The sequence below is a fragment of the Liolophura sinensis genome, chromosome 2 (genome assembly GCF_032854445.1).
Source record: "Liolophura sinensis isolate JHLJ2023 chromosome 2, CUHK_Ljap_v2, whole genome shotgun sequence".
Lineage (NCBI taxonomy): Eukaryota > Metazoa > Mollusca > Polyplacophora > Chitonida > Chitonidae > Liolophura > Liolophura sinensis.
Window position 1 is genome coordinate 27003380 of NC_088296.1, and position 71984 is coordinate 27075363.

Sequence of the window (71984 nt, forward strand, 5' to 3'; positions counted from 1 at the left end):
CATCCCCGTTAGACGTGGAATATGTGTGACATTGTCATTTGCTGTCTCCCTACATAAAATACTTTCATAATTTTCCTTTTGAATTCCCGTTCCCCAGACTGGTGAATCACGTGGATAAGGCAGAGTGTACTTGTCGAGTCATACATAGCCTGCCCCAAATGATGTCCGCCATACAGGCGTTCTGTCACGACAAGATGACCGCTGTGGCTCACGTGATCGGTACAGGTCAACTCTCTCTCCTGACTCAGGTATTACATCCCTTTTGAACAGTTCCGATGTCAGGGTTCAAATTAGGGATTCAGGTCGTTCTGCGGGTAAAGTATCTCCAAACGTTCAAAAAAAAAAAAAAACCTACGCCATTACTAAATATAGCTGTGAAAACAGCGTTGCCGGGGTTCAAGCCAGTGTTTCCGACCTATGCGGCGACACTTCCGTTTATGAATTGGGATAAAAACAGCTTTGTCAGAAAGCCTGCATTCTTCAGACTCATCCATACATTGTGTGTACCATATAGCATGTACATGTGTATGTGCCATCATAGCCAACATGGCCGCCAGGTCATGTGATTGAACGCACCCAAGTATCTGCTCGCTAAAGTTTATCTCCCGGTCTACTGCATACTAATGTTTGCACATTTCTGCCTTGCCATTTTAACTTTAGCTAACATATTTTTACCAAATAGCGAGTTTCTACAGTTTTCAACTCCGATAATTCTCACGAACAAATCGATCTTACCTAGGCTTTGCGCAACTACAGTTTTAATTCCAGCTCAATCGCATCAGCCGTTCTGCAGAGCAACCGAACATGGCCGCTGAATGACGTCATCAAAACTTCATGTCTTTGCGTGAAACATTCTGACGTTTCATAGATGTCTCAAAATAAAACTCCACAATTTTACTGAGAATGATAATATTCCGAGCAGATACAATAGGGATATAAACATGTATATGTGTGTGTGTCTTAATAGAACACTCGATGATTTTCTACGATATATACATGTACGTACTTATTAACAGAAACGCATGGTGAGGTTGGGCGATGTTCTGAGTACGTGTATCTCCGTATACAATGGTCGGTGAAGTTGTAAGAATTGCATGCCCTGTAAGCAGAATGTTGGGTGGAATAAAATTTTCTCGGCTCTTCATCCTGGCCGAGGTTAAAAAAAAATTCCAAACATGGGAGACGTTGATTTGAGTTGTCCAGTTCGAAAGTTGAAACGGCTGAATCACTCTTGAAAGATGGTTTATCAATGCTGGATTTGACATATTAGATTTGGGGGGTTTAGGGAATGGGTGGTTAGCAAAAGTAGAGTAAGGATCGAGCCGTTTTTTTTTTGTTTTTTTTTTGTTGTGTTTTTATGTGACCAAAGCTGATCGTTACGGTAGGAACGCCCGGCTAAGCTTTGGGCTACTGTACGACAGTAGTCAGCATCGTTGTGGAAGGTTATGGTATCTTTTTCTTTTCTGGAAAAAAGGCTCTAATATTAAGGTACATATTTTACTATTTTTAAGGATCATTGATATGAACAATTCGCGAACACTTTCTGCTGTCCAAATCTTTTTCTCGGCATTTTCATATGCATTAATGTACATGTACTTCCATATCCAGCCCCCAAAATGACACGTGACTCCGGGTGCAAAACCAGCGAGCTAATGTAAGTTTGGTGTCCAAAAACATGAAAAAAAAAAAAAAAAATGTAAGAAGGAAATAATTTACACCCTAAACAGAAGTGTACAACAGCCTTGCTCTTGAAAATTTCCACATACTGGCGGTCCATCCCGTGTATAGAGCTTATGACAGAGAATCTACTGTTGACGGCGTCTTACAGCATTATGAATAATACACGTTTCCGGAACAAACAGGTTTGTTTGTTTTTTTCTTTTTTTCGTGTAGGCCTGGGGCCGGTTTCATGAAGCACACTTAGCCTAGTAAACCCTCAACTACCATGACAACGTATAGAGGGCACTTTGCTGAGGGGTTCAGGTCATGCTAAGATAGGCCACTTCGGTGTTCTAAAGCTTAGCGCATCCGCCTGGAGAAACACTGAGAGAGAGAGACACTAAAATCAGGTATAACACAACTAGATGTCCAAGATTCCGTTATACTTTGGGACTGTCTTAGTGTGAGCATACCCCTAACAAATTTTGTTACATGCAGATGGCATGTTAGATTTGAACTTAGAGATTGCATTAATGAAAGGCTCTGGGTCATTGTGCGGCGATGGTGCGCTAACCACCTCGGTCACCTAAATTTCCCTAGACTTTGGGACTGCTTTACATTAAACAAACCTTTAACAAATTTTGTTACCTGCGGATGGCATGAGCTGGACTTGAGACCGCATTGGTGAAAGGCTTGTGGGCCATTGAACTGCCCTGGTGCGCTAACCACCTTGGCGACCCAGACTTCTACAGACTTGACAGAAAACTTATAAGTGGCCCCATAACGTGGATGGATAAATCAAACCAAATGCGTCACTTAACACAGACACTAAACTTTACGTGAAATGCTGTACGTAAAGCCTCACCAAGATAATGATCAACAACAAAAACCTGTATATAATAAAACTTTTGTTTATAACATTATAATTTCTGAACACTATGGGGTAAGACAGCACTTACAGTGTGGCTTAAAATAGTTTGCCACAGTCCTGTCATTTACCACGCGACTAAAAATCATCTTTGTTTTTTTTCATATACATACATTTACATATGTACAAACACAATCACATACGTAAGGTAAAATACGGGAGGCTGGGTTTTCTAAAAGACCACACGTAAGCTGACGACCAAGACACTGGCTGTGAAATGTTATGTGTCATTATCTGCTACCGTATTTCCCCTAAAGTTTAGCATGTTAAAATGCACTTTCAGAAGCATCTGATGGCCTTAAGTGCTTTTACATAAGATTTTCTGATAACAAAAGAATCGAAACTTCACACAAAATCTTAAGTGGCTCTATACGGTAAATGAACAAACCAGGATCAAGCAAAATGTGTTATCTTAAAATGCCAAACTCTAGGGAAAATACGGCATCACACGTACTTAGGTCACTACTGTCATTTCACAGGGTAGTATCAAGCGTAACAAGTGTTCACCCTATACTCAATTCACTGACCAAATTTCACCCAGTAGTACCAAGCGTAATAACCGTTCACCCTATACTTAATTCACTGACCAAATTTCACCCAGTAGTATCAAGCGTAATAAGCGTTCACCCTATACTCAATTCACTGACCAATCTTTCAATATTTACCATGTTGTCCTGATAAGCCAAACGGCAGTTTCAGTTTATGCATCAGTGCACATGACAAAAATGGGTCATACGTGGGATAAACAAGGGTCATTCATGCTTTTTTTCCCCAGCATTCCAGACTTGGACAAATGCCAAATATTCAGCCCACGCCTAATTTGTATGTGTATTTTTGTCTGATTTCAACTTGAAAATATGTTTGAGCCCATTTAAAGTCTCGGGGCTCCCATAAAACGCACAAAGCTTGCTGAAATGTGTGACTGATGATGGTTAAAATGCTTTAACCTAGCAACGTGGACTTGTTTGTCCCACAGAGAAGATATCTCAGTCATGCGCTCTAAAAACAGCTATCTAGCTTATACTTCGCATTAAAACTCCTGCAGGACGAATGGGTCAATCCCCCTAATACTGGCTAGGCCTGCTAATATCAACATGTACAGTACAAGAAAAATGTGGAATCTGATTTTCAACTCCTCGTTTAAACACAACTGAACACTGTGTTCACAAGGAAACATCTTAAGAGCTGCACTGGGTAAAAGAGAACATTCCACGTGGGTGTGTGTGACACACACCGGAGGTAGCATACCTACGACCTTTAACCATTCCATGTGGGTGTGTGTGACACACACCGGGGGTAGCATACCTACGACCTTTAACCATTCCATGTGGGTGTGTGTGACACACACCGGAGGTAGCATACCTACGACCTTTAACCTGAAAGGCACTGGCCACGACATTTGTACTGTTATGTACACGTGTGTGGAAATGGTATAGAAATGGCTGACAGGAATCTGGGTTGATATTTGGTGAAAATTTCCCAGGTATCATAGACATATGGTGGGGCAGGGTGGAGTTTCTCCAACACTTACCATTGAACATTCACGAAAAGATATGGCCCTTTTCATGAAAAAAATCTTACACGTAAATTAATTTTGGTTTTTAAATATGTCCACTTACTTGTGCAATGCAGGCTGTATATCTTATTTATAAAATGTATTTAATTTCTCTGGAAATCACTTGTGGGTTCAAGAGGTTAGGCTCCTGGGAGCATATTTTACAAAGCCAGAGTGGACACAAGTCAAAATTTGAAATTTCATTTATACACTTATTTTTGGACCCCATACGTTAAAATTTGTTGGTTTTTTTTTTTCATTTTATTGTGAGTTTTATGCCGTACTCAAGAATATTCCAGCGGCAGCCAGCATTATGGCAGAAGGAGGCCCATCACCCTCCACAGGTTGCTGTCAGACCTTCCCACGTACAACCGGAAAGGAATCCAACATGAGCAATCGCACGGGCCCGGAGTCAATTTGTAAAACTTGATTCACTACACATTTCTCCCACATTAGTTCATTAGTTGACAGAGGTAACGCGGCTGTCTTCAGGCTTCAAATCCGTCAATACATTTTATTTTCTTTCGCCCTGCAGAGCCGGGGAGATAATTCCAGGGGCAGATAACTCCACACAGCCTCACCATCGTATGTCTCTTCACAAGGGTTTGCGCACAACAAAGAATACGGAGTTGTACTGATAGGTCAGCATGGAGTGAACGTTCTGAGTGTAGGTGGACTTGACAGACAGCTCCTCTTTCTGAAAACAAACATTTAATCATTTATCTGACGGCTGTTTACGCCAAATTTAAGAAATCTTCACCTGATGCAAGATGGTTTGAACCCGTACTCATAGTACATATGCCCCCCTTTATGCCCCCCTTAACCCCCCCCCCCATTTACGCCCCCTTCACGCCACTGCCACCACACTAGACAGGCATGACATTTGGCACTTGTGCGAAACACGTAGGCCTGTTTAGATTTACTCGCATCACTGTAGTTCAATTAAATTAAAATGTTGAGGTCTGTTTTCAACGATTTCTAATTTTCTACTTGCCTCATAGGCAGGTAAATATCAAAAATTGTTGAAAATAGACCTAAACATTTAATTTAATTGAATGAACATCACTGGTATCCTTGCCCAGAACTATCTGATCAGCATTCATCAATAAATTGGTTCCAGAGATTGGATAGAATCACCCTGTTCATACATTACATGTACTTTAGGTAAAATCAATGCATGTCTATACAGTATCAATAGAACCAAGGTTGAGGTAGATTTTTCTGTTGCCTTAAATAGGTAATGTATGATCAAGTAACCAATAGAGAGTGCGGAGGAATCTAAAATTTCTCTGTTCAAAACAAAACAAAACAAAATAATAACAATATCATATCATAAAAAATGAAGAGAAATCCAGCCAAACTGTTTCAATCTTCACTATCAGTATTACAATAAGGGCATATCAAGGGAAAACTTGCCAGGGAAGACAGTAACCAGTTATTTTACATCAAAATCGGAGGCACACCAAGAGCAAGTAAGAAGATGGAGATATAATTCAACAAAAACACAATTAGAGAAATTAATCAGATAGTATGGCTAGTCAAATATGGAAAATGCTACCATTTGTCTATTTACAGGCAAATTTACCATATAAACAATACAGCCAAACCAGCATGACCACATGATGAAGTCTACCTCTTCAAACACGTCCTACACATTACAATTATTAGAGATTATTCATTGGTAACGAGTTTTTCTTGAGTATTTAGGGGTTCTATTTTTCAATACTACTAGTTTTTTGCAATCAGTATTTATATTACCATAAGCATATCCAAATGTCATTTTTATTCATTTTTTATTTATCCGACTGTTTGTTAAATCTTTACTCAACAATTTTCCATTTACACACTTGTCAAGGGCCTGACAGTTGCCACTTGCCAAGAGCCTGACAGTGGCCACTTGTCAAGGACCTGACAGTGGCCGCTTTCCAAGGGCCTGACAGTGGCCGCTTGTCAAGGGCCTGACTGGCCGCCTGTCAAGGGCCTGGCAGTGGCCACCTGTCAAGGGCCTGGCACTGGCCGCCTGTCAAGGGCCTGGCAGTGGCCACCTGTCAAGGGCCTGGCAGTGGCCGTTTGTCAAGAGCCTGGCAATGGCTGCTTGTCAGCGCTTTATTAAACAAAACGACAACACCAGATTAAATGAATAAATGCATCAATAAATGACGCCATACGAAGTTTAAAAAGCACAATTTTTGTTTCCGTAACATGGCATGAAAGAGATATGGCAGTTTAAAGGTAAGCAAAATCACACATGCTGAGAAAGTTAAAAGCCATTTTGATTAAAGACGCATGAGTTATTTCTATAACCTGAGAACACACCTGTTTCAGCTAATACACACTGTACATGTAACACCCGACCCCATATGCCTTTTACAAAACTTATGTACCTGGGGTACGAGTGGCACGACATCATGTCTCTGATTGTTTTAAGATGGCACATCCCATGGCCTCATGAGAATTTCAGGCTAAACATTTTTAACCGAGTTAGATGTCAGATAAAAATCACTATAGCTGTTTAGGCCCTGTTCCAGCCCTCTTCCTCATAACTCAGGCTATGATTGTTTATTGTCTTTTCTGTTAGACCGTCTAAACCAGCCACTTTCCAATCAGCATCTTAAAAACAGATTATACTAACCTCAAACTCGAAACCAAACTTAAGGATAATAGACCGGACTTCCTCGTAACTCAGTTCTATAGAGTGCTCATTTGGCACTTCTGCAAAATGGTACAACAGAGGACCTGGAGAGAAAACAGAAACTGTATTCAATTAAACCATCTGAGACATTGCTTTTCCTGTCTCCTGCCAACTCAACTTTACCCCCTGCTGCTTACATTTTAAAACCCAGGGGGCTTCCATGGCTCAGTTGGTTAGCACGCTAGCGCAGAGTGATGACTCAGGAGTCTCTCACCAATGCGGTCGCTGTGAGTTCAAGTTCAGCTCATACTGGCTTCCTCTTCTGCCATACATGGGAAGGTCTGCCAGCACCCTGTGGATGGTTGTGGGTTTCCCCTGAGCTGTGACTGGTTTTCTCCAACCATAATGCTGGCCTCTGCCTTGAAATATTCTTGAGTACGGTGTAAACCACCAATCAAATAAATTAATACACTTTAAAGCCACTTTCAGAATTATTTTGGTCATATGACAACGGCACCTTTTTATATAGGCTGGTCACATTGAACACATTTATATTTACAGGTATGGTGCTGATTCATTGAAACACTAGGTGAATGACACCAGACATGTCAGCAAACCTAGTGTACCTGGACACCAGATGTATACCCAGACACCAGATATGACACTTCACCCAGTCACAGCACACGGACACCTGACATGACACTACATGCAGTCACAGTATACTGACAACAGACACGACAACCTCCATCCTATCCATTCAGTCTGCACATAATACATACACCAGACATGACAGCCCATTCTGCCACAGTATACTGACACCAGATATGACACCCCGTTCTGCTCCAGTAAACTGACACCAGATATGACAGCCCATTCTGCCATAGTATACTGACACCAGACATCACAGCCTATTCTGCCACAGTATACTGACACCAGACATGATACCCCATTCTGCCACAGTATACTGACACCACAAGACACCCCATTCTGCCACTGTATACTAACACCAAACATGAAACCCCATTCTGCAACAGTATACCAACACCACATGACACCCAATTCTGCCACAGTATGCTGAAACCACATGACACCCCATTCTGCCACATTATACTGATACCAGACATGACAGCCCATTCTGCCACAGTACACTGACACCAGACATGACAGCCCATTCTGCCACAGTATACTGACACCACACATGACACCCCACTCTGCCACAGTATACTGACACCACACATGACACCCCATTCTGCCACAGTATACTGACACCACACATGACACCCCATTCTGCAACAGTATACCGACACCACATGACACCCCATTCTGCCACAGTATGCTGAAACCACATGACACCCCATTCTGCCACATTATACTGATACCAGACATGACAGCCCATTCTGCCACAGTACACTGACACCAGACATGACAGCCCATTCTGCCACAGTATACTGACACCAGATATGACACCCCATTCTGCAACAGTATACCAACACCACACATGACACCCCATTCTGCCACAGTATACTGACACCACACGACACCCCATTCTGCCACAGTATACTGACACCACACATGACACCCCATTCTGCCTCAGTATAAGGCACCACATAACACCCTGTTCTGCCCCAGTATACTGACACCACATAACACCCTATTCTGACAGAGTATACTGACACCACATAACACCCCATTCTGACACAGTATACTGACACCCCATAACACCCCATTCTGACACAGTATACTGACACTAGACATGACACCCCATTCTGCCACTGTATACTGACACCAGACATGACAGCCTTTCTGCCACAGTATACTGGCACCACATATTACACACCATTCTGCCACAGTATACTGACACCACATATTACACACCATTCTGCCACAGTATACTGACACCACATATGACACCCCATTCTGCCACAGTATACTGACACCACATATTACACACCATTCTGCCACAGTATACTGACACCACATATGACACCCCATTCTGCCACAGTATACTGACATCACACATGACACCCTTTCTGCCACAGTATACTGACACCAGACATGACACCTCAGTCTGCCACAGTATACTGACACCACATGACACCCCGTTCTGCCACTGTATACTGACACCAGATATGACACCCCATTCTGCCACAGTATACACACCAGACACCAGTGCATGTAGGTACCATTTTGTAGTCACATAATACACCTGTAGGGATGATTTTGAAGTCATACAATGAACATGTAGGTATGATTTTCTTTGGCTTAGTGAGGTCTTACTCGGCTCTGTAGTTCACATGCAACTTTCAACATATCCTCAGCATCGTTCACACTAACATGGAGTAGCAATGTACGTTAGTCGTTGAGGGCTATCTATGCATACTCACCCATATTTACCCAGTATCCACCAGGCTTTAGAATCTTCCATATTGTTTCTATGTATGATATAATGTTGTGAGCTGTGTCGATGAAAAACACAGTGGCAACACAGTGCCAAGATTCTGAAAATACAGACAGAAAAATAGGTGGCAGATGAAGTCAGCAAAACCAAGTGGCCACACACTGCCAGGATTCTGAAAAATACGGGCGGAAGAATACAGGGAAGGCGTACAGTAGTTAGGCCCAAATCTTCACTTGGTCTACCCGGTCCACTCATTCACTCAATATGGTTCATTCGTTCACCAGTAGCTGGTTCATTCGTTCACCAGTAGCTGGTTCATTCAATCACCAGTAGCTGGTTCATTCAATCACTCAATATGGTTCATTCGTTCACCAGTAGCTGGTTCATTCGTTCACCAGTAGCTGGTTCATTCAATCACCAGTAGCTGGTTCATTCAATCACCAGTAGCTGGTTCATTCATTCACTCATAGCTGGTTCATTCATTCACTCATAGCTGGTTCATTCATTCACTCGTAGCTGGTTCATTCATTCACTCGTAGCTGGTTCATTCAATCACCAGTAGCTGGTTCATTCATTCACTCGTAGCTGGTTCATTCATTCACTCGTAGCTGGTTCATTCAATCACCCGTAGCTGGTTCATTCATTCACTCGTAGCTGGCTCATTCATCATTCACCAGTAGCTGGTTCATTCATTCACCGTAGCTGGTTCATTCACTCTATATGGTTCATTCATTCACTCGTAGCTGGTTCATTCAATCACCAGTAGCTGGTTCATTCATTCACCAGTAGCTCGTTCATTCATTCACCAGTAGCTTGTTCATTCAAACACCAGTAGCTGGTTCATTAATTCACTCGTAGCTGGTTCATTCATTCACTCGTAGCTGGTTCATTCAATCACCAGTAGCTGGTTCATTCATTCACCAGTAGCTGGTTCATTCATTCACCCGTAGCTGGTTCATTCAATCACCAGTAGCTGGTTCATTCATTCACCAGTAGCTGGTTCATTCATTCATTCAATCACTAGTAGCTGGTTCATTAATTCACTTGTAGCTGGTTCATTCATTCACCAGTAGCTGGTTCATTCATTCACCAATAGCTGGTTCATTCATTCACTCCATATGGTTCATTCATTCACCAGTAGCTGGTTCATTCATTCACCAGTAGCTGGTTCATTCATTCACCAATAGCTGGTTCATTCATTCACCAGTAGCTGGTTCATTCATTCACTCTATATGGTTCATTCATTCACCAGTAGCTGGTTCATTTATTCACTCTATATAGCTCATTCATTCACCAGTAGCTGGTTCATTCATTCACTCTATATGGTTCATTCATTCACCAGTAGCTGGTTCATTCATTCACCCTATATGGTTCATTCGTTCACCAGTAGCTGGTTCATTAGTTGACTGTATGTAGTTCTTTTGTTCTCTGTACATGCACCTGGTTTATTCAATCACCATGTTTGATTTCATTGTTCTTATCCATACAATCTTTGTTCACCTTTTCTGGTTCATTCCTTCACCTGATCTGGTTCATTTGTTTACAAAACCTGGTTCATTCCTTCACATGACCTGGTTCATTCCATCACCGGACCTGGTTCATTCCTTCACCATACCTAGTTCATTTATTCACCATACCTGGTTCATTTGTTCACCATACCTAGTTCATTTATTCACCATACCTGGTTGATTTGTTCACCATACCTAGTTCATTTATTCACCATACCTGGCTCTGTGTAGACATCGAGAAAGTCCCCAGCAGCCATGGAAAAGTTTGCGCTGGCAGGGAGATCTGCAGGGTTCACGTCGGGGAAGGTCACAGCCTCGATCTGGTGACTAAACGACCTCAAGTTGATCCAGCTATGAACCCAGGGATACAGCGTGAACGCATTGACTTCTCGGCATCTGAAAATGCGCATACCAAGTTTGAAAAAATGCATGTTTCAAATGATTTATTTATTTATTTATTGGTGGTTGTTTATTTGATGAGCTGGACTTGAACCCACACCGACCGCATTGGTGAGAGGCTGCTGGGTCATTGCCCCGTGCTTGCGTGCAAGCCACCTCAACTATGGAGGCCCCTGCTCCAAATGAAGATGTACAGTGTGAAATGACTGACATACACCTGTGTGTAAGATATTTAAACTAATACGTATTCAGATACAATCGTTTCAACGCCATACAATCGTTTCAACGCAATACAATCAACTGTTTTAATGCCATACAATCAATTGTTTCAATGCCATACAATCATTTGTTTCAATGCCACACAATCACTTGTTTCAACACCATACAATCAATTGTTTCAACACCATACAATCAATTGTTTCAACGCGATACAATCAATTGTTTCAATGCCACACAATTATTTGTTTCAACGCGATACAATCAATTGTTTCAACGCGATACAATCCATTGTTTCAACGCTACACAATTGTTTCAATGCCACACAACTGTTTCAACGCCACACAATTGTTTCAATGCCATACAACTGTTTCAACGCCACCCCAATGTTTCAACGCCACACAACTGTTTCAACGCCATACAAAAATCGTTGAACAGGCGTGAGATTGACTGGTAAAATAAAAAGGTCTAAACATGACAGGCGCTTATGTCTGACCCCGAGAGCCTTAAGTGGTCGAGTGGTACCCCTTTCTGTCGCAAAATTTTTTTTTTTAAATTATAGTTAAATTTGGTGCTCAAAGAGGATAGGAAAATATAATTTTACTGAATCTCACTTGATTATTCAATACATAAAACAAATCAGTTTTTCTACAACAATTTTGACACTGCTATCAAATAGCCTTCACATCCTGCTTTCCCCTTTCCCCGATCAACAGACATGATAAATGCCAAAACTTTCTAACTAATTACCTGAAAAGTAAATAAATGTTGCTAAGACGCATAAATGAATTTCTCCAGTGTTCATTAGTTTTTACTAAAGAATCCCAGAATGTGACAAAAAACTCATCAACCAACCTGATGGACATGAAATCAGCTGTTTGTAATTGTAACAAAATTTCATACTGGTTTAGAATTACCACAGAACAATGTAAAAATCTCACTCCCTTGATCGCTCTCATCATTACATGAATGACACTGTTGTACCGTCTTGTAAATCGATACAAGTTAATCCACTAAAGGGGAACAACTTTGCAAAACCTCTCCAGCAAGGAAACATTGTCTGCATCTGGTGTAATAATAGCATACTGGTATAACTTCACACCACCAGCAACCAGTAAACCAATAGGGCTGTTCCAGGTGACAAATCCCAAAGCCAAATCCCTATCCCGCATGTGACGCCTCTGATATGCCCGTCTTATCCGTGCACGACATACCGGCACCAAAGACCCACAAGCAGTGAGAGCAAGTGAATCATCTCGAATGAAAGCCTCTATTTATGTATCTGATTGGTGCTTTATGCTGTACACAAGTGTGATTCACTTATACGATGGCAGCCAGCATTACGGTGGGAGGAAACCAACCAAAGCCGGGAAAAACCCACGACCATCCGCAGGTTGCTGGCAGACCTTCTTACTTTTGGCCAAAGGATTGGTGCTTTAGGCTGTACACAAAAGTGTAATTCATTTATACGGCGGCAGCCAGCATTATGGTGGGAGGAAACCAAGCAGTAAGCCTCAACCATCCGCAGGTTGTGGCCACACTTAAAACTGCTGACCAACTGACGCCTGGAAATTGTACCAAAGTTCCAACTAAAATGTATGTACCTGTACAATGGAAGATGGAAGTAGGTGTACATGTCACTGATATTTACATCTCCAAGTGTTAGAACATGAGAGTGTACTTAAAATACAGGTGTACATGGGGAGGTGTACATGGGAAGGTGTACATGGGGAGGTACACATAGGACATGATGGACGGCGTTGACCAAGGAGCTTATAAATTATTACTTTTCGTGCTAAAGCTTACATTTATTCTGTAGAATATCATCATTTATCCTGTAGAATATCATCATTTATCCTGTAGAATGTCATCATTTATCACGTAGAATGTCATCATTTATCACGTAGAATGTCATCATTTATCCTGTAGAATGTCATCATTTATCACGTAGAATATCATCATTTATCCTGTAGAATGTCATCATTTATCCTGTAGAATGTCATCATTTATCACGTAGAATGTCATCATTTATCACGTAGAATGTCATCATTTATCACGTAGAATGTCATCATTTATCCTTCAAAGCCACTCTGAATAAAACCCTTTCTATTAAGATGAGTAGAACCCTCACAATGAGACAAAGTTTAGTATATTTACAGTCCTGGACAACAATTTTAGGTCAAATTCAGTGACTGTAAATCTTTTGAACCAGTACAGCACTGCTTTTAGTGGAATTTATGCATACAATTATGAAATTGACACTAATAACTATTAGTTTGTGTCAGTAAAGATGCAAGCCTCATAAAACTGTGGAGATTATTTCTCTACGTACTCTACGGAATTCACTCCGAATGTTCACTCGAAGTACTGGCTGTAGAGGCTGTTGACAAGGGGAAGAATAAGAATAGGTTAACACAATGTACTGTATAATACGCTCAAATCTCAAACTCACTTGTTCAACACGAAATTGGACCCGAATAGCATGAACAAACTCCACTCATTGCCCTGGCAGCAATATCCTTGTTTTGCCAGCTCGAAAGCGAGCCTCCCCAGGCCAGCTCCCGGCACTAAAACGTAAACGGTCGAAGGGTCACTGCAGGTGGGGAAGAACAAATTCTAGTAAGGGAATAAAATGGCATAATGTGACACCCATTATACTGGGGACTGGGACTGGGTACTGCAATTTAATGACAAAACGCAATGATTTTAAAAGGGAATAAAAAGGCATATTGTGATGTTAATGTATGGGAATACAATCATAAAATGCGACCCTTTTAACGGGGAATAAAATGACAGAATGCTACAATGTGGTGAGTGAAAGGAATAATAAAAAGAAATGTGACAAACTAGCATAAAGGAAGGTGACAAACTAGCATAGATGAAGGTGACAGACTAGTATAAAGAAAGGTGACAGACTAGTATAAAGGCACATGACAAATTAGTATAAAGGCATGCGACAGGCTAGTGTAAAGGAAGGTGACAGACGAGTATAAAGGAATGTCACAAACTAGTATAAAGGAATGTGACAAGCCAGCATAAAAGAATATGACAGGCTAATATAAAAGAATGTGACAGACTAGTATAAAATAAAATGGCAATGTATGACATTCTGGGAGTGACAGTCAAACTGCTGTATTTATTTATTTCTTTATTTGATTGGTGGTTTTACTCAAGAATACATGTACTTTAGTTATATGCATTGTCATTATGATCATAGAAAGCCACGCAGAGCCCTGGGTAACCCATGAGAGGAGCGGCCACATGAGAGGAGCGGCCACAGGAGAGAAGCGGCCACAGGAGAGGAGCGGCCACAGAAGAGGAGCGGCAACAGGAGAGAAGCAGTCACAGGAGAGGAGCGGCCACAGGAGAGGAAGCCAGCATGGGATTAACTTGAACCCACAATGACAGAATGGTGAGAGGATCCTGAGACATGGTGCTGCGATAGCACAAAGGCTTACCAGTGAAAACCAGAGTCAAGGAGTAATAGGATGGCATGCTGCTCTCAAATAGTTCAGGAATAGGTAAAGTGAAAGGAATAAGTGAATGGAAAATGCTACTAAGGGAATCAAATGAGACATCTCACTAATCTAATGAAGAAGATGACGAAATGACAAGGGAGTCACATCAGACAGTGTGTGATGTTGTCAGAGAATAGCCTTAGCACAATCAATCACAATCAAAAGTAAAAATTAAATGACAGATTCAACTACAAAAGTGTTAATTCATAAACAAGGAGAGGACTAGTATAAAAAACAAGCTTTCTAACCAAGCTATTCCTTAAGTAAGTTAGGGGAGGAGAGAATGACAAACATATATTTGATTGGTTCATAGTAAAGAGTTTGTTCTCTTAATATTCTGGTTCCAGAGCCAGTTATCTCCCCTGAATGTGGTCCAGCAAAATCCTCTGCAAATGCCTGAGACATATGTACATAAAAATTTCGGGGGAAGGAAATAATGGCATTTAGCAGAAACTGTAAACATTAATGAGTTGAATGCAGTACGGTTGATGAACATTATACAGATGCATCTTACTGAAACCAGGCATCTGAAATATTCATCATTTACCTCTCCTCCACACAACACTACAGCACTACTCACACACATTAACACATCCACAATCATCAGCCCCATCAAAATCATCAGCCCCACAACCCAATCATCACCCCTACCCCCACCTCCCAATTATCAGCCCCCTCCTCATCCCATCAATCATCAGCCCTGCTCCCCAATTATTAGTCCCATCCCCCAATCACCAGCAAAGGTCTCCCAATAATCAGCCCCCCACCCTAATCATCAGCATCATCCCCAATAACTATCCCCATCCTCCAATCATCAGCCCAGCCACCCATACCTCAGTCCTTCTCTCCAATCATCAGCCCAGTCACCCATACCTCAGTCCCTCTCTCCAATCATCAGCCCAGTCACCCATACCTCAGTCCCTCTCTCCAATCATCAGCCCAGTCACCCATACCTCAGTCCCTCTCTCCAATCATCAGCCCAGTCACCCATACCTCAGTCCCTCTCTACAATCATCAGCCCAGTCACCCATACCTCAGTCCCTCTCTCCAATCATCAGCCCAGTCACCCATACCTAGGTCCCTCTCCCCAATCATCAGCCCAGTCATCCATACCTCAGTCCCTCTCTCCAATCATCAGCCCAGCCACCCATACCTCAGTCCCTCTCTCCAATCATCAGCCCAGCCACCCATACCTCAGTCCCTCTCTCCAATCATCAGCCCAGCCACCCATACCTCAGTCCCTCTCTCCAATCATCAGCCCAGCCACCCATACCTCAGTCCCTCTCCCCAATCATCAGCCCAGCCACCCATACCTCAGTCCCTCTCTCCAATCATCAGCCCAGCCACCCATACCTCAGTCCCTCTCTCCAATCATCAGCCCAGCCACACATACCTCAGTCCCTCTCTCCAATCATCAGCCCAGCCACCCACACCTCAGTCCCTCTCTCCAATCATCAGCCTAGTCACCCATACCTCAGTCCCTCTCTCCAATCATCAGCCAAGCCATCCATACCTCAGTCCTTCTCTCCAATCACCAGCCCAGTCACCAACACCTCAGTTCCTCTCCCCAATCATCATCCCAGTCGCCCATACCTCAGTCCCTCTCTCCAATCATCAGCCCAGCCACCCACACCTCAGTCCCTCTCTCCAATCATCAGCCTAGCCACCCATACCTCAGTCCCTCTCTCCAATCATCAGCCCAGTCGCCCATACCTCAGTCCCTCTCTCCAATCATCAGCCCAGCCACCCACACCTCAGTCCCTCTCTCCAATCATCAGCCCAGCCACCCACACCTCAGTCCCTCTCTCCAATCATCAGCCCAGCCACCCACACCTCAGTCCCTCTCTCCAATCATCAGCCCAGCCACCCACACCTCAGTCCCTCTCTCCAATCATCAGCCCAGCCACCCATACCTCAGTCCCTCTCTTCAATCATCAGCCCAGCCACCCACACCTCAGTCCCTCTCTCCAATCATCAGCCCAGCCACACATACCTCAGTCCCTCTCTCCAATCATCAGCCCAGTCACCCATACCTCAGTCCCTCTCTCCAATCATCAGTCTAGTCACCCATACCTCAGTCCCTCTCTCCAATCATCAGCCCAGTCACCCATACCTCAGTCCCTCTCTCCAATCATCAGCCCAGTCACCCATACCTCAGTCCCTCTCTCCAACCATCAGCCCAGCCACCCATACCTCAGTCCCTCTCTCCAATCATCAGCCCATTCACCCATACCTCAGTCCCTCTCTCCAATCATCAGCCTAGTCACCCATACCTCAGTCCCTCTCTCCAATCATCAGCCCAGTCACCCATACCTCAGTCCCTCTCTCCAATCATCAGCCCAGTCACCCATACCTCAGTCCCTCTCTCCAATCATCAGCCCAGTCACACATACCTCAGTCCCTCTCTTCAATCATCAGCCCAGTCACCCACACCTCAGTCCCTCTCTACAATCATCAGCCCAGCCACCCATACCTCAGTCCCTCTCTCCAATCATCAGCCCAGTCACCCATACCTCAGTCCCTCTCTTCAATCATTAGCCCAGTCACCCATACCTCAGTCCCTCTCTTCAATCATCAGCCCAGTCACCCACACCTCAGTCCCTCTCTCCAATCATCAGCCTAGTCACCCATACCTCAGTCCCTCTCTCCAATCATAAGCCCAGTCACACATACCTCAGTCCCTCTCTTCAATCATCAGCCCAGTCACCCACACCTCAGTCCCTCTCTTCAATCATTAGCCCAGTCACCCACACCTCAGTCCCTCTCTTCAATCATTAGCCCAGTCACCCATACCTCAGTCCCTCTCTTCAATCATTAGCCCAGTCACCCATACCTCAGTCCCTCTCTTCAATCATCAGCCCAGTCACCCACACCTCAGTCCCTCTCTCCAATCATCAGCCTAGTCACCCATACCTCAGTCCCTCTCTCCAATCATCAGCCCAGTCACACATACCTCAGTCCCTCTCTTCAATCATCAGCCCAGTCACACATACCTCAGTCCCTCTCTCCAATCATCAGCCCAGTCACCCACACCTCAGTCCCCCTCTCCAATCATCAGCCCAGTCACCCATACCTCAGTCCCTCTCTCCAATCATCAGCCCAGTCACCCATACCTCAGTCCCTCTCTCCAATCATTAGCCCAGTCATCCCTACCTCAGTCCCTCTCTCCAATCATCAGCCCAGCCACCCATACCTCAGTCCCTCTCTCCAATCATCAGCCCAGTCACCCATACCTCAGTCCCTCTCTTCAATCATTAGCCCATTCACCAACACCTCAGTCCCTCTCTCCAACCATCAGCCCAGTCACCCATACCTCAGTCCCTCTCTTCAATCATTAGCCCATTCACCAACACCTCAGTCCCTCTCTCCAACCATCAGCCCAGTCACCCATACCTCAGTCCCTCTCTTCAATCATTAGCCCATTCACCAACACCTCAGTCCCTCTCTCCAATCATCAGCCTAGTCACCCATACCTCAGTCCCTCTCTCCAATCATCAGCCCATTCACCCATACCTCAGTCCCTCTCTCCAATCATCAGCCCAGTCACCCATACCTCAGTCCCTCTCTCCAATCATCAGCCCAGTCACCCATACCTCAGTCCCTCTCTCCAATCATCAGCCCAGCCACCCATACCTCAGTCCCTCTCTCCAATCATCAGCCCAGTCACCCATACCTCAGTCCCTCTCTCCAACCATCAGCCCAGTCACCCATACCTCAGTCCCTCTCTTCAATCATTAGCCCATTCACCAACACCTCAGTCCCTCTCTCCAACCATCAGCCCAGTCACCCATACCTCAGTCCCTCTCTCCAATCATCAGTCTAGTCACCCATACCTCAGTCCCTCTCTCCAATCATCAGCCCAGTCACCCATACCTCAGTCCCTCTCTCCAATCATCAGCCCAGCCACCCATACCTCAGTCCCTCTCTCCAATCATCAGCCCAGTCACCCACACCTCAGTCCCTCTCTCCAATCATCAGCCCAGTCACCCATACCTCAGTCCCTCTCTCCAATCATCAGCCCAGTCACCCACACCTCAGTCCCTCTCTCCAATCATCAGCCCAGCCACCCATACCTCAGTCCCTCTCTCCAACCATCAGCCCAGCCACCCACACCTCAGTCCCTCTCTTCAATCATCAGCCCAGTCACCCATACCTCAGTCCTTCTCTCCAATCATCAGCCCAGTCACACATACCTCAGTCCCTCTCTCCAATCATCAGCCCAGTCACCCACACCTCAGTCCCTCTCTCCAATCATCAGCCCAGTCACCCACACCTCAGTTCCTCTCTACAATCATCAGCCCAGCCACCCATACCTCAGTCCCTCTCTCCAATCATCAGCCCAGTCACCCATACCTCAGTCCCTCTCTTCAATCATTAGCCCAGTCACCCATACCTCAGTCCCTCTCTTCAATCATCAGCCCAGTCACCCACACCTCAGTCCCTCTCTCCAATCATCAGCCTAGTCACCCATACCTCAGTCCCTCTCTCCAATCATTAGCCCAGCCACCCATACCTCAGTCCCTCTCTCCAATCATTAGCCCATTCACCCACACCTCAGTCCCTCTCTCCAATCATCAGCCCAGCCACCCATACCTCAGTCCCTCTCTTCAATCATCAGCCCAGTCACCCATACCTCAGTCCCTCTCTTCAATCATCAGCCCAGTCACCCACACCTCAGTCCCTCTCTCCAATCATCAGCCTAGTCACCCATACCTCAGTCCCTCTCTCCAATCATCAGCCCAGTCACCCATACCTCAGTCCCTCTCTCCAATCATCAGCCCAGTCACCCATACCTCAGTCCCTCTCTCCAATCATCAGCCCAGTCACACATACCTCAGTCCCTCTCTTCAATCATCAGCCCAGTCACCCACACCTCAGTCCCTCTCTACAATCATCAGCCCAGCCACCCATACCTCAGTCCCTCTCTCCAATCATCAGCCCAGTCACCCATACCTCAGTCCCTCTCTTCAATCATTAGCCCAGTCACCCATACCTCAGTCCCTCTCTTCAATCATCAGCCCAGTCACCCACACCTCAGTCCCTCTCTCCAATCATCAGCCTAGTCACCCATACCTCAGTCCCTCTCTCCAATCATAAGCCCAGTCACACATACCTCAGTCCCTCTCTTCAATCATCAGCCCAGTCACCCACACCTCAGTCCCTCTCTTCAATCATTAGCCCAGTCACCCACACCTCAGTCCCTCTCTTCAATCATTAGCCCAGTCACCCATACCTCAGTCCCTCTCTTCAATCATTAGCCCAGTCACCCATACCTCAGTCCCTCTCTTCAATCATCAGCCCAGTCACCCACACCTCAGTCCCTCTCTCCAATCATCAGCCTAGTCACCCATACCTCAGTCCCTCTCTCCAATCATCAGCCCAGTCACACATACCTCAGTTCCTCTCTTCAATCATCAGCCCAGTCACACATACCTCAGTCCCTCTCTCCAATCATCAGCCCAGTCACCCACACCTCAGTCCCCCTCTCCAATCATCAGCCCAGTCACCCATACCTCAGTCCCTCTCTCCAATCATCAGCCCAGTCACCCATACCTCAGTCCCTCTCTCCAATCATTAGCCCAGTCATCCCTACCTCAGTCCCTCTCTCCAATCATCAGCCCAGCCACCCATACCTCAGTCCCTCTCTCCAATCATCAGCCCAGTCACCCATACCTCAGTCCCTCTCTTCAATCATTAGCCCATTCACCAACACCTCAGTCCCTCTCTCCAACCATCAGCCCAGTCACCCATACCTCAGTCCCTCTCTTCAATCATTAGCCCATTCACCAACACCTCAGTCCCTCTCTCCAACCATCAGCCCAGTCACCCATACCTCAGTCCCTCTCTTCAATCATTAGCCCATTCACCAACACCTCAGTCCCTCTCTCCAATCATCAGCCTAGTCACCCATACCTCAGTCCCTCTCTCCAATCATCAGCCCATTCACCCATACCTCAGTCCCTCTCTCCAATCATCAGCCCAGTCACCCATACCTCAGTCCCTCTCTCCAATCATCAGCCCAGTCACCCATACCTCAGTCCCTCTCTCCAATCATCAGCCCAGCCACCCATACCTCAGTCCCTCTCTCCAATCATCAGCCCAGTCACCCATACCTCAGTCCCTCTCTCCAACCATCAGCCCAGTCACCCATACCTCAGTCCCTCTCTTCAATCATTAGCCCATTCACCAACACCTCAGTCCCTCTCTCCAACCATCAGCCCAGTCACCCATACCTCAGTCCCTCTCTCCAATCATCAGTCTAGTCACCCATACCTCAGTCCCTCTCTCCAATCATCAGCCCAGTCACCCATACCTCAGTCCCTCTCTCCAATCATCAGCCCAGCCACCCATACCTCAGTCCCTCTCTCCAATCATCAGCCCAGTCACCCACACCTCAGTCCCTCTCTCCAATCATCAGCCCAGTCACCCATACCTCAGTCCCTCTCTCCAATCATCAGCCCAGTCACCCATACCTCAGTCCCTCTCTCCAATCATTAGCCCATTCACCCACACCTCAGTCCCTCTCTCCAATCATCAGCCCAGCCACCCATACCTCAGTCCCTCTCTTCAATCATCAGCCCAGTCACCCATACCTCAGTCCCTCTCTTCAATCATCAGCCCAGTCACCCACACCTCAGTCCCTCTCTCCAATCATCAGCCTAGTCACCCATACCTCAGTCCCTCTCTCCAATCATTAGCCCAGCCACCCATACCTCAGTCCCTCTCTCCAATCATTAGCCCATTCACCCACACCTCAGTCCCTCTCCCCAATCATCAGCCCAGTCACCCATACCTCAGTCCCTCTCTCCAATCATCAGCCCAGTCACCCATACCTCAGTCCCTCTCTCCAATCATCAGCCCAGTCACCCATACCTCAGTCCCTCTCTCCAATCATCAGCCCAGTCACCCATACCTCAGTCCCTCTCTTCAATCATCAGCCTAGTCACCCACACCTCAGTCCCTCTCTCCAATCATCAGCCCAGTCACCCATACCTCAGTCCCTCTCTCTAATCATTAGCCCAGTCACCCATACCTCAGTCCCTCTCTCCAATCATCAGCCCAGTCACCCATACCTCAGTCCCTCTCTCCAATCATCAGCCCAGTCACCCATACCTCAGTCCCTCTCTTCAATCATCAGCCTAGTCACCCATACCTCAGTCCCTCTCTCCAACCATCAGCCCAGCCACCCATACCTCAGTCCCTCTCTCCAATCATCAGCCCATTCACCCACACCTCAGTCCCTCTCTTCAATCATCAGCCCATTCACCCATACCTCAGTCCTTCTCTCCAATCATCAGCCCAGCCACCCATACCTCAGTCCCTCTCTCCAATCATCAGCCCAGCCACCCATACCTCAGTCCCTCTCTCCAATTATCAGCCCAGCCACCCATACCTCAGTCCCTCTCTCCAATCATTAGCCCAGCCACCCATACCTCAGTCCCTCTCTCCAATCATTAGCCCATTCACCCACACCTCAGTCCCTCTCTCCAATCATCAGCCCAGTCACCCATACCTCAGTCCCTCTCTCCAATCATCAGCCCAGTCACCCATACCTCAGTCCCTCTCTCCAATCATCAGCCCAGTCACCCATACCTCAGTCCCTCTCTCCAATCATCAGCCCAGTCACCCATACCTCAGTCCCTCTCTCCAATCATCAGCCCATTCACCCATACCTCAGTCCCTCTCTTCAATCATCAGCCCATTCACCCATACCTCAGTCCCTCTCTCCAATCATCAGCCCAGTCACACATACCTCAGTCCCTCTCTCCAATAATCAGCCCAGTCACACATACCTCAGTCCCTCTCTCCAATCATCAGCCCAGCCACCCATACCTCAGTCCCTCTCTCCAATCATCAGCCCATTCACCCATACCTCAGTCCCTCTCTCCAATCATCAGCCCAGCCACCCATACCTCAGTCCCTCTCTCCAATCATCAGCCCATTCACCCATACCTCAGTCCCTCTCTCCAATCATCAGCCCAGTCACCCACACCTCAGTCCCTCTCTCCGATCATCAGCCCAGTCACCCATACCTCAGTCCCTCTCTCCAATCATCAGCCAATTCAACCACACCTCAGTCCCTCTCTCCAATCATCAGCCCAGTCACCCATACCTCAGTCCCTCTCTCCAATCATCAGCCCAGTCACCCATACCTGTCCCTCTCTCCAATCATCAGCCAGTCACCCATACCTCAGTCCCTCTCTCCAATCATTAGCCCAGTCACCCATACCTCAGTCCCTCTCTCCAATCATTAGCCCAGTCACCCATACCTCAGTCCCTCTCTCCAATCATCAGCCCAGTCACCTCCCACCCAGTTTTCAGCACCCCCAATCTTCAGCACCCCAAATCATCTGACCCCATCCCCCCCCCTCCCCAATCATCACCCTCGCTCTCCACTCATCAGCCCCCACCCCTTATTGTCAGAGCCTCGCTTACAGCCCCACCTCAATTCATCAACCGTACTTCCTCACCAACACGTGCCACATGCCTTCTCGTCCCCGCCATCAACACAACAGTAGAGATGCAAATTTCATTTCAGGCATCTAGCTTGAACTGATGGAAACAGCCAGATGAGCACATATTAAACTCTCACCACTTATGGACTGGGAACCTTTGACAAATTTCAGCGATGACTGGATCGTAGCATGCAGATCTCTCTGCTTTTCCAGCGTCGCTCCAGTCGCGGGAGAACTGTTTCAGGGTCGTCTTGACCTTGTCCATGTCAAATCCAGTAGGAGGTACACCGCGAATGACATTCTCCCCCTTAAACATAACAAATGACATTCACACATGAAATATACAAGCTTCTTTTATTAATATAATTTCAGTTTTAACAAAGAGAAGTTTTACCTAACTTTATTTACTTGACTTGTGCTTAACAGCCTTCTTAATTTTGATTAGATGACAGCTATCAAGGTTTATCGCAGGAATAACCCGGGCACTTTACTTATATGCATCAGCACAAGCAGACGAGGTGAAAAATGACATAGGAAGGTACAGGGAAATGAACAACATTAGACGACATTCTGAGAGCTACGGCTGATAATAAATACAGAAAATCAACAAAAACCTGGTTTTGGGCTTATTAGGCGGTGAAGCAGATTTTTGTGTTAACACATGTTATTTAGACAATGTTTTCACCACTGTGTCAACAAGAGAATGTCGGCGTGAGTAAAATGGCAAATTATGCCCACATTATCCGTGGTCTTGAATATAACACATTGCACACATTGCACACATTGAATATGTGGCTTACCCCAGTTTACCTCCGTCCCCCAGAAATTGATCACCAAATTGAATGACATGTCATCAGAGAAACTTCTAAAGTGTGAAGTTCAACAACAATGAAATTATTAAATAAGTGAAGATGCGACCAAACTAGAAACAGTCAGATAAAAACTTAGTTGTTAAAAATCTTAGTTGATTTGCTGAAACAAAAACATTTAACACATTTTGGGGTAGAATTTCAAATATTTAAATATTAACTCGTATTAGAAAATGGTGAGAAACTTACACTTTGCACGGGTCCATGATCCTTGTTTTCAAACATGCCGCTTGTCTGCGCCGTGATTAACTTGATCACCTGGTAATTATGATCAATACAGGTGCGCACCAGGTCGATATGATCCATGTAGCATGGCAACATTTCTTGGTGGTGAGCAGGCAGATCTCGATACTGCTGCTCCGCTCTCTGGACACGCTTCAGTGAATGTGATCTGTAACATAGGATTGGACATGGTAGACAATGGGTAGGAAGACCAGAATGATAGACCTGACAGGTATAAAGACAAGAATGATAGGCTGAACAGGTTTGAGACTGAAATCATTGACTAGAATGGAAGACTGGATGGGCATAAAGGCCGGAATCACAGACCAGACAGGACTGGTATCAGATTTCAGGGAAGTCTTTGAGAAACTACTGTGTCAACGTGGATACTTACTAATGCGGCAGAGTCAATAAACGCACACTTCTTGTTACCCAGACATTTACATTATATGCAAAATGGATTTCTTTTCAAGTATACTTATTGGGTCAGACCGAAGAAGATCGATAGCGCTACTTAGAAGCCATGTTGATTGAGTCACGTGATCAAGTCTGGGGTCAAAAGCCATTAAATAATGTCTTTCCATGTCGGCATTTGTGGGCGTGTTTCACGCGGTTCAAAAAGTAGGCCCGAAATTAATATAAACCGCTACATACTTAATATTTTTGGTTGGCTTGAAATGTGCAGTTTTGAAAACTGTTGCTTTGATAGATGTCCACGCAGCACATTCAGTGTTTCGGTCACTTGTGTGTAGCTGACCCCAGTCAAATACAGTCGTTATACCCGTCCATTACTGCCATCTGTCGGTTGGACTGGTCTTGTTTAGAATCTAAATGTTGTTTGATTTCGCTTGTGTTATGAATCACGTGAACAGTAATCATGCTTGTAAAATTTTCAACACCACATGTACACTTTAGTTTACGGCGACTATGAGCAGGGTATAAGCTGCTGGTGTTGTTATCGTACACTTGACTTCCAAAGTTTTAGTTTGGTTGTTGTTGTGAAATCATTAGACCGTAAAGTCAAACTCGATCGAAAGTCCTATGAATGCAGCACCTGTAAAACAGGAATGCGTTTAATATCCTCTGAAAGTTTTCCTTTTCCAAATCCTCTTCATCTCTGTTAAAGCCATTTGCACCTGAACTAATCAAGTGCGTTTCTCCTTCAGAACAACTTGTTGAGCACCGCGAACTTTCGTCTTCCGCCATCACTGATAACTCTTCAGAATCGGAGGCGAAAAGAGTCCTGTGCTAAGCCTAAAATTTATGGCCCACTCAAAACCAGTGGGTCTGGTACATCGCAAGTAAGGAAAAACTGACCGCAAACACACAGTTGTGACCTAACATTATCTCTCATATTGTAGCCTGTCGACTAGTTTGCAGGATGGGTCGATGCTTGGAACAATATATTTATTGACTGATAAGCTGCCTCACTGATTTGATGTTCGACTTGACGACGAGTTCACCACGATGAAAACATTGAATCTCACGCATAGGTATACATGATCATTCGATCGAAGCACTCGACTATTTAAATAAATACTGAAATAAATTAATTAATTGGGATTAATACATTTATTTAATATAAATTTATTAATATTGTTCAACGTCATAAAAGGAATTTTTCACATACTGTGGTCAGTATAGCCCTTTATGGGTGGAAGAGCACCCACGATTCGGGGATAATTAAACCAGCGACTTTTGGCAGTTTACTGACGATCTTCCCCACATACCGTAGGCACGTAGGTATATCCATGTATGCTCACCATAATTATTGGTGGAAAATACTTTGCTAAGCACCACACGATGGAGACACCCAATTAAGGACCCATAAGCAGCGAGCGAAGGAGAGAATCTACAATGGACTTTCGTGTCCAAGATCGGTTTTGAACCCACGGGAATTACCCCTGAGAACTGGACCATGTGTGACCCACTCCCAAGCTGGGGTTAATTAAGGCTGTGTGTGGCCAGAGCGCCTATACATGTACATCTAACAGATGCTGTGTCTCAATCTCAGAGTAAATCCGCCTGGGTCTGGGCGAAACAGAACTGTATATTTCCGACTTTTGTGAATTTGCAGTTTAATTCATGCATGTAGGGACTGTATTTGTCCTGAAGCTACACCCAATCACAGTGCAGGCCTATAAATACCAACATCCGAGTACGCGAGGGTCAAATGAGGACGTATATCGGCACCATCTGAAGAAATAAGGCCTGACTTTGGCCGCGTTCGGAAAAAGCAATATCTAGCCATGCATAGCTTACAATTCAGATGTCCTTAGATGCACGAAGCGTGCTTGCGTTTAAACATAGACATACATGTATGTAGATACAGCGACGGGGCCCGTATGTGGGCAGGTCTTCCAGCAACCTGCGGATGGTTGTAGTGTTTCTACCTGCCTCTGCTCGGTTACCCGTACCTCCCATGGAAATGCTGGCCACCGTAAGGGCTGTGAAAAACACCAATCAAATAAATAAATGGTGGCTGGTCTAGCTATAGTGATACATATATACATGGATATTATGAGGTGCTCGACTTCGGCACACATGTACATGCACGAGGTGGGGGTTCAAACCCGGCGTTGGGCGGGGGATTTCTAGGTTATACTCGCTCTTTTCCACTACATGTTTTCATGTATATCAATTCTAGCATGCCATTTAATGCATAGTGAAAATTACTCTTTATTAGTATGCTGTTCATCGCCATGACATGACTGTAACAGCATGGAATCCGGATTAGGTCATATCAGTTAAAGACTTGGTAAAAGAAAATGACACCTGTTGCCGCCTCGCTTGGCGCTGAACATTGAGATCTTATAACAAGGAAACAGGACAGACTAGTCCTGTGTGTAATGTGGCATGGTGGGATTTCATGCCATGTTTAATTTTGACGTTAAACTAACAATCAGATAAATCAATCAATATGCCTACAGCCTATTTATTTCTACACTTGGCTGGGGATGTGTATAGAGTTACAGGTATTTGTGTGATGTAGTGAATGGCAGTGAGAATGCACATAGGCCTACAGCCTATACATCATAGTCACTGTGAAGCATAGGGTTGTCAGTTTGCTATCATTATAAACATTTACAAGAGCATGTGTAGTTTCCATAAACATTAATATAACCCATACATACGATCACGACATCGCTCACGATGAATTTATATCAGGCCATGGGCACAGTTCAGACAACTAGAGTGTTTACGGTACATAGGACGCTACTCCTACCAGCGAGACACAGCCCTGTAAGTGCATAACCAGCCCGTCGCCCGGCGTACAGCAAGACCCGAGTTAGGCTGCCGAACAGTCTCCGCTCGTCCAGAAAGTCTGCTCAGGGAGACCGATTAAGTGCCGAGACGATTCGACTGGGGACAAGGGCGCGTGGTTGCGGGAGGGATCGGGCTATCCGGCGTTTGCCACCGTGGTCGTTGTTGAGCAAGGTTTCGCATGTACCGTAACCTAAATCGGACGGAGTACACACACGTACAGACTCGATGATACCTACGGGTGTACATTTATATATAGGTCTACATACGCCGCGGGATATGTACAACTGCGAGGATGGCTGCAAATGCCAAAGCCGTTCGATTATCTCATCAAGCTTTTGTTGATCGGAGACTCAGGGGTTGGGAAAACGTGTATACTGTGCCGATTTGCTGACGATTCTTACAACTCTACCTACATCACCACCATAGGTAAGTCAGACACCTGTACTGAGATACACATTTGAATATGACAGATGCATGTGAAATTCATTTCTTTATTTGATTGATGCAGGATCTACTATTGATTTAATTCCATTACGTGTACGATTATGGTCGCATTTGTGGATGGGGAAAATCGGTAGCGAGCTAAATCGTTTTTTCATTATGGCCACATTTGTGGATGAGGAAAACCGGTGGCGAGCACAATCAGTTTTTGATTATGGTCACATTTGTGGATGATGAAAATCGGTGGCGAGCATAATCGTTTTCTCATTATGGCCACATTTGTGGATGAGGAAAACCGGTGGCGAGCACAGTCAGTTTTTGATTATGGTCACATTTATGGATGAGGAAAACCGGTGGCGAGCACAGTCAGTTTTTGATTATGGTCACATTTGTGGATGAGAAAAATCGGTGGCGAGCATAATCAGTTTTGGATTATGGTCACATTTGTGGATGAGAAAAATCGGTGGCGAGCATAATCAGTTCTTGATCATATTTATTTTACTTGTTGTTTAATATCCAAGAATTTTTCACATGCGATAGGGGTCTTTTTTATGGTAAAAAAAAAACCATACCGCATAAACCACCGACCTTTAATTTGTCCTCCGTGTGACATACACATCGCGATCATTAGACTCATGAAAGCGTCACTGGTGGATTATTGTCACCAAAGCCCCAAAAAAAGCGTGACCGGGAGAATGTGTCAAATCAAGGGATTGAACCCGTACACATAGCCTACTTTATGTGTTCTTCCGATAGAAAGACAAGCGCCTTAAACCACTCGTCCACCTGTGGTGAATACTGTTAAAATTTGTCATAAGTATACATTACCACTATAGGTAGGTTGTATACACCTGTGTGCACCTGTATGTATGTAGGTAGTAGTGTTATAGTGTCTGTAGTATAGTGTGAAGTAGTGTCTGAGCTTTATTCAGGCCCATTTGTTTCTGTATGTGATGGTGTAGTTACGATATTTACCACTTATACGACTGTGGTCTGATTTGCGAGTTGATGAAACCGGTGGTGAGCATCATTAAGCTCTTTGCCAAATATGCAGTACACATGTTTATTATCTGTATGAAGGGAAATTGTCAGGATTTCCTTCACTGATAAAAGTTATATATCTCATTACAGTAAGGTATTACTTTTGTTATTACACACCCCGACGCCATGACATTAAAAAAGAAACATTTTCTTTTATGACGTCCCAATCCGATCTTTGCAGGATGACGTCATAATAAAAGTTCAGTTAACTTTAACATTTCTTACGTCACGCAACAAGATACGACGTTATATTAGATACACAAGTCGGTGAAGGCCTACAGCTGAAAACATTGCCTAAAATTGTTCAAATACACAAAATCACGATATTGTCAAAAACAGAATATTGCACAGTGAAGGTTGAATATCACAAATATTTTTCGAGTGAGCTGTGAAAACCGCAAATAATATCATTTCATGCTGTTTATTTATACAAACAAAGGAATTTGAATTTGTTTACTTTCATGATTTATATAAATATCAACTATGGGAATCTTGTTCAGTGATAAAGTGTTATTTCGCACACTTTAAAAAGAAACATTTCACGTTGAAAAAGAAACAGTACAATGTACATCTGTAGCTAACCAGCATGCAGTTGTGAAAACAACAGACAGCTTTATACATACACATATAACATGGTATAGCACGTACATTGGTGTGTGTGATGTCATAGGGTTATATTTGTGTTATTTTGGGGGTTTTATTAGTTAATATTCTATTTATTTATTTGACTGGTGTTTTACGCCGTACTCAAGAATATTTCACTTATACGACGGCGGCCAGCATTATGGTGAGTGGAAACCGGGCAGAGCCCGGGGGAAACCCACGACCATCCGCACGTTGCTGGCAGACCTTCCCACGTACGTATTAGTTAATATAGAGACGAAATGTGGGTGTATCCTCGTGTGTATGATTAGACATTTGCTGCGCACCTGTCGGGTACTTTGAACTTTGACCTATGCCCTATGTGATTCTAATCATCTAACTATAGTGATACCATATAATAACGTATATTCTGCCATCACTCAGGCATAATAGTATTCTACCAAAATTAACAGGCCCGCTGCGCTGGCCTAATAGAACGTCCGCCTCGAATCGGGGGACAAGGGATCAAACCCCGGTCGGGTCATACCAAAGACTTTATAAAAATGGTAATCGTTGTTTCCTCGCCTGGCACTCAGCACAGAGAAGCTACAGCAAGAAAACAGGAGTGGACATTCGGGAGTTCTACTTCATCCCTAAAACTTATGACAGTGACTCGTAGTTACACACCGCTGACGTTTAATACATGAATCAAAGAATGTGACTAGAATACGTCATTGGCTCGGCATGTTGTTGTAAATGTAGGGTGAATTCGCAAAGGATCACTTTTACTTTAGTTCGTATGTATGCGTAAGCTTTTCTTCCTAACTGAGGTCACTGTACAGAGTTGCAGAATTACCAGGCCTTGTATATTCACGAGGAAAGTCATAGTGCCAAGCGACGCAAATCACGTGTACATGTTCAAGGTGGTTTAATTAATGTACCCAGTATGCAGATTATAAGCGCAGTATACATGGCCATGCCATAGCCTAATGAGCTATATATGTATGCAGATAAAAACAGGGCAGCACATCGGCTGATGACCCTATCTGATCTGCACACATTCAGGTATGTGTAGCTAATGTGACCTACGTATGAGCTCACATGCATTTATACCTGCCCGTTATACATGCCGGCATAGGTGCGCATGTACATGCAGGTATAGGTAACTCTGTACATGCAGGTATAGCTGCGCGTGTATATACAGGTATATCTGCGCGTGTACATGCTGATATTGCTGCATGTGTACATGCAGGTATAGCTGTGCGTGTACATGCAGGTATAGCTGAGCGTGTACATGCAGGTATAGCTGAGCGTGTACATGCAGGTATAGCTGAGCGTGTACATGCAGGTATAGCTGTGCGTGTACATGCAGGTATAGCTGTGCGTGTACATGCAGGTATAGCTGAGCGTGTACATGCAGGTATAGCTGAGCGTGTACATGCAGGTATAGCTGAGCGTGTACATGCAGGTATAGCTGAGCGTGTACATGCAGGTATAGCTGAGCGTGTACATGCAGGTATAGCTGTGCGTGTACATGCAGGTATAGCTTTGCGTGTACATGCAGGTATAGCTGAGCGTGTACATGCAGGTATAGCTGAGCGTGTACATGCAGGTATAGCTGTGCGTGTACATGCAGGTATAGCTGAGCGTGTACATGCTCACTTTGACTGACCGCTCGCGATTATATTCACACCATTACATACAGGCCAGGGTGCACATTTGTGTAAGCCTGCATTGAGCATTTAATCTCTGTACGTGGACCTGCTAAAAATGTTTCAACCCTTTTGTTTTCAGATTTAACCACAATGGATTTAAACTCAAATTTAGGGGTTCTTATGTTAGGTTTGTGTGGATACAGAAGTGTGTAAGTTTATTTTCTTCTCTGGGATTCCTTGTCTGATTTGCTATCTACATGCACATTAGTGTGTAGACATTTTAGATACAGCTACAGGGGGCAGCAACCGTAGCACTGGTGTATTTTTATATTATTGACATCTAAAGTTCGACCTCTTGTGAAAATAATTGAAATCCGGTCAGATATACATATACTTCTTGAAAAAGCCTTTACAAGATCTCCTTGAGTTGGAAAAAATATTCGTACTAATTCATTAACTCAGTCTATGTTCGTGACTTCTTGCGGCATTAACAAATTCACCCATAGTCGGCGAGAATCCTGACCTGAATTAATGAAATTTGCAAATAAACAGGTCACGTGAATAGCATATGACATGACTCATGCGCAGTCGAGTATGCAATCAGCGAACTATTCCGTTCCTGTATACTGCGTAATTTGGACAGAAGTGAATAAATGATTTTCTCCTGACGTTGTCCCGTGGACACATCGTTGTCGACTTCCTCAAGCCAGACTAACACCAAGTGATCTAGTACATCCAGGTATAAATATTTATATATAGGGTCTGTCCAGGTGTAAATATTAATTTATAGGGTCTGTCCAGGTGTAAATATTAATTTATAGGGTCTGTCCAGGTGTAAATATTAATTTATAGGGCCTGGCCAGGTGTAAATATAAATATATTTTGGGTTTGTCCAGGTGTAAGAATTAATATATAGACTCATTCCAATTGTCAGTATTACTATATAGAGTCCATTCAGGTTTAAATATCCATTTATAGAGTCTGTCTGGATGTAAATATTATTACTATTGATGGCACGTATTGATCATGACTGTAGAATTCTATGATGTTAATCTGTGTGTATTTAGACAATTAAATACAGACTTAATTTAGACAAAATGACGGATATTCTAGAAAACAAATTCTGAACTACATGTGTATAATTTTATATCAAGCTGTTTCCCCGGAACCAAAGCTGTATGCCTCATTCAAACTCATTAATCTCCGAGCAACTTAATGGCGGCTGTGCAAGTGACTTTTACACACATTGCATGTGACTGTTATAGACATTGCATGTGACTGTTACACACATTGCATGTGACTGTTACACACATTGCATGTGACTGTTATAGACATTGCATATGACTGTTACACACATTGCATGTGACTGTTATAGACATTGCATATGACTGTTACACACATTGCATGTGACTGTTATAGACATTGCATGTGACGGTTACACACATTGCATGTGACTGTTATAGGCATTGCATGCATGGATTCCCCGATAACTTTAGTTTCGTGACAACTCATATATGTTACTATTCTAGTTCTAACAGAGGCCATTCCATTATCTCTTCAGACTTGACCCTGGCATGTATAGTGTGTAATTTCATTTCTGTCCAAATACCTGGAGCACATGTTGACCAATGAAGTGTTAGAGCGAAGGTGCGCTTTTAACCAATCATATTAACTGAGGTCAAATCATTTCTTTAGGAAGAACATGTGGCTGATTGGTGGGATCGCCAAGTTATGTCTGATCTGTAGTTCAATCGAACTAGCTGCTGTGTTCATATCAGTCAAGGGCCCAAAGTCACGGCAGTGAAGCGAAAGCCAACCGTTGATATTGTACTTATTATCCCTTTGCATGGTTTTCATGTGATTGTATGTTAAATGTGATGACAACTTAGCCTTTTGAGTAATTCTAGACCAGTCACGTCTAATACATTGCAATTAACACCCGTACGTATTTTTTACCCAATTCTGCTTAAGCCATGGTACTAGGGGCGTGTAAATTGCTACTATTTATGCATTTCCATGAACAGTTCGAATAGAACCCTGACTGAGGTAAATTGACAAGATGTCGTATTTCACCGGTTACGTGTGACTATTTACCAGCTATCACACTACAGACTCTGCTCTGGATTTACTCTGTATGCCGTACGTCTTTAATTATAATTATTTCGTTCTTAACTTAAGATCCTCAGCTGTAGACGACACAAAATATACTACCTTTCTTTTCTTTCATTGTATATACCAAAAACCGCCAGTGTTAACAGCGATATATCCCACACAACATGAGCTTGAGGGAAGGTATGTGTAACTGCTGAGTGCCTGAAAGCAACAAACCCCCTTGTCGTAACCGCGCGGAAACGTTTAGATGACAGACAATGATAGTGAAGTTGTAATAACCAGTTTTCGTAAGAATAGGAGCAATTTCAGTGAACTATCCACAAATGAAAGAGATTTGGATCGAGGTGACTAACTTCAAGCACAGTTCTAGGCGATATGAAGGAGAAGCTCCTCTGCGTATCACATGAGAGGAAATGGCATTGATGGAGACAGAGCTAGCTTAAGCAAGTAAAACCTGAAAAAGGACTTTAACTCTAATATCACCTGCACTTTGATACCAAAACCTAAATTTATTTATATTTGTCCTGTGCTGTAACTTTGGAAGAAATGCTGGCATGATCACGTTTGCAGTTTTAACCAGAGCCAGCAAACGTTTTAGTATGGAATCGGCCGCCAGCTGCCTTATTTGTGCCGTGTGCACAACTTGGTCATGAGCATTTCCAAGAAATATCCCAGTATGAGTGAGCAATATTCCGGCAGCATTGATCGTGCGTGTTGACTGACGACAGTTTGGTTTTACGGATGCTGTCAGCGCACTAATGCAGGCGTCTGCCTCCCCTCTCTGAAAAATCTCCAACGATATAGAACAAAGAAGCACGTGATTCGGCCTGATTATTGCCGTTACAATTTTTCGTTGCCAGTGTGTTTTTCTAGATTTGCCCTGCTGTTTTTCCTACAGTCTGTATGCTTGTGCTTGTTCTCTTGTTCCCGGTGACGGGTATATGGCCGGTTGTTACATGTATTTTTGCTTGTGTTTAATCCCTTGTTCCCGCTGACTGGTATATGGCCGGATTGTTACATGTATTTGTACCTGTGTTTAATCCCTTGTTCCCGGTGACTGGTATATGGCCGGTTGTCACATGTATTTGTGCTTGTGTTTAATCCCTTGTTCCGGTATATGGCCAGTTGTTACATGTATTTGTGCTTGTGTTTAATCCCTTCTTCCCGGTGACTGGTATATGGCCGGTTGTCACATGTATTTGTGCTTGTGTTTAATCCCTTGTTCCCGGTGACTGGTATATGGCCGGTTGTTACATGTATTTGTGCTTGTGTTTAATCCCTTGTTCCCGGTGACTGGTATATGGCCGGGTTGTTACATGTATTTGTGCTTGTGTTTAATCCCCTGTTCCCGGTGACTGGTATATGGCCGGTTGTTACATGTATTTGTGCTTGTGTTTAATCCCTTGTTCCCGGTGACTGGTATATGGCCGGTTGTCACATGTATTTATACTTGTGTTTAATCCCTTGTTCCCGGTGACTGGTATATGGCCGGTTGTTACATGTATTTGTGCTTGTGTTTAATCCCTTGTTCCCGGTAACTGGTATATATTGCCGGATTGTTACATGTATTTGTACTTGTGTTTAATCCCTTGTTCCCGGGGACTGGTGTATGGCCGGATTGTTACATGTATTTGTGCTTGTCTTTAATCCCTTGTTCCCGGTGACTGGTATATGGCCGGGTTGTTACATGTATTTATACTTGTGTTTAATCCCTTGTTCCCGGTGACTGGTATATGGCCGGATTGTTACATGTATTTGTACTTGTATTTAATCCCTTGTTCCCGGTGACTGGTATATGGCCGGATTGTTACATGTATTTGTGCTTGTGTTTAATCCCTTGTTCCCGGTGACTGGTATATGGCCGGTTGTTACATGTATTTGTGCTTGTGTTTAATCCCTTGTTCCCGGTAACTGGTATATATTGCCGGATTGTTACATGTATTTGTGCTTGTGTTTAATACCTTGTTCCAGGTGACTGGTATATGGCCGGTTGTTACATGTATTTGTGCTTGTGCTTAATCCCTTCTTCCCTGTGATTGGTATATGGCCGGATTGTTACATGTATTTGTGCTTGTGTTTAATCCCTTGTTCCCGGTGACTGGTATAAGGCCAGATTGTTACATGTATTTGTGCTTGTGTTTAATCCCTTGTTCCCGGTGACTGGTATATGGCCGGATTGTTACATGTATTTGTGCTTGTGTTTAATCCCTTGTTCCCGGTGACTGGTATATGGCCGGTTGTTACATGTATTTGTGCTTGTGTTTAATCCCTTGTTCCCGGGGACTGGTATATGGCCGGATTGTTACATGTATTTGTACTTGTGTTTAATCCCTTGTTCCAGGTGACTGGTATATGGCCGGATTGTTACATGTATTTGTGCTTGTGTTTAATACCTTGTTCCCGGTGACTGGTATATGGCCAGTTGTTACATGTATTTGTGCTTGTGTTTAATCCCTTCTTCCCGGTGACTGGTATATGGCCGGGATGTTACATGTATTTGTGCTTGTGTTTAATCCCTTGTTCCCGGTGACTGGTATATGGCCGGTTGTTACATGTATTTGTAACGCAGATTGCTTCGTGCTAATCATTAACAAGACGAAACTAAACCAGATGTATTGTATGAAGAAATGCATGACGGTGATGTCACTCACATGTCGCTAACACACTGAAGCAGAGGATGTCTTTTCTTGCTAAATTGGTTTTATTCCTGCCAAATCGAATCCATTTGCCTCCAAGTGCTGTCTTTTTCTGCTACAAGAGATTCATTAATCCACCGCGTGATAGGGTCCCTTTTGTTCGGGATGTAGATGTAGAAATCCTGTACGTAGAAGATAAGAGGCCTGTCGTCCGTTTCCTACCACATGGGGTTCATTCCCTCTCAGGTGGATCTCTTCTCTGTCAGACTGGATTTCTTTTCTGTTACATGAGGCCTCTTTTTCCTGTCAGATGGGGTTCCTTTCCTGGAAGTTGGGATCACTTTTCTGACAGACGGAATTCCATTCCTGACAGTTGGGATCTCTTTCCTCTCAGCGTTGATCCATTTCCTGACAGACGGAGTCCCTTTCCTGAAAGTTGGGATCTCTTTCCTTCTCAGATGGGTTTCTTTTCTGTCAGATGGGGTCTTTTTCCTGTCAGATGGGAACCCTTTCGACATTCGGACATTTGTGACCCCTTTCCTGTGACCCCTTTCCTGTCAGAGTCCCGTAGACAAAATCACTTTTGATGGGGATGACTTGTAGACAGCATACGACGATACAGTCTTAGAACTGGAGAAAACCTGACAAATTCAGCTGAGAAAACTTTCTCTCAGTTTAGCCCTGTGGCGCGTCACGCATGAGCTGTCCAGGTATGATAATTATAACTATATAAGGTTGTTCGTGTAGTTCTCAGTCTAAACGAATACAACTTTTGTATTATCTCCTTTATACAAATTGTCTCCTCGTAGTTTCATTCACAATGAACTGTCTGTTCCGTGCGAGTAATTTTCTTTACAAGAATACACATATAGCCATGGAAATCTCCTGAATATTACCGTGGGTGATGCATGGTGTGTGTATCGGCTGTGTTCAAGGTCAAGGACGCTCCCAGGATGAGGTCACATACGAGTGTGTCTCATTGTGACACGACATCCAATGCTGTTGTAGCTTTCTGTCGTCTTTAAGACTTCTTGAGTACGGCGTAAAACACCAATCAAATGAATAAATAAATCACATGTACCCCGATATATAGTATGATTGTGTATATTCACTTTCCTGTGTGACCCAATAGCACATTAGGGTAAATCCTGGTTCGAGTCACACCTAAGACTTTAGGTAAGACGTCTCAGCACTAGATAAAAGAGCGGTGGAAATCCGTCCTGCAACAATATGACTGAAAAATTGAGTACGACGTTAATTCCCAAGCACTCCTGTGTGCCGTATATGTACATATATTTACATGCCGGTGTGTAATATGTATACACTTTTGTAATGCAAATAGGTCACGTTACATTGCTATCTGTACTGTCACGAGTCAGTTAGTGTTTGGCACGTTGTCTTAAGTTCACCCATAACCGCTGGCTTAATAAGGACGTGTAATTGATGTCACCTGTACGTATTAGCCAATTCATTATTCTCTCTATAATTAATGTTTTCCTGCTTGATAAGATGAATACCATTATAACGCTACGCGTGCGCGTCCGTGTGAAATATGCATCGTGGGGGTGTACGTGCGTACATACATGTAACAATTCAGCATAAACTGTGGGCAAATCAAGAGAAAAAAAAACTATATAAAAAGACAGTTACGAACTCATGATCTCTATGTTGAAAACCTGTAATGGATGAAATGTCAATGTCGCTCGGTTGTTTAGTGTGGAGATTAAAGGCTCTCCATAGATTCAAATAGCTTGTGGCGAAAAATCCTGAAAAAATATAAACAGAATTTTGCCTTGTAGGGTCAGGCGATATGGCATGGAAATTCCCACGATGCTAAGAAGTTATTTTGCCAGAAATACATAGGTTGCATTAAAAAAAAAAACTGTATAAAAATACAGTTTCGAACTCATGATCTCTATGTTGAAAACCTGTAATGGATGAAATGTCAATGTCCCTCGGTTGTTTAGCGTGGAGATTAAGGGCTCTCCATAGATTCAAATAGCGTGTGGCGAAAAATCCTGAAGGTTGCATTAACCTTTGACCTTGTGTCGGTGTCGGACACATGTTGGCATGAGGTGAATACCACATGGGTTTAAAGTTCAGACGCCTAGGTGAAACAATGTAGATATATATATATATATATATATATATATATATATATATATATATATATATATATATATATATATATGTATGTGTGTGTGCTGAGAAAATGTGGTGTAAATGTGGAAAGCATATGTACATTTATACTTTATGTATGCGAGTACAATGAAATGTAGAAACCCTCGTGCATTGTGTTTTACGCTGTTCTCAAGAATATTTCACTGATACGACGGGGGCAAGCGTTATGGTGGGAGGAAACCGAGCAGAGCCCGGGGGGAACCCACGACTATCCGCAGGTTGGTGACAAGTCTTCCCGCGTAGAGGGAGCCAGCACGAGCTGGACTTGAACTAACAGCGAGCATATTGTTGGGCTCATGGGTCATTGCGCGGTGTTGGCGTGCTAACCCCCTCGGCCACGGGAAGTCATTTATAGTTCTTTGCAAACAAATACATGGTGATCAGAGTTGCGAATGTTTTCAGCGTGAAGAAACTTCTGGGGCTTTTCACAAACTAAGATGTTTTCGTATTGTACAGTGCGTTGTCAGTATGCAACTGGATACTACACACGTATCTGCTGTTAACGTATAGCCTAGTAAAAATTTGAAATCTTTCACTTATTTAATAACGCTCAGTTTTGGTAAAACTTAATTTGTGACTTCTTTATTTGATTGGTGTTTTACGTCGGACTCAAAAATATTTGACTTACATGACGGCGTCCAGCATTATAGCAGGACGAAAACGGCCAGACCCCTTGGGAAATCACCACGACCACTCAGTGACTGAGCTGTGTTGAAAAATACTTCGAATTTTAGCCACATGGGTTAAAAGCGACCTTGAATTAAAACAGTAAACCAGTTTTCATCGAGTGTCCACTTGAGTGTCTTCTTATGTCTTTGTAGCATGTTTGTCCCAGCATATTTGAAGGTATTTCATATAACACCAGACATGACCCAGGCCCAAAGTCCCCGTATAATGACACCTTGCAAAACTGACACCATGCAAAATTGACACCCAGTCACCTACAAATCACCGCATATTTACACCAGACATTACACCAAAACACAGCACTGACACCAAACATTACGCGGTTATCATATATTTGGCGCTTATTCACCGAATGTTGACACCAGACATGAGAGACAGGCACGGTATACTGACATCAGACATGACACCAGGTCATCGTATAGTGACACCACATGGCACCCAGACTCCATATATACTGAAAGCAAAGATGACATACATCGTATACTGACACCAGATATGACACCTTGTCGCTGTATACTGGCTCAACACATGGCACCCAGACACTGTATACTGACAATAAACGTGACACTAAGTCACGTCAAATTGACAGCAGACATGACACCCAATCACCGCTTCCGAGAAGGACACCCTCACGGCCTCACGTCTCAGTCAGGGTTATGCAGCCATTAGTATCGGGAGCCGTCTACAATTTATATTCAGCAACACCTCATTTACGAAAATAGGGCCGTGTTAAATAATTGTCAGATTTAAGCCCAAAAGTTACATAAAACGCGAAATAACACAGATGCGAATAAAAGCGGACGCGCAAGCAAAACTGAGTCACTGCACGGAGACAAAAGGTCCACATCGATTTCCCGAGTGTAGACGAGTACACGACTATTGTTTACTAGTTACATTGACCTGTCACATGGTGAGACTAGGCCTGACCTGGAAATGGCCTGATTTCTTTGCGACTGATTGGGCAGGTGTTCCAGTTACCGTAAACTTTATAATTATGTTATCTTTGCTTCTATGAAAATGGGATAGCAGGTTAAATGTGAAAAAAAAAACAACACCGGGAGGAGACTGTGGAAATCCAAAGGCCTGTTATTTTATCGGTGAGCTTGTTTTTTCTTTTATCAGAGATATATAAATGACGAATACTAGTATTTTAACCTGGCGACTGGAGTACGCTGACCTACATATGGCACGTTATTTACTTTGTAAACATTTTCATTGGTTTCCATCAGGTGGACATAGTCATAAAATGTGAATGTATATACTAGTCGACGAAATATGTTTTATACTTTGCTGATTAGAGTATAGGCCTACGATTGCGTGGTAACGGGCGCATCAGAAAGACCTTTATTTTTAACGAATAAAACTTGGGTTTATATATACTTGGCGGATTTCAGTGCGGGTTTGTGTACATACAACATTATACGTGCAAATCTTTTCAATACGCCGGCCTGCCGATGTATCCGTTAAGGAAAATGACACAATTTAAAATCGTTAGAGCGAATTTTTCTATTAAGAAATGACGTTTTCAACCGCCACTCCCCACACTGTATATATGTGAGCATAAGGAGTTGTTCCTTTTTACGTCTTTATATCCATGTATCTTTTTTTTTGTTGGATCGTGCCGACTTCAGGGGAGTGTCATGGTATACTGACGTGTACTGTCATAGATGTACACGTGCTCTTTTACTACAATTTCCTTCATTACATTTGTGCTCCAAGTGGCTGTTGTGAAGGCAATACCATCATCTTCACCCAAAGGTAGCATTGTCTAAAGCCCCCAACACCGCTCCAGCTATGCATGGGAACGTTGTGTAGGTCCACACCGAAAAGTAGCGTGTGTCTATACCGGAAAAAAGGGCTTGTCTATACCGGAAAGTAGTGTATGTCTATACCGGAAAGTAGTGCGTGTCTCCACTCAAAAGTACTGTATGTCTATACTGAACAGTATTGTTTGTTTATACCGAAAACAGGGCATGTTTGCGCTGAAAAATAGTGTATGTCTTCAACGAAAAATAGTGCATGTTTGCGCTGAAAAGTAGTGTATGTCTATACCGAAATGTCGTACATGTCTACACCAAAAAAGTAGTGTATGTCTATACCGAAAAGTAGTGCATGTCTACACCGAAAGGTAGTGTATGCCTATACCGAAAAGTCGTGTATGTCTATACCGAAAAGTCGTGTATGTCTGTACCGAAAAGAAGTACATGTCTATACCAAAAAGAACATGTATTGCTTCGGTAAGCCACGCCCAAGGTTCCAGGTCAGGATTCTATATTGTCCAATTTATAAAATGCAATATGGCCGTGTTATAATGTAGTTGAAAGTAGTTGAAGTTAGCAGCTAGTTGAGTGTAGAATATCTATCAGACTGGGATCTGAAAGTGTTGTTCCAAGCAAATACCATTACGACGATACTTTACAAACCGTACGTGGCGGACGGTTTCCATACTGATTTCACTCATTCATTGTGTTTTTCCATCATCACTGAGAACCGTCGACTGCTTCTCTGCGTGACACCGTCCTAAGTTCTTACTGTACATGCTGTCTTACTTCTTTAGTGCTTTGTGTTGAGTGTTGTTTTAGGAATTGGCCTTGCGATTGTAGACCTGGAACGTCAATTTTGTCTGTCGGCCACGACGCCTAGATTTTACCTGTACATGTACCACGTCCTACATAGCATCAACTGAACTGTTTCTAGTTGCACTGATGGCGTATAGCGGAAAGTACTGAACATGATAGCCTGTTGCTGAAAAATTTTCCATTCTTTTCCAGGAATTGACTTCAAAGTTAAGACGATTGAATTAGATGGGAAGCGAATCAAACTCCAGATATGGTAAATATTACTCGTCTTCATTTTTTTATCTCCTAGTCCAAACTGAAATAGGGGCATGGCCTCACCAACTGGAGACCGCCCGTCCATCTGTGCTTTTCTTTTAAAGTCTCACTCTCTTGAACGTTGGCCTTTACCACATGTACAGTTAGGAATTGACAACACTCCTGCTTATTTTCTCCAGTGACCTTGATCAATTTTCCAAGATAAAATAAGTTACATTTTATGATTTATTTATTTGATTGTTGTTTTACGCCGTACTCAAGAATATTTCACTTATACGACGGCGGCCAGCATTATGGTGGGCGAAAACCAGGCAGAGCCCAGGGGGAACCCACGACCATCCGCAGGCTGCTGGAAGACCTCGCACGTAAAGTCGGAGAGGAAGCCAGCATGAGCTGGACTTGAACTCACAGCGACCGCATTTGTGAGAGACTCCTGGGTCATTACGCTGCTTTAGTGCCCTAGCCAACTAAGTCAGGGAGGACCTGCATTTATGACCTGTTGTAAATGTAGACACGACGTATACATAACGTTGGATTTTCACCTTTAACCAGATTTTCTGTTAGTACAGTTTGTGTAGAAGAACCTTATAGTTTCCGTAAATAAACGTTGTATTCAGCCCTATAGCTCTCATCATATCTTCCTAGTGGCCATTACTTCTATTTTGTTCGGCCTACCTTGAATGGTGATTATACAGTAGGGTCGGAACGGTTAAGCCTTGGTACATTGCGAGACAGGCGTAGAAAAATATCAACTGCTGTGTTTATACGGGACAGTTGACAAGCTCAGCGATGAAACGTGTGGTTACGGTAAATGCCAGCAGTGTGTTACACCGCTTTAGGCTACTGGGCAAATATAACTCGTTTATAATTTACTAAACAGTATATAAATTATGATATTTTGCGTCGTTTAAGCTTTTCATTGTGCGTTTATATTGGTCAATTATGTGTCACTGAAGCAATTATGGAAAGGTTGTTAAATGATTTCAGCGAACATCATGTAAATAACGAATTCTACAGAACGACGTCATACAGCAATTAGATAAACAAATATCAAAATCATACCTGTTGTGGCTTAGCCAGCCTTCATGCCAGGCACTTCCGATAGATTGTTCTGTCTGGGAAACAGACAAAGCCGACTTCTGTACATGTACCATACAAACATGTGTTGTGGCATAGTCAACCGGACACTTCCGCTAGATGGTTCTGTCTGGGAAACAGACAAAGCCGACTTCTGTACATGTACCATACCAAAATGTGTTGTCTCATAATCAGCCTTCATGCCAGGCACTTCCGCTAGATGGTTCTGTCTGGGAAACAGACAAAGCCGACTTCTGTACATGTACCATACCAAAATGTGTTGTGGCATAGTCAACCAGACACTTCCGCTAGATGGTTCTGTCTGGGAAACAGACAAAGCCGACTTCTGTACATGTACCATACCAAAATGTGTTGTGGCATAGTCAACCAGGCACTTCCGCTAGATGGTTCTGTCTGGGAAACAGACAAAGCCGACTTCTGTACATGTACCATACCAAAATGTGTTGTGGCATAGTCAACCAGGCACTTCATCTAGATGGTTCTGTCTGGGAAACGTACAAAGCCGACTTCTGTACGTGTACCGTACCAGAATGTGTTGTGGTATAGTCAGCCTTCATGTCAGGCTCTTCCGTTAGATGGTTCTGTCTGGGAAACAGACAAAGCCGACTTCTGTACATGTACCATACCAAAATGTGTTGTGGCATAGTCAACCAGACACTTCCGCTAGATGGTTCTGTCTGGGAAACAGACAAAGCCGACTTCTGTACATGTACCATACCAAAATGTGTTGTGGCATAGTCAACCAGGCACTTCATCTAGATGGTTCTGTCTGGGAATTGGACAAAGCCGACTTCTGTACGTGTACCGTACCAGAATGTGTTGTGGCATAGTCAGCCTTCATGTCAGGCTCTTCCGTTAGATGGTTCTGTCTGGGAAACAGACAAAGCCGACTTCTGTACATGTACCATACCAAAATGTGTTGTGGCATAGTCAACCAGACACTTCCGCTAGATGGTTCTGTCTGGGAAACGGACAAAGCCGACTTCTGTACATGTACCGTACCAGAATGTGTTGTGGTATAGTCAGCCTTCTTGCCAGGCACTTCCGCTAGATGGTTCTGTCTGGGAAACAGACAAAGCCGACTTCTGTACATGTACCATACCAAAATGTGTTGTGGTATAGTTAGCCTTTTTGCCAGGCACTTCCGCTAGATGGTTTTGTCTGGGAAACGGACAAAGCCGACTTCTGTACATGCACCATACCAAAATGTGTTGTGGCATAGTCATCCAGGCACTTCCGCTAGATTGTTCTGTCTAGGAAACAGACAAAGCCGAATTCTGTACGTGTACCATACCAAAATGTGTTGTGGTATAGTTAGCCTTCTTGCCAGGCACTTCCGCTAGATTGTTCTGTCTCGGAAACAGACAAAGCCGACTTCTGTACATGCACCATACCAAAATGCGTGGTGGCATAGTCAGCCTTCATGTCAGGCTCTTCCGTTAGATGGTTCTGCTGGGAAATAGACAATGCCGACTTCTGTACATGTACCATACCAAAATGTGTTGTGGCATAGTCAACCAGACACTTCCGCTAGATGGTTCTGTCTGGGAAACGGACAAAGCCGACTTCTGTACATGTACCGTACCAGAATGTGTTGTGGTATAGTCAGCCTTCTTGCCAGGCACTTCCGCTAGATGGTTCTGTCTGGGAAACAGACAAAGCCGACTTCTGTACATGTACCATACCAAAATGTGTTGTGGTATAGTTAGCCTTTTTGCCAGGCACTTCCGCTAGATGGTTTTGTCTGGGAAACGGACAAAGCCGACTTCTGTACATGCACCATACCAAAATGTGTTGTGGCATAGTCATCCAGGCACTTCCGCTAGATTGTTCTGTCTAGGAAACAGACAAAGCCGAATTCTGTACGTGTACCATACCAAAATGTGTTGTGGTATAGTTAGCCTTCTTGCCAGGCACTTCCGCTAGATTGTTCTGTCTCGGAAACAGACAAAGCCGACTTCTGTACATGCACCATACCAAAATGCGTGGTGGCATAGTCAGCCTTCATGTCAGGCTCTTCCGTTAGATGGTTCTGCTGGGAAATAGACAATGCCGACTTCTGTACATGCACCTTACACCTTATAGCACGTGCGACGCTCTCCATGTTCGCTTTATACCAGCACCTATACTAGCAGATTTTGTACAGAAATCTTGAACAACGCCGAGATCACTGGGGCCACGGTGATGAGGCAGGAAGTGATGTCAGAAAACACGATAATACTTTATACATATCCATTCTCTTTATCCATAAAGCGCGCTTAACATTATTCTAATCAACACCTCCAACAGTTGATAAACCCTCAAACAGTTTTATTTTATTATACAATTGAGCTAATTTAACTGAGATAACCGGGTCATACGACCAGATTATGAGTGAATTAGCTCAATTATTCAACTCAGATTTTTGAGTCAGTTGACCCGAACTTTTCTCTCGGTGTAGTTTCGCAGGAGGACACAAGAGGTGTCTCAAATGCCTAAAGAAAAACCCTCCGCGCGTCGCACAGGCTTCAGAGGTTGAGCGTGTCTAGTCGTGGCAGTGATGTAAAGCGAGCGTAGAGAGCGGCCTATATATTGTGCTCCTGTACTCGTATTAACAGTGCAGTGCCAGTAGACTCAACTTGATCGTTTGTCCCGTCAAATGCTGTTTTGGTCCACTCGCTTGACAACCGCATGGCTAGATCACGTGTTCACACGAGATTTCTGGTCGCTCTTCGGTATTAGAAAATGTAGCTTTCGTGGATTTAATTCCGAAAGCCTTTTTGTTGCATCAGTTCCTCTCACATACATGTACCGGAACTAAGTGGCAGAAATATTAACTTCGTTGAGGACTTCCCGGACGTCATCTCTTCATGTGTAAAATAAGCGTTTATGTAAACGTCTTAATGAAGCTCTTATCTAGTTTTTAACACATAGAAATAGCTACACTTAAAAACTTCTGCCAGCTTGTTCCCCTTGTGATATATGCACCTAATGCAAAATCAGATATGTGCACGACATGTATGTAGCGGCCACGGAACATCGTATGGAAGTGCATCCGCTACTTCTGGCGTTTATTGTAGTTCCATATGAGCTAGGATTAGTCGGCAACGTAAAAACAACATTACACTGAAGGACGGGACTTTGTAAGGGAGGCCTTTGTACGTCAGTTTTCTGCCCTCATATGGTACTTTATTTTCTTGTGTTAACACGTTTCGGGTCAGTTTCATGGGCCAACCAGAGTTCTGGGACTAAACAACAGACCTTGGGCAACTGAAGTTACTGGTATTATTCTTAAGTTCACTGCTGTTGGTGAGCGGGCTTGTTCAAAGTTAATTTCGACATCTATTCTGAATGATAGGAATACAAATATGCTTTATATTTATAGTTTGACATTTTTAGTGTTAAATTTTGTAAAATATGGTCACAATATCTTATCACATGTCGGATATTATGCAGGTTGTAAGATACAATTAAAGTACCCGGTCTTTAACATTTTTAATGCGGTACCCAACACCTAAAAGTCTTCAGATGACGTAGAACATTTTGTAAGCGTTTTATAAAGTGTTAAATTTCTGACACTGCAGAAAGTGTTAACCAAACATTATAAATGCTTGCACTCTGTCAATATTTTGGATTTAACAATATTGAAGTTATTTATGTAAAATTTGAGTTTTAAGACCGAACAAATAAATCAAATATAATATTCCTTCTATTCTATCTATTACCAGGGACACGGCGGGCCAGGAGAGATTCCGGACTATAACAACTGCCTACTACAGAGGGGCTATGGTATGGAGCTCTTGAGAGTTCTTTTTCCCCCTTATTTTTATACATACATTTTCTCCCTTTATTGTGTATAGAGGCTTTCGTTGAGTCAAATTTGAATACAACACGTGTTGCTCGAGCGATATGGATGATAGATCGATTACACGTTATTCTGCTACTCACTATTAATGATTCTGTCCATTAAGGATGACGTGGCTTATACTAGCCAAGCTATATCATGCTACTCACCGTCCATCAAGGACGACGTGGCTTATACTAGCCAAGGTTTATCATGCTACTCCCTGTCCAACAAGGACGACGTGGCCTATACTAGCCAAGCTTTATCATGCTACTCACCGTCCATTAAGGACGACGTGGCTTATATTAGCCAAGCTTTATCATGCTACTCACCGTCCATCAAGGACGACGTGGCCTATACTAGCCAAGCTTTATCATGCTACTCACTGTCCATCAAGGACGACGTTGCTTATACTAGCCAAGCTTTATCATGCTACTTGCCGTCCATCAAGGACGACGTGGCTTATACTAGCCAAGCTTTATCATGCTACTCGCCGTCCATCAAGGACGACGTGGCTTATACTAGCCAAGGTTTATCATGCTACTCACCGTCCAACAAGGATGACGTGGCTTATACTAGCCAAGCTTTATCATGCTGCTCACCGTCCATCAAGGACGACGTGGCTTATACTAGCCAAGCTTTATCATGCTACTCACCGTCCATAAAGGATGACGTGGCCTATACTAGCCAAGCTTTATCATGCTACTTGCCGTCCATCAAGGACGACGTGGCTTATACTAGCCAAGGTTTCTCATGCTACTCACCGTCCAACAAGGATGACGTGGCATATACTAGCCAAACTTTATCATGCTGCTCACCGTCCATCAAGGACGACGTGGCTTATACTAGCCAAGCTTTATCATGCTACTCACCGTCCATAAAGGACGACGTGGCTTATACTAGCCAAGCTTTATCATGCTACTCACCATGCATCAAGGACGACGTGGCTTATACTAGCCAAGCTTTATCATGCTACTCACCGTCCATCAAGGACGACGTGGCTTATACAAACCAAGCTTTATCATGCTACTCACCGTCCAGCAAGGACGACGTGGCTTATACTAGCCAAGCTTTATCATGCTACTCACCGTCCAGCAAGGACGACGTGGCTTATACTAGCCAAGCTTTATCATGCTACTCACCGTCCAGCAAGGACGACGTGGCTTATACTAGCCAAGCTTTATCATGCTACTCACCGTCCATAAAGGACGACGTGGCTTATACTAGCCAAGCTTTATCATGCTACTCACCATGCATCAAGGACGACGTGGCTTATACTAGCCAAGCTTTATCATGCTACTCACCGTCCAGCAAGGACGACGTGGCTTATACTAGCCAAGCTTTATCATGCTACTCACCGTCCATCAAGGACGACGTGGCTTATACAAACCAAGCTTTATCATGCTACTCACCGTCCAGCAAGGACGACGTGGCTTATACTAGCCAAGCTTTATCATGCTACTCACCGTCCAGCAAGGACGACGTGGCTTATACTAGCCAAGCTTTATCATGCTACTCACCGTCCATAAAGGACGACGTGGCTTATACTAGCCAAGCTTTATCATGCTACTCACCATGCATCAAGGACGACGTGGCTTATACTAGCCAAGCTTTATCATGCTACTCACCGTCCAGCAAGGACGACGTGGCTTATACTAGCCAAGCTTTATCATGCTACTCACCGTCCAGCAAGGATGACATTTTATACTAGTCAAGTTCTATCATACCACTGCATGCGCTGATGTACATATACTCCAAAAATGAATAACCTGCCCCGATAGCACAGTTGGTAGATAGTCTGTGGCGGGAGCGGCAGATCCAGGCTCAATCCTTTGTCGGATCACACCTAAGACCTTAAAAAAGAGGAAGTTGTAACTTCCTCGCTTGGCGTTCAGCATAAAGGGGAAATGAAACGACTGGTTGACCCGTATCAGTATAATGGCTCGGGCGGGGCGGCCTACTTGCCTTCGGAAAGTCGTCTCAGTGAAGCAGCACTAGATATAAGAGCGTTGGAAATCCGTCCTGCAACAAGTAGGCACATTGCATACACTCTAAGGACTCTTTCGTCGTCATATGACTGAAAAATTGTTAAGTACGTCTTTGAACCCCAAGCACTCACTCACTCATTGGGAGGCAGTAGATCCAGTGTCAATCCTGAGTCGAGTCACACCTAAGACCTTAAAAGAGGAACTTGTAACTTCCTCGATTGGCGTTCAGCAACAACTGGTTGACCCGTATCAGTATAATGGCTCGGGCGGGGCGGCTTGCTTGCCTTCGGAAAGTCGTCTGAGTGAAGCACTAGATAAAAGAGCGGTGGAAAGGCGTCCTGCAACAACGAGGCACATTACATGCTCTCTACGGATTCCTTCGTCGTCATATAACTGAAAAATTGTTAAGTATGACGTCAAACCCCAAGCACTCACTCACCTAAACATGAATTTGTTCATTTTAACTGAACGTCTGCTGACTGAGTGATGCTACAATGTATTCTGCTATTGCAGCAGATTTTTCTGTTAGATCTAACATACATATTCTATTAATTCAACATTAAGATTATATTTTAGCCACACGATACGATGTTGAATGTGACAGAGTACTGTCCTGAATGTGACAGAGTACTGTCTTGAATGTGACAGAGTACTGTCTTGAATGTGACATAGTACTGTCCTGAATGTGACAGAGTACTGTCTTGAATATGACAGAGTACTGTCTTGAATGTGACAGAGTACTGTCTTGAATATGACAGAGTACTGTCTTGAATGTGACAGAGTAGTGTCTTGAATATGACAGAGTACTGTCTTGAATGTGACAAAATACTGTCTTACAATAACACAGTACATTCTAGCATAACACAGACAACAGACTTTTATTAAAATTTAACAGATCATATTTTGAGTGTAAATGATTGTGTTTGGATCATATAAAATTAGGCTGTATCTGATTTAATTTAGCGCCCTCTGCCTTATAAGGTAACATGTGGAAATACAAATTGTTAAATAGCACATATAATCAGTGGTATGGTTGCTTTGGCACGTTCAGTTGGATGGAATACTCGTCTTACGAAATTATTCGAGACTGCGCACATCTAGGCACTTCACGTGCATGAGGCAGACGCGAGCAGGCGACGAGGTAAAAAATAACAAGGGAAGGCACTGGGAAATGAACAACACTGGAGGATATTCTGAGAACTATGGCTGATAATATCCGGAAAATGACAGAAGCATACATGTGTATGTTTAGAATTACCTCTCATGATTTTAAACTGAAACTGCGAGAAAGGCGTGTCGGCGCGAAGAAAACGACAAATGCCCGGATGTTCGCCGTCTCGAATATTTTGACCAGTTAATGCATTCTGAGTAAGTATCTTATTAACGTACTGACACCTGTAACTTCACTCAGGTAACCGGTAATTAACCTGATTGGGTATATTTTCCAGGGTATTTTACTGGTGTACGACATAACCAGTGAGAAGAGTTTTGACGATATTAAAGAGTGGATGGCAAATATTGAAGAGGTAAGGGACAATTACGTGGAGCTACAGGCTCCACGCTTGATTTCAAGTCTTTGCATTGTTTTTATGCTAACAAAACTGGGCTTCCGCGATGGTGACATTTTACCTGTAGCTTGCCCTTGGAAATCCTGTGGAACGAAAGTGCACCATTCGTGCTGCCATTTGACTTTTCGGTGAACTTTTCGGTGATTGTTGTGTGCCACTAGGAATATTTGATCTTTTACTAGTAAAGCACAGAATCGTGACAGTGATGCATAAATAGGAGAAAAATTCATCGGTTAATTATATAAGGGATAGAGAGAAAGCTCCGCGCATTAAAATCTGAGTGTCATTTGTTGGACAATCCTCCAATTACTTACCAAGGGAAATTCGTACAAGTAAGCGCAGTGGTTAGCGTGCCAGTGCAGCACAATGACTCAGAAGCCTCTCACTAATGTGGCTGCTGCTGGCTTCTTCTCCGATTGTGCTTAAGAATGTCTGCCAGCAACGTACAAATGGCCTTAAGGTTCCTCCCTCACAATGCTATCCGTCGTAGTATAAGTGAAATGTTCTTGACTGCACGTAAAACACCAGTCAAATAAATAAGTGAACATTCATATACCGCTATTTTCCTGTGTTTCCCAGCATGCAGCTGACGGCGTGGAGAAAATGATCCTAGGGAACAAATGTGATATGGACGAGAAACGAAAAATCGCCAGAGAGAGGGGGACTCGGGTGAGTAAGGTATATCAGATCCGTGTCTCTGATTCACCGGTTGTCATCAAAGAAAGAGCGACTCGGGTGAGAAGGCCTCTACCAGTGTCTTTGATTCACCGGTTGTCATCAAAGATAGAGGGCTCGCATGAGTAGGTCTATATCAGACCCGTGTCTCTGATTCACCGGTTGCCCTCAAAGAGAGAGGGACTCGGGTGAGTAGGCCTATCTCAGACCCGTGCCTCTGATTCACGGGTTGTCATCAAAGAGAGAGGGACTCGTGTGAGTAGGCCTATCTCTGACCCGTGTCTCTGATTCACCGGTTGTCATCAAAGATAGAGGGACTTGGGTGAGAGCGCCAATATCAGACCCGTGTCTCTGATTCACCGGTTGTCATCAAAGAGGGAGGGCTCGCATGAGTAGGTCTATATCAGATCCGTACCTTTGATTCACCGGTTGTCCTCAAAGAGAGAGCGACTCGGAGGAGGAGGCCTATGCAAGACCCGTGTCTTTGATTCACCGGTTGTCCTCAAAGAGAGAGGGAATCGGGTGGGTAGGTCAATCTCAGACCCATGTCTCTGATTCAACGGTTGCCATGAAAGAGAGAGGGACTCGCATGAGTAGGGCATATCAGACCCGGGCAATCTACACGCCCCCTAGCACCATGACTTAGGCACAGAATTAGGGGAAAAAGACGCAGTGATGATAATTGCAATTTATTAAACGTTACTTATTACGGGAATAACTCAAAATGGGGTATTGTCAAAATATTTACGATACAATCACATTAAAACAATGTAAAGGGACCAGGTGTCGGGGATGTTTAGTCCACCAGCAGAATTCTGGTTTGTGCAGGAACACAATATAATTAAGACTTATGGCATAGAAAGAAAAACCAGTGTAGCCACAATAGTGTGATAGCTGGCAAATGGTCACACGTAACCGGTGAAATACGGCCTCTTGTCACGCTTAGGTTGGGGACAATAAAGCCGCTAAGATGACTAAGTACATGTATTATGTTATCTTTAGGATGACATCTGAAGGCGTACATGTAGTCCCCCTTCGTGTGTCCGATCAGTTCAGTGTTGTTACTGCGTTAGACTTTTGTGGGACAAGTATGTATGTATGTATGTATGTATGTATGTGTGTGTGTGTGTGTGTGTGTGTGTGTGTGTGTGTGTGTATGGACGCACGCACGCACGCTTGGGGTGTAACGTCTTATTTCAGTCATATGACGACGAGGAGTCAATAGGTGTGTGTACATATGCTATGTCTTCGTGTGGCTGGTCGAGTCCTGCCGGAACAGCAGTGTCATATTGAAAAACCCACCCAGTCACATTATACGGACACCGGCCAAATCACAGCGCTAAGCGAGGCAGCAACAAGTACCATTGTTAAAGTCTTAGTCTGACCCGACCTCCCAGCGAGTTTGAAGCAGAGCGGTTGTAAACGATGTTCCATTCATATCAATGTTTCATTTTTTTCACAGCTGGCCATCAATTATGGGGTGAAATTCACAGAGACAAGCGCAAAGAACAACGTTAACATAGACGAGGCATTCACAATGCTAACCAAAGACATCAAGAGAAAACTTGACAGACAAACTATGGTGGGTTGTTGGTTATCTCCCTTGTATCTCCCTCCACCCCCACCCCCCTCTACACCATGATTTATTTAATGGTTTGGAGAATAGTTCCTTATGCAACAAGAAAAGGGATAATCCTTATTGAAGAGAAGAAGAAGTATTCAAAGAGAAGAAAACACATTATAAATCTGACTTGTTCAGAAAGAGGGGTGGAAATAGGCCACAACGGCCACAGCCATTTTTCTGTGCTTTGCTTAGTAACTCAGTTAATCAATTTTTAATCTGGAATTCTTATGAGGACATGATTTATTTATTTATTTGCTTGGCGTTTTATGCCGTACTCAAGAGTACTGTATTTCACTTATACGACGGCCGCCAGCATTATGGTGGGAGGAAACTGGGCAGAGTCCGGGGAAAACCCAAAACCATCCGCAGGCTTTTGACAGACCTTTCCACGTACGGCCTGAGAGGAAGCCAGCATGAGCTGGACTTGAATTCACAGCGACCGCATTGTTGAGAGGCTGTTGGGTTACTACGCTGCGCTAGCGCGCTAACCAACTGAGCCAAAGAGGCCTCCTACGAGGACACTAGATGCGCCATGTTTTAGCAGGCGGAAACACCCTGTTATGTGACTCCAACACCACGCACACCATATGGTTAAAAGGCAATCAGGTTTCACGTGACCTAATCGCAAACACCTGCGTACGGGGATTATAGAAATAACAAATTCATAACATGGTGGTTCTTTCGTTTTTCTCATTGTATACGATTTTGCTTACTTTGAACGGCGATATCTCAGTTATTCAGAATCTGCACACAGCAAAAAAAAAGTTGCGACTTTTAAAGAATACATAAAAAGGAAATATAAAACAAAGATATGTTTCTATGCCAAATGAAGAAAATTATCTCCATTCGGTCTGTTCCCCTTACCCCCGCCCCCATTCGGCCAGACCCGTTCTGTCTATTATCCACACAGATCTTTCTAAACAGGAATCATCGTTGACGTCACTACTGTAAGCTGCATAATGTCCGGACTGAGCGCTGGGGTCTAAAGGATACTGTACTTTGAACCCATTTTTATCCCAGAACGGAAAAGCTGAAACATTTGTTTGTACTGTTAAATGTTATTACACAAGATAATCTGCACGTTAAGACATAAAACCGAAGGGTGTCATGTATCCCTTAAACTTATGTAATGCACATGTAAATTTAATCGTGTCTTGTCTTTCCTGTTAATGTTGTATTTTTTTTTAATGAATTAGTTACGCCATTGTGCAAAGCAAAAAAAGAATGAAGTATTAAATTTCTCTTGAAACAAAATCATTTTTTGGTTTAAGAATTGTTTTCATTATATTGATTTCATATTAAACAATACAAAAAATATATCATATTTTCAACTTTTCAGATTGGGTCTGGGGAGCAGTTTGAGGATAGCATAAGACTAAAATCAGGCTCATCCAAAAAGTCAAAGTGTGCCTGCTCCAGGTGACATCCTCTCCTGTAGAGCCTCATCGTATAGGAACCAGGGTCAGGGCCTCATCTGAACAGAGCCGCCATGTTGGAATGCATGACGGGCAATGACAGGAATCCTTGAAAGGAAGCAAATTTTGACAGAGTCGTGCAGAATGAACATTTTGTCCAACGCACAGGACCTGTAACAGCCGAAACAGGAAGGAACAAACTAATTTACTGCTTTAAAATGATACAGAATCGACCGTCATTGACTGACAGTGAATAAGCCATGGTAAAGTTTGGATAAATTTGCCATACTTGAAAAGCATAAAACGTTAAGCATATAGCCTGGACCTGGCTATCTCAGCAGCCAACCAACCACGGGCTGTCCTAAGCATATAGCCTGGACCTGGCTATCTCAGCAGCCAACCAACCACGGGCTGTCCTAAGCATATAGCCTGGACCTGGCTATCTCAGCAGCCAACCAAATATGGGCTGTCTAGTCCTTAAGCCTAAAGTGTTCCTGTTTGTTTTTAAGGCGATTTTACAGCTTGAAACTGGATATGCCTTATATCCCATCGTAATTCACAACAATTTTTTGATCTCAATCATTTTAATGACTGACTTATTGTGTTAGTTAGATCTTATTGCCAAATTAGATCTTATTGCCAAAATGTTTGAGATTGGTGTCATATAACACCAATTCCTCTGTATCTTTCTGCTTGTCTCTGTAGTCTCGTCCTGAGTTTAAGTCTCGAAGAATAGACAAACATTAGAGAGAAGCGGTTTAACGTAAATCCGCTGACCGAGCAGTACGACAAGGTCTGTAGCACGTCTGTCCAGTTCTTCTCTGTAAGAGGTTTGTGAATTTGTAATAATACAGAAGTATGACGGGGGCTACTGAGTGAATATCGTGTGAAAATCCGCTTCACATTCTACATTGAACATCTGTATCCGTTCTAAGCCGGTTTAAATACCTTCTAATGTTATAGGGAAATTTTCCGTTAATTTGCGAATGTATTCGTCAGTCACTGTATCCAAGACAGGTGAGGCAGTTGTGGAGTTAGGGACCAATGGTTTTCCAGCCGAGAGAGGTTCTCATTTTAACGTTTTCCATTTGTTATGATTTCGCCGTGGCTATAGCTACATGTATATGTTTTTAAGTTTTGAAGACGGTATTATTCGAAGTCGTGCAATACGCCCGCTTCTATCACATTAAGGTTTGTCTCATGCTATATTAAGGTGTCAAATATTGTATGTAAGCTGTGCCACGTCTTCCGTCATACTTCTGCTGTCACTGTCATTCCACGAGTAAAATTTGTGCCTGTATGAAACACTATATATATATATATATATATATATATATATATATATTTGCGATGAACAATATATCATACCATACATATCGTAAGTTTTTCCCCGTTTTGTCATGGTAAAAAAATAAACCTGCTTCTGTTTGATTCATATGACTCGAAGTAAAATAATAACAGTTAAAACCATACACACGAAGCAAAGATAATATTGGAAGGATGACACTTAAAACCAAACCTCAACAGAGTTCTAGATATTCACTGTTAATAATTACCCCTGCATCTCATATCGTACCACAGATGTAACATTTTGAATAGTGTTTATTAGTTTGGTTTGTGAACTGTTATTTATATTTATTCTTCTGAATCGAAGGATTGGGATGAAGTGTGGCTATTTGTCCAGGTAGTATTAATATACTACATGCTCATACACATAGCATGCATGTTCTACACCACAAGAACTAACAGTAGTTTTGGCGCATTGATTGCCTTTTGGACTGCATTGCTTTTCCCTCACTAGAACTAAAGTGCTTCGTGTCTTGGTAAGTACGACGTTATACCCCAAGCACTCACTCACTCACTCAATCACTCACTCACTCGAGTCTTGGTCCCTGTTGACCATCTAAGGGTTTCTTTGTCCATTGCACATCCTTGTAGCTACACGGTGCTGCTCCGTTTGTTAGTTTCCCCAGGCATAGTACGGTTTCCTTGTCCTTGTTGAAATGCGGCGTTCTTTCGTACGTTAGTTTCCCCAGGCATAGTACTGTTTCCTTGTCCTTGTTGAAATGCGGCGTTGTTTCATACGTTAGTTTCTCCAGGCATAGTACGGTTTCCTTGTCCTTGTTGAAATACCAGGCATAGTACGATTTCCTTGACCTTGTTGAAATGCGGCGTTGTTTCGTACGTTAGTTTCTCCAGGCATAGTACGGTTTCCTTGTCCTTGTTGAAATGCGGCGTTGTTTCGTACGTTAGTTTTCCCAGACATGGTGCAGTTTCGTTGTTCATGTATTTTCAGCCTTTTAACTTCTAGAGTGGAAGACCAGTGGCTTCTAATGAATTGAAATTCACATCACTGCAACTTTACCTAATTACCATAGTGCTAGGGGGTGTCCTGCTTTTCAAGCGTATACATGAACAGTCTGAAGAAAACACTAACCAATGTATATTGACAATACGGTAATACGTTTGAGTATTTGCCAGCTATTACACTGTGGTTACTGCTCTGGATTAACTCTCTATACTGTTGCCGTATTTCATCGGTTACGTGTGACCATTAGCCAGCTATTACACTGTGGTCACTGCTCTGGCTTTACTCTCTAGACTGTAGCCGTATTTCACCGGTTACGTGTGACCATTAGCCAGCTATTACACTGTGGTCACTGCTCTGGTTTTACTCTCTCTGACGTAGCCGTATTTCACTGGTTACGTGTAACCATTTGTCAGCTATGACACCTTGGTCACTGCTCTGGATTAACTCTCTCTGAGGTTGTCTGTTATATTATATTTATGATAGGTGAAACTTGTGGAACAAGGGAATAACGATACAATCGTCTTTGTTAGGAAAGTAATTGATATGAAATGGTTCACGCTTATTCAAATGATAGAGATTTTATGATTAATATTTAGCTTACATGGTAACTACAAGGGATTTCGGGTGACCATTTAGCAACCTTTTACTCAATCAGGTGTCCAAAATGCGTACTTCTATTATACGTTACTCACATGACTTAATGTTCCCTTCTTTTTAATTTGGTGTATTTTTTTTAAACACGTATGTTCTGGTTTTTGTGTTAAGTATTCATTTCCTTCCCTGAAGTCGCAGCATTTTAATTACCTGCTATTGGAATATTAAATTATATTTTACTGAAGATGAACATTGCTGTGCACTTCTCCGTCACGGCTGCTGTGTCGATGTAAGTTCAAATCCAGCTCAAATAAGTAAATCATAGCTTATCAGCATTGGTGCGACAGAATATATTTCAAAACTTAAGTTAAAATAATCCATTTATTTTCATAGCCGACAACCAAACATGTTTTGTACACACGTCTTAGATCACCATAGTTACAACTGTCGTTTGTGAAGAAGATTAATTTGACGAGCAAACTAATGCTATTAGCCAGAAGTCTGCTCTTCCTTGAACAATGAGGTCAAAGGGTCGAATCCACTACTGGCCCGCGCGGTGGGCGGTTTTGTGTACAGTTTTATGGGCTTAAAGGTTTCTACCGATCAAAAAGTGTGGACAATCTCACCAGTGCGACCAGCAAAATATGCACAAACCTAGCACTACCTCGATCAGGCGCTGATTTCACAAAGCCAGTTTCGTCTTCAATCAAATTGTAAAATTTCATTTAACAGGTTACGAAGAACCTAAAAAGGGTACACATAATAACTGCTATGTTAAGATAAAGGTATACGCTTATTTATCCCATAAACCCGACATGGGATAAAGGGAGTGAAATAAATATTGTATCCCACCTTTCGTCAACAATGTTGAGAGAGGTACATGTATTTGATTGGCTCACAGAAGCTCATTCATAAAAACCAGCCAATCAAAAGCCACACACGGACCGGACTACTTTTTTTCACCATGTGCTTTTGTCGTCTGCATTTCTGGGACAAAATCATGACGGAACCACTGAAATTCGGAGATTTTTGCATCCACGGACAATGACGGAGAAGGGAATACACCAAATATTGGCGAAATATATGTATATATGTAGGAGTATATCTGATTATATAGGTGTAGCTGAACTTTCACCACGCCGATGATGTAAAATCGCACCAGCAACAACACCAACGGCACCGCATGCGGCCAGTGCAGGTACAGTGCTCGTAAACATACAACGTACGGGGAATTGTCTACAATACAAACGTGTCTGCTATACCTAATTTCGGAAAGCCAGCACCGCGAAGTATCCAACATTCTCACCTCTATTGTCAGTTCCTTCAACCCTCATATAGATGATAATTTAGAAATCCTCTCCAAGCCTGTGAGTGTAAAGCCGTCCTGCGTAGACCTTTTTTGTGTGGTGTATATTTGATCTTCCGTATAAATGTTGTGCTTTGGTCTGAGCACGAATGACTGACATCACATATTTAAATTACTCCGCACTGCTGCACGCGCTTGTGTAATCAGAAACAGGAGAAAAAATATTCTCGCTGATTTGAGGCATAATTTTGTACTTTTTTTCAATTTTCCACTTATGGGACAAACAGAATCTCCAAACTGGACGGCGACTTTTCGTAAGGTGGTTTGTTAGGTACCGGGCAGAGTTTGTAGGTTTCCTGTGAGCTCTTCCCGGTTTCCTCTTTTTCTTTTGTAAGCGCGGTTGTAATCAAAGCGTGACCGTCATACCAATGTTTGTAGTCGACATAGAAATCATTCACGAACAAGGACATAAGTTTGAAAAGGCCATGCTTCCAACGTCCACTGTTTTTCCTGCATTCTTGGAAGCATTTTTGTCTGTTGCCAGCTTCACTTACCACACATAAATGTAAACAGTCCCTTGCATACTCTTAGAGGGCCTTCTGCTTAAATTTACGTTGTTTTGGGTCTTCGAATTATCAACTTGGAACATCCTTATCCGATTTACGAGTGGTATACGAAGGTAGGACCTCGACGCTTATCCATTAAAAGTCAAGGGAGACAACTTCGGATACAGAAGCGTTTATCTCGTACACAGTATGCACATATAGTTACATGAGCTACAGGCCTATATACAAGTATATTAACATAGTACTTAATACATGAATTCACATACAATGTTTCCATCAACATTTTATAAGCAAATTTATCAGCAGAAGAATGTTAATATAGGCTGTAACAATTGCTCTTCAGTGGAAAAATATAAAAGAAAGAATAAGATTAATTTAAAAAATACAGTAAGGCATACCCATTTTTACTAGACGTACTTGACATGTATTATGACGTACTTGACATGTATCGTGACGTACTTGACATGTATTATGACGTACTTGACATGTATCGTGACGTACTTGAAATATATCCTATAAATGTTAATTTTTCCGGGTAATAAAGCCATGACATATCTTTTTGCTATTCACCACGTGTAATATAAATTCCAACATTTTGACTGGCCCGTGTATCTTTTCATTCACAAAATCGACCAATCAAAAGTTACAACTCGGCTGTAAAGGCACCACTTTTTTTTTACAACTTTTTTTTGTCTTCAAATGTCAACATGGCCGACTTTCGACCAGGGTAATAAAGCCATGACATAACTTTTTGCTATTCACCACGTGTAATATAAATTCCGACATTTTGACTGGCCCGTGTATCTTTTCATTCACAAAATCGACCAATCAAAAGTTACAACTCGGCTGTATAGGCACCGCTTTTTTTTTTACAACTTTTTCTTGTCTTCAAATGTCAACATGGCCGACTTTCGACCAGGAGATCGACATGGTAAAAACTGACTAAAAAAGGTGGTGCCAGAACTATAAATGTGAGAGGAGATATTTAAATCAATGTGGAAATCTTTGTCATTGACTACGACATAGAGCTATCGCCACAAAGGCTAAGGAAAATGCCGAGGACGGAAACATCGCCCGGGTAGGCCATTATTTTTCTGAACATTATTCCATAGGCCTGAAACTATGTGCTTCGCTAATTTTGACATTATCCAGATAAAACCAATAATATCCACTGCACATAAATTCTATTAGAAATCAACACTCTGTAGACTGTTTCGCTTGTTTAAGTTAAATTGGCAGTTGTTTTTTGAAAGTTGCACGGCGTGTACTTAGCGAACGTGAAATTTGTCCATTTTTAGACAGTAATTCTTTCTGTGGTAAAATGTAATATTCTTGTTATAAATATTAACGCATTGAACAATATATTATATACAGCAAATTGCTGACATGTCTATGATATAAAATAAAGTCGTTACATAAATAAATTCTGTCTGTACTATGTTATACTCCTTGATGTACTTGTCACTTAGTGATGACGCTTCACTTAACCTATATAGGCTATATTTCCAAAAGTTTAAATCGTAATGATTTTTTCCGCTATAAATTTACAATAAGGCATTTAAATAGGATATGAAATTCGTGACCCTCCATATCAAATTTATTAAACTCGAGCAGTAATTTGCTTCGGAACAAATGCCAACTACTACTCTCGTTCAATAAATTTGACATCTTCGGGTCACTCATTACATATCCTCTATATAGGCCCTATCATGACGTACTTGACATATATCATGACGTAAATCACAAGACATTTCAGCCAGCATTGCTTCGTTTTGAAATTGTTTGGATGGCGAAGATACAACATAAATTAAAGAGCAGTCAATCACACCATACTATACTGAAAGATAGGAACAGTTCACATCGTTTGAAAAAAACACGATTCTTCAAGCATGGCTATTCTAAAAGCCAGCTGAATATTAAACCGGACTTGAAACAGACGCAGGTAGATACGCATGAACACCATTAGGTGGAACACAAGTGGAAACGGCCATACAATCAGTGAGGTCGGGGCAAATTTAACGCGTATAGGACGGCTGTCCGGAAATATAGGGCTTTTACATAAGGGAACATACATACGACAGATTGGATATAGGCCAAATACGCTGGCCAATTCATATAACACAGAAAATAACAAATACACGCAGTATGGGAAACTCCAGCCCATTTGGCAAATGTTACTTTCACGTCCAGAGGGTTGTCGGCTAGGTGTCGGGCTTTTTTTACTGTTATTTTCTCGGGATTTCCCGCTCTTCCCCACATATTAACCTTGAAAGTATAACTCACTTAAATTTTTTGAAAACGGTTTAATCTAGAACACAAACCAGCCAAAGTGTGCAGGCATCAGTAACCTCATACTGCGGGAATCTGTTCTTTTACATAATCTTTAACTTTTTCTCACCTAAAAAGAAAACAATGGATTCAGTTTTGCCTACATGAAAACTTAAAACGATTGAAAACTTTGGAGAACGTCGGTATTTAATTCACTGCTCTGGCACACAGTGTTCTCAAAATTACATTCATAAAGCGACAGAGTGAAAAACTGGACGAGCTGCAAATATGAAACCAGTCCACTGGCTGAGAACTGGATTTGAACTCGGACCGTGAGGCACTATGAAGCAACTAGATATTCACCAATGCCTCGCTCAGTGTCTTTAATGCTGAATATGAGCTTTTCGCACATCCACAGACTTGTGCACAGTATCAGTGGCAAATGTACACAAACTAAGTATCACTGATACACATCACAATCATTGTGAATGTGACAGACATATTGTGTATTATGTGCACTGCTCGTGCTTAGAATTCTGTGGCTGTTTAGTTCCGTAACGGCTGATTTTAGAGAGCAATTCTATAGTTTTCCCACATTAGTTCATGTTATTTCAACAGGAAACTACCATTCGTAATAAATACTGCAATAGTTGAACACATTTTTTGGATAACTTTACATATACACATATACATGAACGGAAATACAATATGTATTTTCTTCTTTCACTAAAATGTTTGACATTACATTACTGACGAACTGCTGCCGACATTAGATAGGAAAGTTTAAATTACATTGTATATGTTGATCACAGGTAAATGTTTACAAAGAAATGCTATTTTCAAACCTATGGCACACCACTAACTCCCGAGTAGCAACCTCAAAGTCACCCGAACTCCCGAATAACACATCACTAGCACACAATCAACTCACCACTGACGCACCACAAACTCCCGAGTAACACACCACCGACGCAATCATGCGTAGTACATCACTAGCCCACTATTAACTCACCATTGGTACACCACAAACTCCTGAGTAGCACATCACTAGCCCAATATTAACTCACCATTGGCACACCACAAACTCGCGCGTAGCACATCACAAGCACACTATTAACTCACCATTGGCACACCACAAACTCCTGGGTAGCACATCACTAGCCCACTATTAACTCACCATTGGCACACCACAAACTCACGCGTAGCACATCACAAGCACACTATTAACTCACCATTGGCACACCACAAACTCCTGAGTAGCACATCACTAGCACACTATTAACTCACCATTGGCACACCACAAACTTCCAACTAACACATCACTAGCACACTATTAGCTCACCAGTGGCACGCCACAAACTCCTGAGTAGCACTTCACTAGTGCACAACTAAGTCACCATTGATGCGTAACTAACTAAGTAGCACACAACTTGAACACACCCTATAACTCATCACTGATGCACCACTAACTAGCACACCATTAGCACACAACTCACTCACCACTGACGCACCACTAACCTTGAAGTAGCACACCACTGGTACACTACTGACTCACCACTGACTCCTGAGTAGTACATCACTGGTATATGTACACTAATAACTCACCACTAGCATGACAATAGCTCACGAGTAGCACAACCTCACCACTGGCTATCACAGACTAACTTTCAACTTGCACACCTTTAGCACACTAGTATCTCACTTTACCCTTGATTCTATCGTACCAGCATTATGAAATTCACACAGTATGAAATCTCAACCTAGACATCGCTGATACAGGAAGAATATATCAAAATGTTCATAAGAAATAAATGGTAAATTTTCTAAATTTAGTGTAATGATTACATTTGGAGTTCTTGATGTCATAACAACCATGTTATGGCTAACAAATTAAATAATGTGATAATAGACTAACAGAATAGAGAGCAAACAGAGTGGCAATGACGATGTTAATTAGCAAATGGTCACAGGTAACCACTGAAACCCAGCATACAAAAAATCTGAAAGTCAAATGGAGTAATCAAAAACGGAAGTCTGGACGTGGCTGCAAACTTTTCATTTCACAAAAATGTTGGCTAAAATGACTCCAATATACTAAACATCTTGTAACGCTTATACAGGGTTCCCACTGACTGATGGGCTACTTGTTAAACTCTCTTTCCTCGTTGAGCACAAGAAAGGAAAACATCTGACATATAGTTGACACTCTAACTGAAGTTCAAAAATTATGTAAAGAAAAAAAATATGATCTAAGCTTCTAAGCTTGATCTAATGAGAATCCAGTGAGAATCAATTACAATGTACTTTCACATAAATTCAAGAAATGTTCCCTCATTGTCTCAGCATTACATTTCTTCGTATTCAGATGTAAAATGGAAACCTAGCTTGGAAAGTTTGATTGGAGCTTGTACTATGGCTTTTCTTTCATTGGATCTTTTGCCACTTTATTTCTGCCTGAAGTCACATCAGTTTAAAATGCCTTTCATCTTCTGTGCTGTGTTCATCCAACTCATTTTATTCTTGCCCGTGATTTATTATCATGGAATAAAATTCTTAAAATATACATTTGATCGAAGCACACCCTGCCTCATACACTGTGCATGTGGTCTGAAAATGGCATGCATTAAATATCCCAAAATATCATTATTATATCAACTTGGTAATTTTCCTTACCAGATTCCTGCACAAGTAATAAACTCTTGTTACTTCTTGTTAAAAAAAAAAACAAAAAACACACACACACTCATAGAACAAGGATAAAACTTTGCCAGAACAAAACTTGCAAATAAAAAATAAGAGAAAGACACAGTAAGGTATTTACAAGTTATTTACAGATGGCCCCTAGGATGATGTCAAAAATAAATCTGTAATAAGTTGGAGGTCAGCAGGAACAACCATTTGTGGAAGAGGAGGAGGAGCTTTGTCTATGAAGGTTGCCCTGAAAGTTTGAATCTACGGGAGAGTGAGGCAGGTGAACACTTGAATTGGAAGAAGAAATGGGAAGACCCTGGGAGTCTGTGACGTTTATGCCGCAATCTGGAGAACTCTCACACAACTTGATCAACCGTTTGGCAACTTCTAAAAATGCTTCTTCCACACCTGCAGAAGAGAGAAGGAAAACTGTCGATGATCGGGTTGTAATGTTAGATTTATACAAGGTTTATAATCAGTCAGTGACAGGACACGGAAATGATACGGAAATACATTCTGAGAGGATACGGAAATGATACGGAAATACATTCTGAGAGGATACGGAAATGATACGGAAATACATTCTGACAGGATTCCTCTGGTCCTTGGTGGAAATAAGGGATGGACTCATGTAACTGAGTTGTCATACATGAAGCTGGCTGGATACGGTATATTGAAGAATATCACACATCAGTTACTTGCCAGACTTCGTTGTCATATATGAAGTTGGCTGGATATAGTATATTGTAGAATATCACACATCAGTTACTTGCCAGACTTCGTTGTCATATATGAAGTTGGCTGGATACGGTATATTGTAGAATATCACACATCAGTTACTTGCCAGACTTCGTTGTCATATATGAAGTTCGCTGGATATGGTATATTGTAGAATATCACAGATCAGTTACTTGCCAGACTTCGTTGTCATATATGAAGTTGGCTGGATACGGTATATTGTAGAATATCACACATCAGTTACTTGCCAGACTTCGTTGTCATATATGAAGTTGGCTGGATATGGTATTTTGTGAGAACACCTGTGAGAACATGCTGGGATTAACACATTGCTAACTTGCAAAAGTGTTGAGGAATTATTTACAGTGGAAGTTTAAGGCATTGTAGGAAAATTATCTCCACAAAACTTCAGTCACGGACTTTACTCTTTGTATTACAAATATCTTGAGGGAAAAAGACTGATAAAAAGCACAGTCTTTCTTACTAACTGAGCTTCTGCACACTCACACTTACTTTTATAGGTTTCTAAATCAATGTTTACCATTTTACAACTGATAAATTGTGACTTTCTAGAGACTGGGTTGCTATGGTAATGCCCTCTGAGACAAATGCATGATCTTCCATTCCACAAAATCTATGAAAATATATGAATGTCTGCGTGACATACATTAACTGGTTATAAAAATGCACTTTCAGAAGCCATAGAGGTCTTAATAATATTTTTCATGCCAACACTTTCTCCGATAATTAATTAATCAAACTTAACAAGAGAACTCTTAACTTAAAAGTGGCACTACAACATATACAAGAAGGATGAAGCCATCCGAATCAAACAACACATGTCACACAAAAACTGCTGAACTTTAGGTGAAATACACGTGTCACACAAAAACTGCTGAACTTTAGGTGAAATACATGTGTAACACAAAAACTGCTGAACTTTAGGTGAAATACATGTGTCACACAAAAACTGCTGAACTTTAGGTGAAATACACGTGTCACACAAAAACTGCTGAACTTTAGGTGAAATACATGTGTAACACAAAAACTGCTGAACCTTAGGTGAAATACACGTGTCACACAAAAACTGCTGCACTTTTGGTGAAACACAAAATGTGTCACACAAAAACTGCTGAACTTTTGGTGAAATACAACACATGTCACACAAAAACTGCTGAACTTTAGGTGAAATACAAAATGTGTCACACAAAAACTGCTGCACTTTTGGTGAAACACAAAATGTGTCACAAAAACTGCTGCACTTTTGGTGAAATACAAAATGTGTCACACAAAAACTGCTGAACTTAAGGTGAAATACAAAATGTGTCACACAAAAACTGCTGAACTTTTGGTGAAATACAACACGTGTCACACAAAAACTGCTGCACTTTTGGTGAAACACAAAATGTGTCACACAAAAACTGCTGAACTTTAGGTGAAATACATAATGTGTAACACAAAAACTGCTGCACTTTTGGTGAAATACAAAATGTGTCACACAAAAACTGCTGAACTTTAGGTGAAATACAAAATGTGTCACACAAAAGCTGCTGAACCTTAGGTGAAATACAAAATGTGTCACACAAAAACTGCTGCACTTTTGGTGAAATACGAAATGTGTCACACAGAAACTGCTGCACTTTTGGTGAAATACAAAATGTGTCACACAAAAACTGCTGGACCTAAGGTGAATACAAAAGGTGTCACACAAAAACTGCTGAACTTTAGGTGAAATACAAAATGTGTCACACAAAAACTGCTGAACTTTAGGTGAAATCGACCCAGGATTGACCCTGGATCTACCGTTCCCGCTCTACCAACTGTGCTATTGGGGCCGGTAAAATACAGAATGAGAAGTTCAATGTACATGTACTTACTAACATTTGTTAAGATAGATGTTTCAAAGAACAGTGAGTCAATTGAGGCAGCATATTCCTGCGCGAAGTTCTATGTACATGGACTTACCAATATTTGTTAAGGCAGATGTTTCAAAGAACAGTGAGTCATTTGAGGCAGCATATTCCTGTGTGAAGTTCTATGTACATGTACTTACCAATATTTGTTAATGCAGATGTTTCAAAGAACAGTGAGTCAATTGAGGCAGCATATTCCTGTGTGAAGTTCTATGTACATGGACTTACCAATATTTGTTAAGATAGATGTTTCAAAGAACAGGGAGTCAATTGAGGCAGCATATTCCTGTGTGAAGTTCTATGTATATAAACTTACCAATATTTGTTAAGATAGATGTTTCAAAGAACAGGGAGTCAATTGAGGCAGCATATTCCTGTGTGAAGTTCTATGTACATGTACTTACCAATATTTGTTAAGGCAGATGTTTCAAAGAACAGTGAGTCAACGGAGGCAGCATATTCCTGTGTGAAGTTCTATGTACATGTACTTACCAATATTTGTTAAGATAGATGTTTCAAAGAACAGTGAGTCAACTGAGGCAGCATACTCCTGTGTGAAGTTCTATGTGCATGGACTTACCAATATTTGTTAAGGTAGATGTTTCAAAGAACAGTGAGTCAATTGAGGCAGCATATTCCTGTGTGAAGTTCTATGTACATGGACTTACCAATATTTGTTAAGGCAGATGTTTCAAAGAACAGTGAGTCAATTGAGGCAGCATATTCCTGTATGAAGTTCTATGTACATGTACTTACCAATATTTGTTAAGGCAGATGTTTCAAAGAACAGTGAGTCAACTGAGGCAGCATATTCCTGTGTGAAGTTCTATGTACATGTACTTATCAATATCTGTCAAGGCAGATGTTTCAAAGAACAGAGAGTCAACGGAGGCAGCATGCTTTTGTGTGAGGTTCTATGTACATGTACTTACCAATATTTGTCAAGGCAGATGTTTCAAAGAACAGAGAGTCAACGGAGGCAGCATACTCCTGTGTGAAGTTTTATGTACATGGACTTACCAATATTTGTTAAGATAGATGTTTCAAAGAACAGAGAGTCAATTGAGGCAGCATGCTCCTGCGTGAAGTTCTATGTACATGGACTTACCAATATTTGTTAAGGCAGATGTTTCAAAGAATAGAGAGTCAACGGAGGCAGCATGCTCCTGCGTGAAGTTCTATGTACATGGACTTACCAATATTTGTTAAGGCAGATGTTTCAAAGAACAGAGAGTCAACTGAGGCAGCATACACCTGTGTGAAGTTCTATGTATATGTACTTACCAATATTTGTCAAGGCAGATGTTTCAAAGAACAGTGAGTCAACTGAGGCAGCATACTCCTGTGTGAAGTTCTATGTACATGTACTTACCAATATTTGTTAAGGCAGATGTTTCAAAGAACAGTGAGTCAATTGAGGCAGCCTACTCCTGTGTGAAGTTCTATGTACATGGACTTACCAATATTTGTCAAGGCAGATGTTTCAAAGAACAGTGAGTCAACGGAGGCAGCATACTCCTGCGCGAAGTTCTATGTACATGGACTTACCAATATTTGTCAAGGCAGATGTTTCAAAGAACAGTGAGTCAATTGAGGCAGCATACTCCTGTGTGAAGTTCTATGTACATAGACTTACCAATATTTGTCAAGGCAGATGTTTCAAAGAACAGTGAGTCAACTGAGGCGGCATACTCCTGTGTGAAGTTCTATGTACATGGACTTACCAATATTTGTCAAGGCAGATGTTTCAAAGAACAGTGAGTCAACTGAGGCAGCATACTCCTGTGTGAGGTTCTATGTACATGTACTTACCAATATTTGTCAAGGCAGATGTTTCAAAGAACAGTGAGTCAACTGAGGCAGCATACTCCTGTGTGAGGTTCTATGTACATGTACTTACCAATATTTGTCAAGGCAGATGTTTCAAAGAACAGTGAGTCAACGGAGGCAGCATACACCTGTGTGAGGTTCTATGTACATGGACTCACCAATATTTGTTAAGGCAGATGTTTCAAAGAATAGGGAGTCAATTGAGGCAGCATACTCCTGTGTGAGGTTCTATGTACATGGACTTACCAATATTTGTTAAGGCAGATGTTTCAAAGAACAGGGAGTCAGTTGAGGCAGCATATTCCTGTGTGAAGTTCTATGTACATGTACTTACCAATATTTGTCAATGCAGATGTTTCAAAGAACAGGGAGTCAACTGAGGCAGCATACTCCTGTGTGAAGTTCTATGTACATGTACTTACCAATATTTGTCAAGGCAGATGTTTCAAAGAACAGTGAGTCAATTGAGGCAGCATATTCCTGAGCATCCTCTTTCTTAACTTGTCTCTCATTTTCCAAGTCACATTTGTTGCCAAGGAGACACATAACTATGGGAGTATCAACATTTTTCTTTAATTCTGAAAATATACCCCAAAAAAAGATTATAGAAAAAATAACAATGCAAGTATTAGGACTTCGATGCTACTGATCTGATAGTGGTAATGAAATACAGTTTATACGAGTGGCCTTTTAACAAATTATCGCGCTGTCATCGGCTGCTCTGGTTTTACTCTCTATGCCATAAGTCTTTTATTTTTATGACAAAAGGCCACTTTTCACTGGTTACACATGACCATTTTCCAACTATCACACTGTCATCGCTGCTCTGGTTTTTCTCTCTATACTATAAGTCTCTTAAATTTTTTGACAATAGGCCGTGTTTCACTGTTTACACATGACCATTTGCCAACCATCACACTGTTGTTGCTGCTCTTGTTTTACTCTCTATACTGTATGCCTGTCACACTGTTGTTGCTGCTCGTTTTACTCTCTGCACTGTACGTCTGTCACACTGTCGTCGCTGCTCGTTTTACTCTCTATGCTGTACGTCTATCACACTGTTGTCACTGCTCTTGTTTTACTCTCTATACTGTACGTCTGTCACACTGTCATTGCTGTTCTGGATTTACTCTCTATGCTGTACGTCTATCACACTGTTGTCATTGTTTTTCTGGATTTACTCTCTATACTGTACGTCTGTCACACTGTCATTGCTGTTCTGGATTTACTCTCCATGCTGTACATCTATCACACTGTTGTCGCTGCTCTTGTTTTACTCTCTATACTGTATGTCTGTCACATTGTCATTGCTGTTCTGGATTTACTCTCTATGCTGTATGTCTGTCACACTGTCATTGCTGTTCTGGATTTACTCTCTATGCTGTATGTCTATCACACTGTCATCGCTTCTCTTCTTTTATTCTCTATGCCGTAAGCCTTCATAATATATGGTTTCTCATCATGTGTAGTATACATTCCTTTTTGATGAATAACAAGATGATATCCTGACAAGGTGATATCTTGTTATCTTAACTTAACTACAGAGATAGTACAGATACTATGTGATGAGGGTACCTGTTAGTGTTACACTGCCTTGTTTCCTTCAGGTTGATACTGCATTTAATAATGTTTCACTCAAACTTCACTTAGGCTTATAACATGTATACAGAGGCCCAGCCCTTGATATCACAGAAAGAACTTAATCATAAAATATCATGAAATACAATCAAACTTACCACCAAAACTTTCAATATCATACACATTGTAAAAGGTGTCTGATGATGTGATATCAAATACTACAGCCAAACTTATGACTAACTCAGTCCTTGATATCACAGAAGCTGTGGTGATGTGATATCAAACATTACAGCCCAACTTTCTGCTAAGTTTAAGACGGAAAGTGATGACATGATATCAGACATTACAGTTAAACTTACCACTAACCCAGCTTGATATCATAGGCGTCTGATGATGTGATATCCAACATTACAGTCAAACTTACCACTAACCCAGTCCTTGATATCATAGAAGGTGTCTAATGATGTGATATCATATATTAACATTGCCGCATTTGCCTTTCTGTAGTACATCGGTGCCTGGAAGATAAAACAGGAACTATAACTGATGTCTGTATATCTTCACAAACGAATTCAGCTCATTCAAGTGCCTGTGTACTCAACTAACAATTTTAATTGTCATTTACTGTACTGTTTGACCCCTTTAAGCAAAGATGGGTGATCAGATAGGCCAGGAGCAAGTGCTAACCCAAAATCTACACCTAGTTAAATGGCAACCAGTTATTACAGGGAACAGCTACTGAAAATGGCCTCTATTTCTGTATCTATCTACTGCAAACAGACATCAATATATGCATTTAAATGTCATAAAATAAGTTTCCTGCAAAACAAACAAACTGAAATCATCACTTTCAATGATATCATTTAATTCACTAACAACTGAGAGAGAAAATGCGAACTGACTCTGCGCTCCTGATTATCAGTGACAGTTAATTAAACATAATTAAGGAAGTGCAGGTATAAATAATAGTTTGAACTCTATGTTCAATGTTACTGACTCTGCTGGGTTAAGTGCTGGTAGTTTATTCGTTTTAAAAAGGCACAGTACACACCGTAATACCATAAGCCATCCCATTCAGCAAGTTTCTACCTCCATCTTGTCTGATTCATGCTGTAAATCTTCGACCTTTTCGAGCTCTAAAGTCATTTTTCCACTCCCATGTATGTATACAGTTAAACACAAAGAACTTACTTAAAACAGCTCTGGCATATTTGGATTTCAAAATGTGGTCAACCTGATTGGGATATACATAACTGCTCCCTTCCTGCCATGCTTACTGTCCTTACCACACCTCTGAGCTTCACAATACAGACTAAACTTCCAGGATTTGTAACACCATAACTGCTGGGTGTTCAGTTTCTGTTGTCTTTAAAACAACTCTGGATTTCAAAATGTGGTCAACCTGACTGGATATAACACTCTATAACTGCTCCCTTTCCTGCCATGCCTACTGTCCCCACCACACCTCTGAGCTTCACAATACAGGCTAAACTTCCAGGATTTGTAACACCATAACTGCTGGGTGTTCAATTTCTGTTGTCTTTAAAACAGCTCTGGATTTCAAAATGTGGTCAACCTGACTGGATATAACACTCTATAACTGCTCCCTTCCTGCCATGCCTACTGTCCCCACCACACCTCTGAGCTTCACAATACAGACTAAACTTCCAGGATTTGTAACACCATAACTGCTGGGTGTTCAATTTCTGTTGTCTTTAAACAGCTCTGGATTTCAAAATGTGGTCAACCTGACTGGATATAACACTCTATAACTGCTCCTTCCTGCCATGCCTACTGTCCCCACCACACCTCTGAGCTTCACAATACAGACTAAACTTCCAGCATTTGTAACACAATAACTGCTGGGTGTTCAATTTCTGTTGTCTTTAAAACAGCTCTGGATTCAAAATGTGGTCAACCTGATTGGATATACATAACTGCTCCCTTCCTGCCATGCCTACTGTCCTTACCACACCTCTGAGCTTCACAATACAGACCAAACTTCCAGGATTTGTAACACCATAACTGCTGGGTGTTCAATTTCTGTTGTCTTTAAAACAGCTCTGGATTTCAAAATGTGGTCAACCTGACTGGATATAACACTCTATAACTGCTCCCTTCCTGCCAAGCCTACTGTCCTTACCACACCTCTGAGCTTCACAATACAGACTAAACTTCCAGGATTTGTAACACCATAACTGC

The 71984-nt window shown here is 42.4% G+C and overlaps 2 protein-coding genes across 2 annotated transcripts; one reads left to right on the forward strand and one right to left on the reverse strand.

Moving 5' to 3' along the window:
* Nucleotides 1-2570: 2570 nt before the first annotated feature.
* On the reverse strand, nucleotides 2571-25566 carry LOC135462630 (carnosine N-methyltransferase-like). The gene is made up of 8 exons (XM_064739854.1): nucleotides 25415-25566; nucleotides 24328-24529; nucleotides 23407-23576; nucleotides 13748-13888; nucleotides 10898-11076; nucleotides 9159-9272; nucleotides 6775-6878; nucleotides 2571-4839 (listed from the first exon to the last, which is right to left on the reverse strand). Exons 1-8 carry the CDS (start codon nucleotides 25564-25566, stop codon nucleotides 4738-4740), a joined length of 1164 nt encoding a protein of 387 aa, XP_064595924.1. The 3' UTR covers nucleotides 2571-4737.
* A 2076-nt stretch (nucleotides 25567-27642) lies between these two features.
* On the forward strand, nucleotides 27643-55287 carry LOC135462429 (ras-related protein Rab-8A-like). Its single transcript, XM_064739656.1, has 7 exons — nucleotides 27643-28053; nucleotides 41734-41794; nucleotides 46602-46662; nucleotides 50154-50231; nucleotides 50853-50942; nucleotides 52411-52530; nucleotides 53912-55287. The coding sequence occupies exons 1-7, from the start codon at nucleotides 27930-27932 to the stop codon at nucleotides 53993-53995; spliced, it is 618 nt and encodes a 205-aa protein (XP_064595726.1). The 5' UTR covers nucleotides 27643-27929; the 3' UTR covers nucleotides 53996-55287.
* Nucleotides 55288-71984: the final 16697 nt, after the last annotated feature.

Excerpts from the sequence above, each read along its gene's own strand:
- LOC135462630 (XM_064739854.1), bottom strand. The coding sequence starts at position 25,566 with ATGGCGGAAGACGAAAGTTCGCGGTGCTCAACAAGTTGTTCTGAAGGA. Across the intron at positions 24,530-25,414 it reads AACGCATTCCTGTTTTACAG|ATCACATTCACTGAAGCGTG; the intron begins GTGCTGCATTCA and ends CCTATGTTACAG. Across the intron at positions 13,889-23,406 it reads AGGTTCCCAGTCCATAAGTG|TGACCCTTCGACCGTTTACG; the intron begins GTGAGAGTTTAA and ends CCCCACCTGCAG.
- LOC135462429 (XM_064739656.1), top strand. The coding sequence starts at position 27,930 with ATGCCAAAGCCGTTCGATTATCTCATCAAGCTTTTGTTGATCGGAGAC. Across the intron at positions 46,663-50,153 it reads CCTACTACAGAGGGGCTATG|GGTATTTTACTGGTGTACGA; the intron begins GTATGGAGCTCT and ends TATATTTTCCAG. Across the intron at positions 50,943-52,410 it reads CCAGAGAGAGGGGGACTCGG|CTGGCCATCAATTATGGGGT; the intron begins GTGAGTAAGGTA and ends TTTTTTTCACAG.